General features: G+C 40.9%; 1 protein-coding gene across 2 annotated transcripts; it reads right to left on the bottom strand.

Annotated features, from left to right (window-relative positions):
* Nucleotides 1-29,815: 29,815 nt before the first annotated feature.
* On the bottom strand, nucleotides 29,816-39,071 carry KLF6 (KLF transcription factor 6). 2 transcript variants are annotated; one of them, XM_049798565.1, is made up of 4 exons: nucleotides 37,403-38,438; nucleotides 34,949-35,522; nucleotides 33,086-33,209; nucleotides 29,816-32,659 (listed from the first exon to the last, which is right to left on the bottom strand). In XM_049798565.1, the coding sequence occupies exons 1-4, from the start codon at nucleotides 37,436-37,438 to the stop codon at nucleotides 32,608-32,610; spliced, it is 786 nt and encodes a 261-aa protein (XP_049654522.1). In that variant the 5' UTR covers nucleotides 37,439-38,438; the 3' UTR covers nucleotides 29,816-32,607. The 2 variants fall into 2 exon arrangements, with proteins under 2 accessions (XP_049654522.1, XP_049654521.1); XM_049798564.1 differs by lacking the exon at nucleotides 37,403-38,438 and adding an exon at nucleotides 38,556-39,071 and having other exon boundaries at nucleotides 29,817-32,659.
* Nucleotides 39,072-72,089: the final 33,018 nt, after the last annotated feature.

Genomic DNA, 72,089 nt, shown 5'->3' with positions numbered 1-72,089 from the left:
GGCCATGGGATGCTACCCTCTCTCCTACAAGTCCAAGACATTTCCCCTGTATTTTGCAGAGAATTAACCTTATAATAAACACCTAAGATATTCTTTTTCTCTCTTTTTCTGCAAGTGTTATTATTCTAAAACAGAAAGCAGAAAAATCTTTTATAGCTCCTTATGTCAATTAACAAAGAAATAAAGAGGTTTGGACAATATTTAATGAATCCCATGTAGGAAACAAAAACAGCAATCCCTGGCCCGATTCAGCAAAAGGGAAAGCCCTGGAACCCACTGCCATTTATGGGTTAGTTAAAAGTGAATTTTATATACTTGTTAGAGATCTGTTTAGAGATGAGTGGTAGGAAATCTAAAAATAATCCACTCCACTCTAATACAGATTAATCAAAGTCTAGGCTTGCTTACATTCATCACTCAAGTCTTTTTTTTTGCCCTCACATAGCATCTAAGGACCGAAAAAACACACTCAATACCCTGTGAGGTAGATCGGCACTTCATTCCTTTTATGAAAGAAAACTGTGGTTAGGAGGAAGCCAAGATACTTGAGGTTAAAAGTCTTCAAAGCACATGTTTCCAGTCCAGTTTCTAATTTCAAACCTTTCTTAGATGTGGCCTGGGACTTTCAACTACTCATTTCACTGCTTGGTTTTACAGTTTTCCTTTCTGGAAGATGAGACATCCACCTTAATAACAGCCTTGTGGTCTTATGAGGCAACTTTAACATATGAAGCACTGTAGGTAGTACCAGGACAGTGAGTGCTCAGTGTGGGTATGGAGCAGGTTGGTGATGGAAATGGGAATGGACCTCCTAGTATTGCTATTGCTGGACCGTTTTCACAGGCCAGGTTTAGACTCCAACATCACTGGAAGCCATAGGGATGTTTCCGACAGAGAGGCGGTCTCTCTTTAATCAAACATTTCTACATTGGCAGGACACTCTGCCTGAAATTAATACCTGCTCCTTATTTCCCAGTTACACCTTTTTCCTACTCTGAATGCAGCCTGGAGTTCATGCTCTGGTTCAGCTCACTCCAGGACACGCAGGATGAAACCCCTGCAGGGTGGAAGGGCTGGAACACTGCAACGTGCTCCAGGTTTCGCCGTTGCACTGCCATGCAGCTGTCACGGGGGCTGACCAGTCACCTTCCTGGAGTGGTTCTGATGGATGTTATGGGACACAGAAACCAATAAGATGTACAGGTGGTCCAAGCTTGGACCATCTCAGAAAAGCCCTACTGAGCAAAAGGTGAGGAAGGTTTTCTTCACTAAGTACTGTTGATTTTTCAGGGTATTGGGCCACCTGCATGAATATGTAATGATTCTGCAACAGCACTGAACACAGTAACTTCAGCTGCCCTAGCAGTGCCCAGTCTTATTTACTCCAGGATGTTGTAGCAATTATGAACAGACCACGCAAGCACTGACAATGATCCTTTTTTACTCAGTACAGTCCAACATGAAAACTGATCACCCAAGCAGTTCTGATCAGATAATTAATTTTGTGTTGCAATGCCTGCATCCTGGGCCAGAATTAAAGTTAGCTTGTCTTCTATTTGGTTCTAACCACTACATTTACTCTGTAATATTTATTTATATTGATATCTTTTATACATTATTTTACTCCTATAGCCAGCTGTTTTACAGTCAAGGACCTCATCACAATGAGATATAAATCCATGCTGCTGGCCCCTGGGAAAACTGGTAAATTAAACTATGTGTGCGTAGACTTTAAAATGCTGAAATCTATTATAGCTTCCCTTCCCCCTGATAAATGACAATGGGTTTTACTTGCTGAATACATACTTATAAAAGGCCACTGTTTATTAATACCTCCCCGTATAAATATTAACATAGCAAACCTATAGGAAAAATATGTGAAGGGTCATCTTTAAATTGTGAAAAGTCAGGCTATTCAGCACAAATGTCCGTGCTTCATTCTGTCTGGAGACTTAAACAGCCTCGTCACCATAGTATCTGGAAGGTGCACACAAGTGTGACATGATTAGCATCTGTCATGTGTAGGTCTTTCTATTCCTTCTGCACTCCCTGGGGAAAACTGTGCAAGGCTTTTTTAAAATATACGATACGTACACTGTGCTGCATGTTTATATTAGCAAAGGCAAGGTCAAAGATATGTACTTTACTCCCATCTTTCACTTACCTCTTTTTAAAAGGTATGAATACAGAGAGCAGCGTTATCTGTGCCTTATATATATATATATGCTCAGATACTTTGGCATATTTCTTTAATTGTTCCTAATAAGGAGGAGAACAGGGACTGAACAGAAAGTGGTTCAAATGTCTTTTATTTCTTAACGTGCTGAATATGGCTGCTTTCTTCTCATTTCATCTCCTTTTCGTGGTACTTAAAAGAACAGTAAAGATTTCTGTGGAACGAAATAAACGTTTCCATAGTCTATGGGTCATTGGTATAATAATAAATGTAATGGTTCCCACACAGCCATTAGAGGCTGTTGTGTCAATGCATATTATTAGGCACCTTTTGTCTGTGAGTTATTGACATGATAGATTGCAACAGCTCTTTTGAACATTTTCTCACATAAAGCAAAACCAGCAAAATTACCTCAGGTCTCCTTTAGAGGAGGCACTAAACCTAGGATTCTCCTATCCCTTTCAGTTTTGTGTGAAATTAAAGACTTGATGACACTTGCTAAATGTGTTTGAAGATGACCCTGTCACCCTGGACAGCATTTTTCCCTTCTCTGGGTCTCTCCTTGCCCCACGGAAGGGACCAAACCTTTGCTGTTGGAGCAAGGCTGTCCTTGGCTGTTTCCATGACTACTCCCACGGCTGAGGGAAGGATGCGGGGACGGACGCCAGGATTGAAGGAAATAAATATGCTCCCACCTTCATTCACGCTCAGCTGAAGTGTTGCCGCCTGGCATGAAGGACACCCCCAAACACACAAAGCAAAGACAGCTACAAGATGTGTTCCCTCCCTTTTCCCAATTCACCAGCTACCGGCACACTGGGACCTTTACTAAGAGCTTTATAATCTTTCTATTCTTAATTTAATAATAATAAAAAAAGCTATCCCTATCCATGCAGGGGATATTTGGCTTGATCCTTACTATTCTTCATCAGGTAAAACAATTTTGCACTGGGAAAAAAACAACATCTGCAGAAAATCTCGGTGAGGATCCACAGCACCGGTACTGCAATGCTGAGGACTCCTTAGTCCCAGTAATTTGTAAGAGCTTTGCAACTAAAACAGTGCAGAGGACACACGTTTGCACCCCAGCAGCTGTCACTGTCCCCGTAATCCTGCCAAGGAGAGGAATCACAATGAATGAATCGACCTTGGGCTGTGCTGTCATCTACAACTCAATACAGGTCTCCTCAGTCCTCCATATTCAGCTCTGCCTCTGTCCCGCTTGTCCTCATAGTGTGGCTTTTCCATGAAACTAAGGGTAGCGGTGATGCTACAAAGGTTACCGAGCCCCTTGCTCCAAACAGCAAGGAGAGAATAAGGAGGTCTGTGCATGGACAGGGTGTGATGCAGTTAATGCCTTTTCACCACCTATTAGGGAGTGCCTGGAGAGTGCTTCAGACATCAGCTTTAATTGATTTTTTGGCCAGCCTGAGGAATGGAGGGGAAACAGCTCTATGGGGTAGTTTCTGTTGCTCGTTTCAGTTGCTCGAAGAATTCTACGTTGGGCTGTTTCTGAACACCGGATGAACACGAAGTGTCTGTCTGCTTCCCTTTCTCCTCATGCCCCTGCTAATGCATTTTGGCCTTTTGCTGTGTGTTCTCTTTGTGCCTTTTTTTTTTTTCTGAGAGAAGGAGGCCGAACCTGTATGCAGTATTCAAAACGATGGTATCACTGATTTGTGTAAGGACATATTTTTCTTATTATTCACTTTTTCTTTTCTCAGTCAGTCAACAATTGTACTTTCCTGTTTTCAATATGAAGTGAGCAGACATCTTCATTGAGCTGTCCAGGGAGACTGAATTCTTCTTCCTGAAAGGGTATGACTAATTCAGAGCCAGTCACTATGCGCAAGTCACTAAAAACACCTCTCTCACGGTGCATTACTGTTTACCTTGCATTTGCCTAGACTTTGATTTTTGTCTAGCAGAAATGGAAAGCCAGTCTTCAAAAGAGAAACTGGGGAAACAACGGTCAAGAGATGAGTGGTGAGTGGTTACATCATGCTCACTGTCTACCATGCAAGTCCTACCTGTAAACCACTCAGAAGGGGAAGGAGGTGGGGAGGGGAAAGCACTGACTATTCATAAAATAGAGAGTGAGTTCAATGGATCACACACCCTCCCACTTGTCCTGTCTTATACATTCCTTGGGTTGCTGCCAGCTTTTCTCTTCCACAGACTACATCAGTGGTAACTTATCCCTGATGACATTTCACAGTCTGCACTTTCACGCTCCTTTCTCCCCTTCACTATAAAAAGCTCCTTGTAAATTTATGCAAAGACTTTATCATTCACTGAGTCTTAAAACCAAAAGGAATCTCCCTGCAGGTCATCAAATCCAGGCTCCTTTCAGCTTTGGCATGTTACACACTGCCTTTCATAAGCTGCTCAGACTCCATATTGTTACTAATGTGTACTTTTGTTCCCATGGCTCTTAACAGAGGGCTGGTGTTGCAGTTTCACACCTGTGAATAGGCAAAAAACCTTCCCACTGCCTATGCATGTTTAGTCTCCGCCTGGCGAGATGCAGACCTGCACTCCTGGTTGCCATTCAATTTCCCGGCCGACATGACAGGAGGAAGATATTCAGACGTGTTTGAGGAGCTGATGTGCTCTGAGCAATGCCTGTGCTGCATGTGCTGTGCTGGCCAGACGCTTCCATGCCTGTGTCTAATACCAGGTCTTTCTAATACTTCGATATAGGCAGCTTTAGTGGCCATCAGTAAACCAGCAGCAGAGCTAGAAACTGGAACTGAGCCATGGTACAGTGCTTTGCCCAGTTGTACCTGTCTATAAAAGGCTTACAAAGTAAGACATAGTCTTGATCTCTAGGAATAAGTATGAAACAAATGATAGGAATTCTATGTTCTGAATTTCAAGGAGTGCAGCCCTTGGGGAGAGTAAGGGAGTGTAGTGGTCCCTATTAACACTGGGCTGTCAGGGCATTGTGGATATTTCCTGTTTAAAACCTTCCCAGGCTCCTTGTGCTCCCCGGGCAGCGCGGCAATGAAGGGACACTCTGTCCCACCATATATCCTTGGTCTCTTGCTACTGAAAGCATCTGTGATTTTTCTATGTCTTTTTCCAGCTGGAGACAGGTGGAGGTGAGGGACAGACTGAAATCAGAGTTCCCTAACATTTAAAAAGGTCAGAGGGAGAAAGAAGGAAGGATAAAATGAGGAAAGGAAATAAGAATAATTAATGCCTAATGCAGTTCCCCTTCCAAAGCCCAGGCAGCAAGGGCAGCTATGACAGCTGTAACATTTCCATTTCCTCCTGTTCTAAGTAGTGCCACTGGGGCAAGTGAAGGACAGCAGTGGTCCTGGAAACACTGCGGCATGTAAATTCAGTTAGCATGACTGCAAGAAAAAAACAGCAGTGAGCTACAAGGGCAACGAGTGAGATGTCACAGGCAGCCAGCATAGACACAAAGAGGCAGCAGATTTTTGTGCATGATATTTTTGAGCTGGCATTTCCAGTCACATTTTCCTTATGAATAAAGCGGTAGGATGTGCTGAGAAGCAAAAGACTGCAAGGAAGCAGAAAGCAACCTGTCGACTGTGCAAGGACTGAAAAGCAAAGTTGCAGACTCCTGCCACCACCTTTACCACTGCTAAACACTGTTGTAGGTCTGTCATTGAAATGGGCCTCTCCCTTTCCCCACTCACTTGCTTTCCAACTCGAGAGAAATAAAACGATGCCTTGGGCAGGGGTGTAACCTTAGTGGGAGGAATGAAAAAAGCAGAAGTGGAATGACCTACTGTGACTTAGCTAACTTTCTCACATGCTTGTGTCCAGCACAACTCTCAGTTCCCTTTATAGACAGTGGGTAAAAGTAGCCCCCCCCCCCCCCCCCCATGACAGGGCAAGTAAATACCCCCTACAGAAACTCATTTCTCTCCAATAACTATAAAGAAGGTCTGCAATGAGTATCTCATACTTCCACATTCACATTTTAAACATTTGGTACTTAAGGAAGAGGAGCCTGACCCCATAAACAAAAAATGTGGAAGCCACCCGCTCCTTGCATTGCCACAGCTGAAACACAGCTCCTTTGCCATGTTCCCAATCCCTCCCACAATGAATAGTAGCTTGGGAGAGGAATATGATAGCAAAGAAAACAAGCAGGAAAGTCACATTACAGGCCAGCTGAACCTTATCACTTACGTAACCACAAGGGTATAAGGAGTTCTGCAGGAAAAAAACAAGGCAGAATTCATATATGCATCACATGCACTGCAGGAAGAAGTAGAGAAAGAAAGAAAGGAAGGAAGGAAGGAAAGAAAGAAGGAGGGAGGGAGGAAAAAAGGAAGGAAGAAGGGAAGGAATTATGTGTTTTAATATAGGTATCCAATTCTCTCTACATTTGGGGTATTATTCTCCACAGCATAGTGCCCTGTGTGTTCATTTACACTTGAGCTAAGGGAGATCCTGAATGAGGACTTGAGAAATCTGGGTTCTCTCCCTGTCTCTAAAAGAGATTTCCTGGGTACCTTTGAACATGCTGGGTGATCTTGTCTCTGTGCCTCAGTTTCTCTCCCAGAAATAGTAATGTGTGTTGTGATATAAGCACTGTAAAAATTTTGAATATTGCTTGCATATTTCTGTAGTGATAGCATTCTGCACCCTGTATATACTCATTCTGCATAAAAATAAATGAGCAACCAGGTACATGTCTCAAAAGTTCCTGCAACACATTGCTCATTGTGAAATAATGTAATGACCTCAAATAGCATGAAAAAAGGGCTTCAATCTCCACAACAATGATCTTCACCAACGGATCTTCTCCTTGGATCTCTTTTACCAAAAATATCTTCAGATTCTTCTGTGAGCACTTTGAGAAATTCATTGTAAAAGATTGGGGAAAGGAAGATTAGTAGGTGGTTGATATGCTGTAAATCTCAAGAAAGTAGTAGAAACACCTCAAACAAAAGTGTACCTGCTTTGCTTCCTTAAAGCAAAACACTCAAGGAGGTGAACAAAGGCAAAGAAGAGCAATGACACCCTAACTCTCAAGTTCCCACTGCAACAGCTGAAATTCCATGAAACATCCCATCAATCACCATCGAGCAGACAATACATCTCTCTGAATGCCAACATCCGGCATCCACACAACGCAAGCAAAGGGCAAAAACTCAAACTGAGCACGGAAGCAGACCAAGAAATAAAACAGAACTTGGCTTCGCGATTGCACGGCAGCACTCTTAAAACTTCAACTTCAGGAGAAAATAACAATTAAAACCCCCAAATTTAAAAAATCAGGAAACGGGCAGCAACAGCCAAGCTGGAAATTCCACATCTGATGCAATATCCTTCAGTGTTACAATGCCGCTCAAGACCCTAATGTGCAGATAGATATTCACTAATGAAAAAAACCTTGTGGGTTGCTTAGATCCAAATAGGGGAAATGACTGTTTTCCTCTCCCCTTCCTCCAAACTATGCAGCACATAGGAATGTAGCAACCTGGTTCTTGATTGAAATTTCCAGAAACTGCGTACTGTATAAATAAAAAGCCTGATGATTTCCCCATGATTTGAGGACTATCCATGCAGAATTTACCTGTGTCACGGAGTTACTTCATAGGAAGGTTTGGCTTGATTCTTTTTTCTTTAGCTTTATTGCCCAGCACGGGAAACACAAACCCTGCTGGGCTCTAAACCATAATGAAATGGGAAAAAAAAAAAAAAAAAAAAAAAAAAAAAAAAGCTAAAGCCTCTTTTACCTCACACATGATCTCTCCTGAGCTTGAATATCGTTCCTGTGGGGAGCCATGGTTGGGAGCAAGGTTCCAGGAGACACACATTGAATGGGAAAAACCCATCCATAGTGCAGTTCTTCAGACAACTGTGAGCTGCCACTGCTCACAAGGATGCTGGAGCACCAAGGACTCAGAAAGGGAGAAAAAGGAATCATACGTGATCTCATTAAAGGTCACCAAGGCAAGATGCAGGGTGTTTGTAGGGGTTTGATGAGTACTCAGAGAGCAGGAGGAAAACGTAATTGTGGATTTTCCTGCATTGTAGGGTTAGCAAGGTGGACTTTCTACTGAGGTATTGCTGGTACCGAAGTTGGGCTTAGACTGCCAGGAGCCAGAGAATTTGTGTTAATTTATTCAAAAGGAGAGGATAAACAGGGCTGGGGGTTATAGATCCTTCTCCATGTAGAGGGTCCACTGAGAGGGTATGTCAAATGGGTGGGATAGCAAAGTAAAAAGCACATTATCCCCATTGTGAGAAGGGACAATCAAAATTCCTTGGAATTGGGATATGCGTTATGCAGTAAATGATTTAGGGATTTTAAGGACTAGTCTTTCTGGTCTGATATAAAGTTAGCTCAAATTAGATAGTGACTGCTTACCTTAACATAAAATAAAAATAAGCCATAGAAGTAATAGATCTTTAATTAGGTTTATTCTTCTAAACAGCTGCATTAAAGCTAGTGTAGAAAATACTTTTTTCTTTCCTGTTAAAACCAACAAGCCGTAAATTTTTAATTCGAGTTCTAAGCATATGTACAAGTATTCTAAGAAGCAAATTTTAGCAGCTTGTTATCACAAAGTTGCTCTGGCTTAGCAAAAGCAAATGACGGAGAGTTATCAGAGTTTTCTTTTCAGGGCCACAGATCCTTCTCCTCCAAATCCTCAAATATGTTGGTTTCCTTATCCACGATGTATCTCACTCACATCCACATTTGGAAGCCATAACCCTTGACTGTGTGCCCACCTTACACAACACTTAACAGATCTTATTGGGCAACTAAACAATTACATCACGCGTATTCTACAGTGTCATTACATGCAATGTTGTCAAATATTAACTTGTCAAATGCCCTATAAAACATAACTTCATGGATGTCTTTCAAGGACACTTGCTGCTACAACTTCCTTATTATCTACTTTACAAACCTTTCCAACACAACTCATTAATTCATTACAAGGTTAACTGAAACAACATGATTTTTCTTGTGCTTTAATAGAAGATTCAATTTAATAATTTAATACAATTTATTTCATTCATAATCCCAGACACAAATCTAAAATATTTTCAGTAAGGCTGATCAAAATTGTTTTCTGTTTTTACGGTCTTTATTGTAAAAAGCTTTATTACAAGCAACAAATATTTTTGTATAGTCAATGTAGGAATAATACTTGACCTACAACAGACTGTGGAGGAAAACATTATAGGAGAAAAGGGGTTAGAGAGATCTGGCTCTGCTGCACGAGGTCTTGTTGCTAAATGCATCAGGTGGTTTAGAGAGAGCCTACCCTTATTTCTCTGCAAGAAAATATTAAGGTAAGCGTTTCTCCTTTGTCTTTATAATATGAGATACTCTGCTGGTAGTGTTCACTTTATAGACAATATAAACCTGAGGATATCTGAAATCAGTGAAGTTTCATGTGCAGCAAACAGAACTAATATCATATGAAGTTCTTGGTTTTCTGCCCAGAGTTCTTCAGGTAGGTATGTGGTAACCCTGGGAATCAACATCAGCAATAAAACTTCATGAAGTAAAGCTCACGGGAATATATCCTCTATTGCTGTAAGCTGGCAAAGCTCCATTTAAATCGCTACAACAAGAGAAAATTTGACCCAGGGAGTAGCAGTAACATACAATAACCCTCTCCAAGGATTCCTAGAAAAAGATTTCTATTAAAAGAATTCACAAAATAAAAAGCAAGGTTTCATCTCAACCTCAGAAAAAAGTCTGAAAAATGAAAACCCTCTCGAAGTTAATGCTGCAGAGAACATATTTGATCTCTGTGGCCAAGGTGGACTTGACCTATGCATTTATGGCCTGTGAGGGGGAAATTTAAAACTGAAGCAAGGAGAATGGCAATCATAGTGCATTTCTGGGGGCTATTAGTACATTCCCCTGACAGCTTCCACCAGCACTGTGTCTACAGAGACCTTGGAGCCGCTTAAATGCTCTTCCCACTCCTGTTCAAAGGATTGCTTTTAAAAGTACTCTTTAAGCTGGTAATTTATACTGTAAAGAGGGATTGAAGGCCAAAAATGCATCCACAGAATAAGAACCTGAAGCAATAATGTTATCTGACCCCTTGGTTGCCACCATTAGATGCTGTTGTTTAATGCACGGTGAGTGCTTTATTTTGGGCTGATTTGGCATTCAGCAAAGAACATTTACAATGGTTATTAACCCCGTGTTCCACACTTCCACTGCAGTAAATATTTTCGCTAGATATTACATAATGGTAATGCTACATTGTGGATGTAAATTTTTCTTGGGAGCTGACCTCTTACTCAATTAAACAAGTGGTTGGAGGTTATTTGCATGTGCTGTTCCAAGATCATCTTCCTCTTCTAATTCTGTGCGAAAGATTGTTTCCTCTTCTACAGTGAAGGATATTAGGGAGCAGATAATTTAGATTCAAGGTCAGCGTCCTTCAAAGCAAGTAGCCTGAGCTATTGCAAGTAATCCTATGACATGCAAGGGAATTGCCTAATACCAGTAAGATTGCAAAATCAGGTCATGCCTGAACTGATGATGTTGGGAAACATGAGGTATTTCCTTCCCTTGAATGACCTTGTGGGATGTTACACACCCAACTTTAGCCAAGAATGCAACTGGGGAACTAGCATCAATTTTCAAAACTAGGCTCCCACTTAATGGTGCAGACTGTGGAAAATACCACTACTTGCAGGCAGGATTAATTACTCTAAATAAAGGAGCTGTCTAGTTACTGTTCATGCCAAACAACATGACATACTCACCTGCGAATTTTCCCAGCACAGGAGAACCACAGTAACTCTTTGTTGTATTGCATGAGAATGTAAAAATGAGTCATGGAGCAAACCTACCGAGAAACTCAATTAAAAAAAAAAACAAAACCAAACACAGTACATCCCATGAATGGTGATATATTAAATGTGACACAAACTGTATTAGAACCTAGTATAACCTGAGGGCTGTAATCTCAGTTTAGGTGAACTGCCCGAGCTATACTGAATATGCATCAATCCTTTGAGGTTTACAGTATTCAGCTTAATTAAAGCAAAATACTTCTGTAAGGCAGTCCATCAGGCGCTCATCATATTGCTCAAACTGCAGAACTCAGGGTCAGAGCTGTACACTTGGTACATATACAACAAATCCCAGGCCAGTTTGTACCCCTAATTTCTCAAATGGTACTCTTTAAATGTAATTTGCTAATCCAGCTGTGAAACCTGCTGGAGGATTACCTTTGTCTCTGTTCACCCCCCATCTCAGTGCTCCGTGTTTTGTCCTGGGTGGTAGGATTTGTGCCGTGCCGGTTTCCAGCAAGCAGAGCCCTGTACTGCCCAGTAGAGCCCGTGTACAGATCCCCGCGGCTAGTGCTGAATCAGTAGCAGCATAAACTTTTCTCCATGATGCTTAGCCCGAGCTACTTCGCTTTGTTTCCACGACTCACATACTTCTTGGTAGTACAGTAGCGTGCAAAAAGCTAACTCAGAAAGCTTTCGCACGGCACAACAAACAGACAGAGCCTGAATGTGGAGGCAGTGTTTGATGGCAGGCTTCCCAGCTCATGTACGCCTCTCTCCCGAGGTAGAGGGAGGCTCATCCTGTGCTACCAGAACCTTTTCCTCACAAATCTCAGGTCCGATTATTAATAAAGCTACTGTGTCTCTCAAATGGCAAAGAACGTGTAGCCTAATTGTAATGCCTCCTTGCATATGGTCTAAAATGCTGAAGTGGTGAAAGGCTTACGCTTCTTTGTGTGTATTTTGCAGTGCCAGGGAATTACGCTTTGCAACCAAATTGCAGCTATGCTGTGCACAAGCTGCCTGCGTGCGCCCTGAAGCAAGGCAGCAAGGCTTGAAAGCAGCCTTGGATCAAGATGGTGACTACTACGCACCTTCTGCATTATTGGCCCGAGGCTTGCATAGAGAACAGGCCCTCGCTTTGGTGAGATCAGGACTTCTCCCTTTGTTATTTGGAATCCAGTCCAGCAGTTCCTCCATCGTACAATTCCCATGGCTCTCCGTGACTAGTCCTTGCGCTAATTGGCCCCAATCCCTCCTCATTCAAAACTTCCACCCTATTAAGACCAAGGGTTGCTGCTGTCTTGCTGAGGTTCTGATTTTGCAACCTCTTTACATGTGGCATTCCCACTGAATTTGATGCAGATAAACCTGCACTGTCTAGTCATTTCTCAGGCCCTGCACAAAGCACAGCTAAATATAGAAAACACGTACTCACAGAGGAAATGGTCTTTTTTTTTTGAAAAAGAGTCACCACATGTCCACACTATCAGTGCTGAATCAGAAAGTTTCTCACAGGTGCAAACCCCATGTGTCATAATAATGGTTTAGTTACTTTAAAATCCATGTAGCAGGAGTGTCAGTATAATACGTTTTTTTTTTTTACTGAGACAATTGAGAATGCAAACCTGATTTTTCATTGAGGGGGCAAAGAAGGGCAAAAAAAAAGGAGAATGGCATTTCATTAAATTAATAGTGACTGAAATCAATAGTATCTCTTTGACTACAAGAGGTTTTTTGAATGAAAGTTGTGCATTGTATTTTAGTTATATTCCATTAGAGTAGAAGAGCATTTTAGATCTGATTTTTTAATATCACATCCTATTGTTTCAAGACTACAGCTCCAAATCTGATGCTTTTTGAAAGAATAGCATGAAATTATCTTAAAATGAAATATGAGTGTAATTACAAAGTGCTAAGCACTCTCCTAATGCACTTGTTGAATATACTATGCCAGTAGCATAAAATATGTCACAATTGATAAAATTTAGAACATGCTTCAGTAATTTCACTTAACTCTTAAGAGCAGGAGAGAATAAAAGAGCTTCTGTGCACCTTTCTTGCTGCAGTTATAAATGTTTCTTTGTTACTTTGGGAGACTGGATTGATCCGGAGTATTTTAATTTTCTTTGCATCAGCAATACTAGAACAGATAGAGAATTTAGTGAAGTTAAAAATAAATGGTAATATTCTCAGATAGTGTAAATCAGCACTGAGATCAATACAGTTATGTGACTTTACATCGGATTCAAATCTGAAGACGTAGGTACTAAATCACAGCACCTCCCTGCCCAATTAGCTGCTCTGCCTGTGGACAGACAAGGTCACCATTGCTTTGGCTGTGTGATAAACTATTTGTCTCGCCTTTGGTCCCCTTTTGTTTTACTCACTAAATTGAGAATACAAGCAATGCAATGATTCCCCTATAATACCCCATGAAGAAAAAAGTGAATCTAGGATTTCTTTTATTGATACATGAGGGTAGTAGAACAGCAAATGGTACAACAGCTGAGCTGGGGGGGTGAAGTGCCAGAGTTTTCTGGTCAGAAGCTGATGATCAAGAGGAGCATTGCCAGGGCTGCCCTGCAAGGCACCTGCAAGAGCACCAGCTGGAAGGGGATCTGCTGATGCTCCTCTCCAGCATATGATCTCTCCTGTGTCCGTAGCATGACAGTCATTTCAGAGTTTTCAAATTTACAACAGAGTTTGAAATTAAGTCTAAGGAACCTCCTTGCCTTAACTAAGGACATCTTTTCCACACACCTTACTGCCGGTGATGCCATGTTCTCAAATCGGTGCCCGAATACGGGCGCACTGAGGAGCATGAGTAAAACCTACATTTATGCAACGGACCTGAGCAAAGCAACATCTAGATTGGATCACCAATTATTTCATTTGGGTTCTCTCCAATGTTTTCAAGCAGAATGTGTTTACAAACAATATGTTTAACAATGCAATAAACCAAAATACATATGGGCTCTTTAACATGACTATCAAGTCTTCACGACATGTAATTTTGTGTCTGATCACATCCAAGAAAAGGTTGTACCGTCTATCCATTGTTCAGACAGATAAAAACAAGACATCACTAGAAGACAGAGTCCATCTGAAGACACCGAAATTCTTTACAGATGCAAGTGCCATGAAATGTCTTCAGCATCTTGCACATCAGGAAAACTGCAGAAGTATAGAAAAGTTCATGATGGACTGGACCTCTGGAAATCATCTAGTCCAATCTCCTACTGAAGGAGGCGCTAACTGCAAAATTAGATCTGGTTGCTCAGGGCATTTTCCATCTGAGTTTTGAAAGTCTCTACGGGTGGAGATTCCCTGATTTCTTGGCAGCCAGTTCCTGTGCTTAACTATTCACGCTGTAATTTTTTCCCCTTTATATTCATGAGAAATTGCATTCTCCTTCCAAAGTCAGACAGTGTCTCAGAAGTGGAATCTAAAGCCAAAGATCTCTGCTCCAAACTTTGAAGCACAATGTTGGCCCTTAAGTTTCACCCACTTATTCCAGTATTAGTGTCAAAATTTTGTTTGTCCAAATAATCTCTTTCAGAAAAGGATCCAGTCTTTATCTGCAGACATCAAAGTTTCCCCTGCTTTCTTTGGCAAACCATTCCAACAGCTAATCATCCTCTTTCTTAAAATTGTGTGTCTTTCTTACTTCCTATTTGAATTTGTCTGACTCCCTCTTCTAACTACTGGTCTCCTACATTTCTCCCACCTCCGAATTAAAAGGCCCTTTACTTTTTAGCATTTGCCCGTGCCCTGTGATGGTATGACTTAGAGGCATATTCTGCAATACAGGAGTGGCTACAAATGCTTTTTAACCATATGAATATAAAAGGCTTGAGGAAAACGAGCTTTGGAAAACAAGTGGTGATTTTTTACTCCTGCCTTGTTCACCTGCAAGGTGTGAGAGAAATGATGAGGGGTTTTTAGGCACTGTAATCAAGTTTCCTTTCAGTGTGCTTTTGTTCAATTAAACAGACTATCTTCTTTGTGTCTCTCAGGGTAAGGCATCTATCTCTGCATCCTCTCTAATTTTTCAGTTGCTGTTTTAACATATGGCTGCCAGAACTGTACAGGATCGGGTTTACTACACATCAAGGAAAAATTGTGTCCCTCCTCCCCCTCATTCCTGTTTATCAGCCAAGGATCATATAAGCCTCCTCTTTTTTCTTCCTTTTTCTTTTTTAAGCATGTCATTCCAGAGCTTATACCAAATTGCTTGCAAACTATACGCCTATATCTTTTACAGAGGCACTGATTTCCAGAGTATAGTCCTTTGTTGTAAATATATGGCCTGCTGTCTTTATACCAAGAAATAAGTTGTTTAATTTGGTATATTAAAATGCATATCTGTGAAAGAACTTCTCCCTTTATCAGTCTGTTCTTATTGTTTGCTATTCTTTCCAATGTTGTCCCATTCATATATTTTTTCAGCAGCATCTTTGTATTTACTCCCAGATCATCAATTGAAATGTTAAACAGCATTGGACATAATACAGACACCTGTCAAACATGACTAGAGCATTCAATTATGATTCCCCATAGATGACTATTATTTGAGACATGCCAGTTAATTAGTGGTTAACTCATTTAAAGCATGATTTATCTGAAATTAGAGTATCTTGTGGAACTAAGTCAAAGTATATATCCATGGGCCAAAATTACCATCGAATATCAGGTAGGAACAATCATACTAAAGACTAATAATGATGAGCTTATAAATATGTATAGCCACATTATTATTATTTTGGAGTATTTAATTCTGCTGCTCTGAGAGAAATCAGTTCCCTGCTTTACTTCCAGATGATTGACAGTTCAAGGGTCACACATTGGCCTGTTTCTCTTCCTAAAGGAAGAAATCTAATTTTAGTCTGAAAGAGGCTTAAAAAATCCTAGAGCAAGAAGTCATCCAGCTTTATTAACTGCTCTTTGGCCTAAAATCTTTGATGGAGAACTATGAATTTGAAGGTGTAAAAAAAGATTCTTGTAAAATGTTGATGCTTAGCCAGATAGCATGTTAGATCTTAAGAGCACCATGAGTCACACAAAAACCCCGGAGTGCACTGGTTTTATCAGAGTCCTTCAGGCAGCAGGAGGAAGGGGAGGGATCTCGAGCATTTGTTCTTGTGAACACGCAACGTGTGGCACGAGAAATACTTCTTTTGTCTCCCTCCTCTAAGTACTGAAGGCAAGGAGGGGATTCCTAAAGATCGAAACTGATTTAGAAAAATATTCAAGTCTAAAGAGTCAGCAGTTAACACCCCCCCACCCCCACCCCGAAACAAAATGAAGCCAAACGAAAGCGTAATGAATGTATAGGCAGAACCTCCTGACATTTTACTGGTATAAGTAGATTTTCTATTTTTATTGTCACAGGGAAGAAACCAGCAATATACATCATCCCAGAGTAACGGACCTGTACGTAGGCATGTACAAAGCTTACTGGAGTTATTGGAAGGATTACCATTGGCTTCAGATGGATTAGGCTGCTTCTGAGTGATCTGTAAAATTTCATTGATCGCTGCCTGTTACATAGAGGTTCACAGTCTGACATCCTGCAGAAACCAAGCCATTGAATTGCACCTGTGTTCCTGACCTAGTTAACATATTAATCTGAGTTTAGATTCTAAAACAAAACTAAAATCTTTCATGAGTCTCTTTCCTTATTTTCAGGAGCGTGGTGGTTAAAGGATTCTCTTAAGATAGGGGAGGTTTAAATTAAAATCTTACCTTTTTCTGATTTCACAAATAGAGATTTAGGGGTTAAACAAGCATTGAGAAAATACCTGCAGCCTAGTGAGATAAAATTTCAGTCTCTCTTTCAATTAGTGTTTTCTTAATTTATATAGAATGGAGCAATTCTAGTTGGATACTGAATTTCAGCACCGTTTCAGAATACTCCAAGGAGAGCGATTGCTTTTCTGAACTGTGGAACACATTGGTGCAATTTCTTGCCCCAAAGTGGGTTACAAAGATATATGAACATGGATCTCACACATACCAAGAGAGTATCACTTCTGCTGTTTGCAAGAAAAGATGAAGCTGACAGATGAAACTAATTCCAAGAGTCATTTGTAGCTGCAAATCTGAAATGAGAGGACGTGTTTTCCTCTAACCCCGGATTCGTTTAACAACCTTTTATGGCAGAGCAGAAGTCTGAACATTTCTTTGTCATTTCCTACTGTTTCATTCTTCACACGAAGCACTGGCTTCTTTGAACCCCATTTTTAGGTGTCTTGCTCTGCCCATAAATTATATAGAGAGCTCTGATTTCACTAGGGAGAAGGCCACCTGAAAAATGTTCCAAACCTCGTTAGACTTTACCATTTTTCCTCCTTCAGCCTATTTTACCTTAACAATAACTCTAAAAAGATCACAGGCTGAGATTCAAATGTAGTATAAATTGATGCATCTACTGAGCTACCCTAGTTCACATTAGCTGAAAATAGAACTCCAGTCTGGAAGTGACAGTCCAGTATCATATAATCAGACAATGTTGTAGGAAAATACTATGAACTAAAGCAGGGCCAACAGCCCTATAAATATTGTGTGAATTAAGTCTGTAAAGTAAATTAACCTATAAAATTAATAAAGTGTGGTTTGGTGTTGGGTTTTTTTAATGAGAATTAGATTCTCAGCAGGTAGTTGAACTGTCATGTTTGGAGATGTGCTGATTTAAGCAAGGTGAAGACATAACTGAGATTATTTTAAAAGTGATTGTCCTTTCTTACCCATTGCATCTTGGGGTGGAAATGGAGAATAAGCACAACTCACACTGAAAGGAAGAAAAATCAGTAGATGTTGAAAAAGATTCCTCATGTATTTTGGAGAGATTTTGGCGACCATCTTTACCTTCTGTTTTCACATTCTTCTCAAGGGAAATAAAAAGATATACTTGTACGGTAATTAAGAAAGAGTTTAGAAGCATGTTCTTTTACTCTTCTTGCCTAAATTTCAACCTTTAAAATTGACAATATGTTGCAAGTCCACATCCGGGAGGAGAAAATGTGATTTCCTAAGGGCGAGTTTGTCAATGGTAGGGCCAACTCAGCAAAAGCTGAGTCACTTTTATCAAATAAGTCTGGCATCAAGTTAAGGAAAAATAACATGTGGAGACAGAAAGGTATGCAGTATGTATTTTTACTCACCCATACAATAATTGCCCATTGTCCTAATCATGCCTATGTTCAGCTGACTCATTTGATCCACCAGTAAAAATAAAATATTGTGAAACAACTAAGGTGCCACATAGTGACTCATTTAATATCTTCAGCAACTTGAATTCTCAAATGGAATTTTTTTTTTGCTTTTTTGTTTAAGTCAATATTAATCTTCCTATTTATTTTAAATCTACTTTTCTTGTAAAAGTCAGTGACAGAGACCTACAGAACTTAAAATGTAATGTACGTATATGTACATATACGTGTACGTATACATTCAGGCAGACAGATAGTCCTTATGTCATTGACTATCCAAAAGTGAGATTTTTGAGGAAAATGTGCTAGGAGTGACTATGAGGAAGGACCTGAGCACCTACAAAGCTGTGTGTTGGAGTTTTAGGTGACTGACCTCAGAGCGGTATCCAAACCCTGGCTTATGAAAATACGTTGCCCTATCATGTATAGGCAGACTTAGGACCTTCATACTGAAACCCAAACCGGTCACCTACAGCCGGCATCCTCACGGGCGGCTGCTCGAACGCAGCCGGAGCTGCCCTGCTGCCAGTCCTGCCCCAACTCCTCGCCGGGGGGTGCCTGGCGGTGGGGGTCAGCCTCAGCCCCCGGGGCTGGTGGTCTGAGCACAGAGCTCCTGCCTGTGGGAAGTGCTCCTCCTGCTCCTCAAAGAAAGCCTGGATTTGCATTCGTAGGCAGCCTAGTCTTCCCGTGTGTCAGAGAGGTTCCGAGACTCCTGCAGTGACGGCACGTTGCAGAGGATCTGCGTGGACTACCATTTAGCTCAACGCAAAGCTCCCAGATATTTTTCAAGTATAATGCTTTGGCAGCTGTGTCTTCCCCAGAAAGCACTATAAGCCTGTTTATTATATGTGTGGCCCAAGTTCAACCTTCGAATTGATGAAGATGGCAGATGTTACACAGGCGGGTGGGAACACATCCTACTATCGTGCCAGTTTTACATGGGTCTGACTCCACTGACTTTCATGGAGATATCCCAAATTTAAACTGGCGCAAGGGGAAAGAGCCCATGATATTTCTAAGGAGCTGATGTCCTTACACACTCAGTTGTATGCTCGTCTGACATATTCACATATGTATTCTGATGGTTAGATTTAGTACTGAAGTTCTAGCTTTAGTTTAGGAAATATATGTCTGTCCCTCCTTTAGCCTATAGGTCTATCAGCTGTGACTGACAAAATGTTTTTTCTTGCCAGAAATATAGGCTTCTGTGTGCAGCTATTTCTCCTAACAATGCAAAAAAGAAATCTGGGTCACTTCAGTCATTTGCTTCCATTGATAGTTAAGTGTGAGTTATTGCTATTGAATGTATTCTAAAAACATGGATTTGAATTTTTTCTGCATCTCAGAAGCAAATAAACAAAAAAAAGGATCCTTAGTCAAAACAGTTAAGAAATTCTTTGTTGACCAAAACTTAAATTTGCCGTGATTTTTTTGTGGAAACACACTGCTTCTGATTTTATGTTAATACAGCATTTTCACACAAAGCTCTTTCCCCAAAATACCTGTTTTAAGGACAGTCATGGTTCCCTGTATGGTAAAAAGAGCAGGGGGAAGAAGAATTCTTGAATGTTTTTACAAGCTATTTCAAACCTAATAAGTTGAAGAAAAGGGTTAGTGACAAGAGTGAACTTTGAAATCTAGTTGCTCCTGCTGTTCCAGTTAGATTCCTTGCCACTTGCTTTTGCTGAACCAGCATTTCTAGAAAGCTGGACCAGATTCAGCACAGTGGGGCACAGGTAGTCTAATTTAATTCCCTCATTCCTTAGCAGGTCTGACCGTTTGACAGTCTTTGTTTTCAAGCCTTAACAACAAATATACACCTTCTGTACAATTCTTTCTTAAGCTGTGGCTTGTCATTAGGAATCCACAGCGAAGAAGTCGGGACTGACAAAATCACCAGGAAACGCTGATGCAATAGTGGTGCAGATGATGATACACTATGGTACAGTAACGTTAATCTGGAAAAGCATGTACGTATCTGTCAGAGTGGGAAACGTCCACCCGCCGTAGCTGTGAAAGCAAAGGCGGGCGAAGCGATGGGGGAGAGGGGCAGTGGGTTCCTGCAAGTCATCATCCCCCACTGCCACGGCCACAGGGAGACCCGCTGAGCCTGCCCCGCTGCAGCAGCAGCCCTCTGCGCCCAAAGCTCGTCCTCCTGCCAACTGCTCCCACGTAGGAGCGCGACCACCACCAAATGCTGCGTTCAGGGACACCACTACCCCAGTCTTCCCTGCGCTGAGGATGAGGAGGGAGCCACCTTCCACACTGCGCTTCTACCTTCGCGTCCCACAGGACCTCCATTTCCACAATATTCCTACCGCCCCGAGATTTTATCGAAAGCAAAATTATTTCGCCAGAGTAGGAACTTAAGTCTTGGCTAATACTTCACTAGTTGCACAGCCTGCAATCATAAACAGTCATAATTTCCATTTGAAGAAGTGGCAGACTGGAAAAGGTGAAAGATAGCAGGGCAAAACCCTGAGGACAGATATTTCCTTCTCTTCCTTTCTGAGGAATTAAGAAAGGAGGAGGGAGGAAGAAAGATAACTAGAGAAAAAATATACATGTAGTCTGCATTTAAATCTTGAATTTAGAAGTGAAGAATATCATGTTCAAAAGTATTATTTGACACTTTTTATGACCCCTCTTCTCTTCTCTTCCTTCCTCCAACACTCCCTCCCCCGTGTCAGCTCAATCTCTTTGTGTGTGTGTAATAATAGATATCCCAGCAAGGTACCATCTTTGTTAGCTTGCTTCTGAAGCTCCTCTAAGCTGCTGTTTTCAGTGGAAAACTCTGCAGCTTTATGATATGATAGCTTTCAATATCACTTCCCTGAATGATTCATATAATGATTGCGGCTACTTGCAGGCAAATAGAACTCATCCATTATGCCCTCAAGAATTGCACGACAAACCCTACTGACACTAAAGACACATGTCACTCTGTATCCCATACGCTGTTTGACTCACTCACATTTTGGACTGACTTCTGAGCAGTGATTCAGCTAAGTCCTGCCCAGCTTTCCATGCTGATAACATAGGAAAAAATGAGAAAGCAGCAACATTAGACTCATTGTATTCTCTCAAAGCCAAGAAAAAGCCTCACTGTTTTCCTGTTGCGGTTTTGTTGACACTTCCTTGTTGTGTCCATAGTATTGGAATATGCTCATTATTCACAGCCTCGATGACTGGTTTTAAACACACTTTCCTCAAAAGTAAATTAAGTGATAGTGAAATTTTCAGCACATGCAGCTCTCTCCCAGGGTGCCGAGTTTATTGTTCTGATTCTTGAGAGGCTTCTGTAGATTGAAGCCGGAGGCAAATGTACACTGGTGATACAGAGAACGAGACACAGGAAAAGTGTTTGCTTGGCAGGAAGAGCATCCTGGAAGATGACAGGATCACCGGAGCTGCCCTCCCCCCCCCAGGGGCAGAAGCCCCCAAATCCAACAGCTGGGAGGAAGCCAGCGTCCCTCACCGCTGCCGAAATCGCATCCCCGTAACTTCTCGGCAAAAAAAGATTTGCTCCTTTGAAACTGAACAACCTCCAGTGGCCTTCTATTGTCTCAAATTCATCCACCTTGAACATGATTACTTAATTATATCCCAAACTGGGCAGACTCAGATCTCATTTATGACATGATCCTTTTGGTGTATAATAGTCTTAACAAGCCTTAATTTTCCACTCTGTCTTCCTGTCACAGTTACTCACCACTGCTAAGAATAATGAGATAAAAATGTTAGGTGGAACAGCAGAAAGGAAAAAAAAGTCTGTTCAGAGCAATGTTCGTGTGGACTTCCCACAGAAGAATACTTGATGACGTTCCTTAGGCACTTCTAAGGACTCAGGTCCTCCTCTGGACTTTAGGCAAAGAAGGACCACGTTATCAGATTTTGGGGGTGTTGTCACTTTAATATCATTTTTCCAGACATTGCCAGCCTGAAAGATATGACTTATACCTTCTGGACCATGAAATCAAGGAAACTCTACCGATTTACTCTAGTAAAGGATTTTATTTGCATACACTTGCCTCAGTGTGACCAATTCACACCACTTTGTAGTATGACCTAGAGTATCTATTGCCTCTTTTATTTTTTAGTTTCTTAACTTTCATTTTTAAAACACAAGTTTCTGACTTTCATTGTAAAGAATGTAATGAAAACATGTTCTGGATGCACCCTGCTGGATCCAAAATACAGAATTTAAATAATAATAAAAAAGTGTCACATTACCATTATTTTAATTTTAAGGCAATCTTGCACTTAGTGATTTATTTTTTTTTAACACCTGGTTCCTAACTTGTGGAAGCTTGGATCTATGATTCATTAAATACAACCATCAACAATTTCAATGTTGACGTGCTTAGGTTACTCACATTCCCACAAAGTGTTAAATTCAAAAGGAGTCGGAAAGTTGGCTTTATTTTTTGCCTTTAATGTTTTTTTTATTTATTTTTTGCATCTGTTTCACTAGCAGACTGTTTGATTTTGTTCAGTGTTTTCAGCTGGTTTCATCTTACACCCTAGTTTAAGGCCGATATATTATTATCAGTCCCACAGATGACTCTGGAAGGACACTGTTTTATTGGAATGTAACAGCATATAGAAAATAAAAATCCTAGACAAGAAAATCTGTTTCCATTTATGTGTCTGTGTGTGCATATGTATATAAATTGCAACAAAAAACCCGAAGCTTCTTGGGCTCCTTATAGTCTGTTATTATTTTTTCTTTGCTAATGCCTTTTTATTAAGAACTTAATTTTAACCTTAAAAAGTAAGCTCATCCTCACATGTCATGGATTGAAAGGACGCAGTAAAGCATATGGGGGATCAGGGGGCTACTGCCTCTTCTTTTTCTGGTGAGGGATACCTCGGCAGGCACAAAGCTAAGGGTCTCTCACCAAACGCTGAAAAAAGCCAAGTGTTACAGCATGAAGGGTGAAGATTCTGTCTCTTAGCACATTTGCTCTGATTTGTGTTTTCAAACACCGATATTACAGAGCTACACCCTTCCTGAAACTTGACCCGCTCTCCCCACTCACGTTTATTACCTTCAGGGTCCTGCTGCACCCTGGACCTTGGCTGCAGAGCCCCAGGAGGCATGAGGACATGTCCTTTTGGGGCTCCACATCCCTTATCAGGGAGGGTCCCTGTCCCCCGTGGTGCTCAGAAGAAGTCCTGTACGGTTTTTGGTGTCTCGGGGGATGGGAGGCGAGGGCCAGGAGGCTGTTTGCATGGCCCTTATTTCAGACTCGAGGCTTAAATCTGCTTTGCATTAAACTATCTGCACACAGAAATATTTGCCTGAGCAGACTTTGGGTGCTACCCTTTGTGCCAAAAGCAGCCGTATCCCACAGCTCTTTATTCTTTTATGAATCCTCCTCTCTCTCCTGGCCAAACACATTAGTCTTTTATGACCTCATCATTATCCCAAGATACTTAATGTCTAATGAAAAAGATATTTTTTAATATTGAATTACACAGTTACATTTGTTTGGTGACTAGCAGTTTTAGCCTCTCAGACAGATGGTCAAACTGTAGTGCATAATCTGCTTGGACAAATGAAAGAATACACACTCTATTTATTTTTTTTATATTTCGGGTTTTTTTAGGTTGCCCATTATAGTTAAGATAAATAATGTCCTGTCACAGAACGCAGAGACCAGAGTCTGGGTAGATCCCATCTGTGTAAGTGCTGGAAACCTTATTGCAGCAATCTCCTTTAGTCAGCTGCTTTGTTGAGTGTTACCACGTAATTTTTACCTACAGGCATCCGGGCTGGTTTTGCCCTGTGAAGCATCTGTGGTCTGGACTTTGGGGATGGAAATGAGAAGAAGCTACAGAGGACTTCACAGGCGCTGGGTAAACACGGCATCCCTTTGTCTCTTTGCTGCCCTTTCCCTTCGCTAGTGGAGCGGGACCAGCCGGCAGCACACGTATAGCGGGAAGCACAGCGCTATAGATTTCACCTGCAGTGCCTTGTTATACAGATCCACTGTGGCGTTCAATGCCTCTCTCTTCTGCTTGATTAAAGATAATAAGGGACAAGTCACTGACAACCCTTTGAGGCAGGGTGGTTTCTGGAGATAACTAGGCGATGGATTTGTATCGTCATATTTATATTTAGGATTTGATTAGTTTTTGCTTTATAATTCTAGCGACATTTTTAGTTTAGCTTATTGAGCATTAGAGCAACCCTCTCTCCAGTGACCAGTCTAATACCTCCAAAGCCCCACAAGGGGCTGTTGGGACACTAAAGACCATCAATCCTTATGAATAATGCATCTATTTCCTACTGAGGCTCAAATCCCATTAATACTATAACATTATTACATCTCTTATTTACTCTTATTCTATCTGTGGGATTAAAGATTAATTCCTAACAATTTTTTCAAATTAAGAAGAAATCTCAGTAGGTCCAAAGCATTTCACATAGAATATACCAAAGTTATTGCCAGAAGAAGGTTGTTAGAAATAGAAAACAAAATCACGAAATGATAAGAAGTATCCCAATCATGTGAGACGGGGATGGGCTTTACAAGGGCCCACCTAAAAATGCTCACTGAAATGCAATTAAACCCAGTGTTCTGCATGGTGATTTCTTATCCTGGTGTCCAGAATGAGTCCATCTGTGACAGGCAGCAGGACTGAATGGAATTACAGTAAAATATCAACAGCATTATCTGTCTGACCAGGAGAAGGAAAACCGCTGAGATCATCAGAACGGTTTGCAAAACGACTTTCTCTCTCTTTGCATGTGTGTAATTCCAAATGTGCCGTGGTCTAATTAGGCAGAACCTGGATGGAGGAGCCTCTCTCCCTGTAGGTTCACCATGTAAGATCTCAGCCTCCTCTGCACGTCTGACTACTACTGCTAACTTCTACTGCTGATGAATAATTAATTACAGTGAGGATCTATTAAAATCCAGTTGCCCTCAATGTCCTCTTCATAGTTAGCAAAAACAAATAAAGGAAAACCCAGAAGACTGAGTAACTTGCCTAGCGAAGCTTGGAAATGAACAATAGTCTTTGACTATCACTGCATGTTCAAAGATAAATCTTATAAATGAAATAACATACAGTCAGGTGAAGTACATAAAATTCAGAAAAATACAGCTTTGTGTGCATAACTAGATTTTTGATATAGTCAGTATCAAATCCAAAAGGTAGCATGTTACAGGAAAAAAGATATTACTGTATCCAGCGCAGATCTGCTACCTTCCTGAATTATTACTGAGGTGTTTGTTATGTTACAGAATTCAGCAAATACATTGCCTTCCCCAGCCCTGTTAGATCATAATTTGCCTTTGTCCAGAACTGACCACACACTCTGCTTCTGAAATGCACAGAGGCAATAAAAAGAATATGGAGGTTTAGCAAGTGAGGCACTGAGGGACTAATATTCAGCAATGCTAATTCCAGCTAAATTTATATTGTATTGAAAGAAAGTGCTGTTAAAGAACAGCTTGGCTTACATCAAGACATGTGGTTACCAGATTACTTTCTATCTCCGCTCAAAAACATTTAGAGAATTTCTCATTAAAATTATTTAAAGTGAAACAAGTCAAATAAATCTACATAAGCGTGTTGTTGCATTGCCTCATTTGTGCTGAAAAAATGTTGCTTGTTTTTTACATTCTATTTTAACTGTACATATGAGGCTTTACTCGCCCATTAACAAAATACATCACGTCCCAATTGCTTTCTATACCTCCTTAAATGTTAAACATAAACACATATACCATCTGTTTCCTATCATGACACCAATCCAAAATGGCTGCACTAGACACCTCCGCATAATAGATCATCTTAAAACACCTTAGCGGTTTTGCTTTATGGAGTTATTTTCCTGTGACAAATTATAAACCTATATTGCAAGAACATGACCAATCTGTAGCCTCAATTGCAAATTCTGAATAGTTTCTCTTTATTTTAACAAAATGTGCTGGCTTGTATCTGATGCAGCGCTTTTCTTAAAGCCATAGGCCACCTTTGTTGCTATGGTATCCTACAAATCCAGTTAATTTCTTCAGTTAATAATTTCTCAGCTAATAATTTGTGAAGCATTCAGATTGAAAACATTACAGTCCAATATAGTCACTTCTATAACTTGCAAAATTATTACATGGCTGTTGTGTAACCGAAACTGCAGAACAAATTACAAGGTTTATCATCAGTCTGCAATCAAAAATAAATCTCAGAAAAATATCACATTTCTGTTAAAAAAAAAAACCAGCTTTGCAATGCTTGCACTTGTAAACTCCAGCTATCAAATGTTCAATGGGAAATGGACAAAATATAGTCATAAATGTCATTGAATGAAAATTTGGTTCTGAATGGATTTCAAATGTACTTCCTCCTCAGGTTCAGCTCTATGAAAAAATGAATGTGTCTGGAGCAAGTTGAATTCAGTGAGGAATTTCTCCTTGACTTAAATGAGCTTTTGACCAAGGCTTCACAATATTAATGCACGAACCTGCAAACCCTTATTTCCCAGGGTAGCTCCAATGAATCCTAGACTGATTAAACCTCTGTAGACCTATGTGCAAAAGCAATACTCCGCCTGCTCATTCTCCCTTATATGTAAGAGCTCAAATGGTTATGAGACAGTATTGCTACAGGTTTGATCAAAAATAAATGCCATATATCTAGGGACCATGAATAAGGGATGAAACAGCCAGTGTAGAGGTAAAAGAGCTAAAGGGAAAAAACATAAAGATACTATTGCCTTGGACTGTATAATCTCAGCAAAGTTTCTTGCCATGTCAGAGGCATTATTTCAGAAGTACTTGTTAATGCCTCTTGGCTTCACAATCCCATGGGATGAAGCGAAAGCAAGCAGACTTCTGTGGGGGTACGAGCTGCTTGATAACCTCTTGTCACCAGAAATAAAGAACTGGAGTATTGGTGGTGTTGCCTGCTCTACAAACCAGCGCTACCTGAGGAAGCAAAGCTGGAAAAGCTTGAGAAAGTAGTATTGCAGATTTCCTACCCGAGCCATTTTGTCTCCAAGGAACTTTTGGAAAATGGAGGAACAAGGAGGAAACACAGAACCTTTTATGCTTTAAAAGGCAGAAGGGAAGCCTTCTTTACCTGTGTGTGACCCCCCACCCCGCTCTTGTGCAGTTAGAACTCCCCTTACTGTTTCAGTCTACCTTAACTCTTCTCTCCAGACAAGGCTAAGGAGACCTCCAATGGATGGACCATGGAGCTTTCCTCCTATTAGAGGTTGTCTCTCCCTGTTGTGTGAATATGTAAGATCGCGTACTCTTTTGGTGCTGCATAAATAACACTCAGCTACTTTTTGAAACAATCACCACAGTGGTTTTCGTTCTCCTTGTTTGCAATTTTGCTGTGGCTATTTGTGCGATTTACAGAGGTTGGTTTTATTCCTCAGAGCTTTCAGTGCAATTAAAGAAAATAAAGAGTGAATGCTCAAACAGTTGAGAAGAATGGAAGAGGTAAAAGATGGACACAAAGGCAGAGGTACCACGAACGATGCCTAAAGAGGAAGGAATAAAATACAGCTTGTATTCAGCATGTTCTAACAGGCACAACAATTCTAGATTCAGTTTGCGACAAATCATAATATGGTTTATTCTAAACAATACAAACGTCCAGTTTAAGAAAATAGCAATCACTTGTCTATTGCGAACTTCAAAGTCATGCTGTATTTACAATACACGGTTGTTCAAGTAAGTTGGTAAACTGTGATACGCCCTACTTGCACTGACCACTTCTATGCCGGGATTTTTCACACCCAAGAGGAAAAAAAAACCTCCAAACACCCAAACAGGTTCTGTTTGGGGATTTTAACTGTTTCATCCTGACCTTTGCATGCACATACGTGTGACGAAGTGCACAAACATGCCGTATCTAACCTCTGCAGCAAGAAGCTAACATGTTGGCTCACAGGTTCTGTCCTCATTTTCACCTTGTTAACCCCAGTTAAAGTTGTTGGAACTTGCTGAGGCTACTAATCCAGGTCCGTACCTTAACCACCTGACTTCTTCACCCTCAAATTCACATCCCTTCCCATCTGCTCTGCATTTCAAAATCTGGAATTAAGCAAGCCTGCAGTAGATGTGCATGTTGAAATGCACTAACCCTGAACCGGCTATTGCTTTCTGCTTTGTAGTTTCCCTGTTGCCCCACAGCTTGTCACTAGCCTTTTTTTTTCCTGAGTAGCGCTGTTTTTTCAGTGCAATCTCTCTGAGAAAAAAAAAGGGGGTGGGAGCTCAATAACATCCTTAATAATAGAGTTATCAGGCCTTTTTTTTTTTAAAAAAAAAAGAAGGTACAGTAAGACACAGCCCTACATGACACACGCCCAATAAACAGGCAAAAATTTGCCAATCCTTTTTCTGTATTACACACCCATTGAACATTTTGGGTGGAGAACCTCCGAGGTCAAGCTCAGTTCTTTAAAAATATTTCCATTTCTACATTGTATACAGATGAGGAGGCAAAATGTCACAATCCCTAAACCTCAGTAGCCTTTTCTATTCTATTGCAACTGTAACTAAGTTTCCCAGAAGACATCTGTGTTTCATTGTGCGAGATATTGTACCAGCACTAAAATTTAATATATCCCTCTCATTGCAGATCACAAGTTTGCTTAAGTTGCCATTTCTTCCTTGCCTATATGGAGGCATATTGACTACTTACCAGCCCGCTGCAGGGCTAACTGAGGTAGGTGGCAAGGGTCTCTCCTTCACTTCTACTTCTGCCTCAATCTGTATTTATTGATTCAGTTCTTCTCTGCATCATTTTTAGACCATTTCTCATCTAAAACCATGAAACATTCAATTACTGTGAACTGAATTCACGTGTTCAAAGTCAGTTTCTCTGCATATAACTTCGCAATTTCTGCCAACTCTTTTACTCGATGCTTAAAGGGTTTTTAACACCAGCGTGAGTGAAGCAGAAGCCACAAGGCAACATTAAACAAGTTCTGCATGTGTCCCAAGCCAGCATACATGCCAGGCATGCTTTGAAGAGCCATTGCTTTGAAAAAATGCAGTTCAGAGGCTTGCGTTTGGCTGGCTGAAGGTCACCACCAGCATGTGGGTCAGGTCAGCCCTACAGCAGACTCCGATCTGTGCATCTGGGCCAGGCAGATCTCACGCGGTTCCTTCCCTGCATTCCTTCCCACAACTGCGCCTTCAAGGTTTCGGGCTTGCTTCCCCGCCGACCAGGCAGTTGAAAGGCCCGCAGTCTGCAGTAAGGGTTAAGGACAGGTGCCTCCAGCCCAGCCATCACCTTTCTCGTTTTCTCCCTTCACTTTAAATGCCCACTGAATCTCCTTTCCCACATGCAGAACTTCTCGTATGTGCACTCACCTCTCCAGAACAAACGATTTGGAATAAAGATGCAGCCTTGCAGTAACAATCACGTTAACTATTTATTCCGCTGAGATAAAAGATGAGTGAACAACAACTTTTCAGATACGGAAGAACTTTTAGTTTCTACTGCCAAAATGACTTTCTCATCAGGGCTCATCTTCCACAAAGTGACCTGACCCGAAGTTCTTTGTACCTGCAACCAGGTGACTCAAGGCAAAGCATCGACATAGTACTTGACATCGTTTGGTGTATAGGACATCAGAGAGGAGAAAGACGAAACCAGACACATGATGCTGATAAGAATTTCTTTTTATGTTATTCCAATAAAAAATACATTCATACAGAAATATAACAATCTTGCAAAAAACAATTTCAAATAAAATCTTGTAAAACAAAATTTTTACAAAAATCTTACAAAGAGATTCTTTAGATAACAGGGTGCTTCAAAAACAAAAAAAGAAATTTCACTAATAGAAACTTTTTCTTCTTAAATTTCAAGCAAAAATGTTTTATTTTTTTTTATTTTTCAGCTTGATTGAGGCTCAGTTATCACCTGAACAAAATGTACTTGCTTATTAAGAAAATTACAGGCATTTGACATATGGCACACAGCCCCACCCCATCCACACAAGTCTGATGGTATTTCACAATTGAGACAAGCCAGTGCAAGTTTAATTATTTTTTTTTTTGTCTGGGGTTGGTTTTTTTGTTTGTTTGTTTTTGCTTTTGTTTACTTTCTTGTTTATAAGAATTATGGCTAAGCCAAGGACAATGCAAACAAGGAGTTAAAAACACAACAAAACCCAACCCTAAATAGAAATCCATTTTCTGGGAAATTTTGTTTGTTTGGGGGAAGAAAAAAAAAAGTGCATTTTCAGGCAATTTAAACCAAAAATGAAATGAGAATGATTTAAGCCTGTGTATTCTTTAGAACCAGATCACTTGCATATACTTTTTTTTAAACCACTTATCTACATACATTTCCAGGAAGATATACCAAAATATTAGCATAGTAAGCAAGACCGATAATAAATAGAAAAAGAAACAGGTTACGTGTTTCATTGCATCGACTGTAGTGAGCTGGTTTAAAAAAAAAAAAAAAAAAAAAAAAAAAAATACTGCTTTTGGACAGACTATTTCTACTCTAGGAAAAAACAGTCTTTACTTTAGCTGAACTATGTAAAATCAGAGCTCAACCACCACAACGACTAGCTCACTCACAGGTCCTCCAGTAAGCTGGAGGGCCAAAACCCGAGTGCACTTCATCTGCACACAGCTAATATTCTTTTAGCATGCCAATATTCGGTTCATATCATTCTTAAATGGCCACAGATACGCTATTCCAGACAACCTAATAACTACAAAACACAGTCAGCAGTCTGAGAAGGACTGAATGCCAACAAAGCCTTTAGCATACCATTAAGCTAAAGGTAAAGCCTCTAAAAATGCTAGATTTTAATTAACTGTATCTTTCATTTCTTTGTCTCCTTAATAACCGTATTGCGGGGGGGAGAGGGAATATTTTGATGGGCTGTGGCATTTTCTAGCTATGTGTTCTAATTTTTTTTCCTTTTAAAAAAAATATTTATATATTATCTATATATATACACACATACACAGACTGTACACACAAATATACATACACAATTATTTTTCTGCCCACTTTTAAAAAAAAAGTAATATAGTTTCTTTCTGTATGACCAACAGATAGCTAGATATATAGATGTGAAACTTGTGCCTTTTAAGCAAATACATCTTTTAATACTTCTGTATCTTTAATATGTATGAAAACTCGACATATTAAGTACAGTTGGGGTGTGTATATACACAGTTGTTGTGCAAGGTCAATATAAAAAAAGTCTCAAGGTGGCAGAACTGGTCAGGTATTCAATTGGCATATGCATTATACTGTAACACAGTCAAATTGTCTAAGTTAAACAAATACTGTACTGACATGAATGACTTTTCTCTATATTTGTCTTTGTGAAGGAGGACCCTGGAAGTAACCTTTTTTTCCCCTCATATTATACATTTGATACAGTACAATGCCAGGTGAAAAGAGAGCCTTAATAAAGCATGCATCACCCATACCCCTGTATAAGACCCCCTACAAGAGAAGGTCACTTGCATAAGGCACCATTATTAAGGTCAACAGTGCATTAACAGCTAGAAAACCAGAAGTTAGTCCTCAAGGCATAAATAAGAGAAAAATTAGCTGCATGAGAAAAATCAGTTTCTAACCAATAGTGGTTTTATCCACCCAACAGAAAAAATTATTCATGTTCCATACATTATGTAACATTAGACCAATTGTATTTTAGCTGCTCTTAACTGGAATCAAAACTGCAGTCCTGATTAAAGAATGGAAAAGCATATAGTTCCCCAGAACCATGCAATAACCTTTGTATTATAATGAAAAGTTATAGTTGTGTTACATTTGTAAATACACAGCTTATACAATGGATTACAAATGAGCTCTGTAGCAAGTAAAACAAGCTACTTGACACATTGCACGTTTAATAGCTGCACCAGACACCTAAAGCTCCTCTCACACAGGAACGGGGAGGTCCCCCATCTCCATTCTGGCATCCTGACTCTTTTTATTCCCCCCTTTCCCCTCTCCGTTTTCCCTCTAAAAAGGTGCAGACACCCCTCCCCCCACCCCTTGGAAATGATTGGTGGTCGTCCCATCTCACGAGATACTCCTCACATACAAGACATTCAGACTATTTTTTTTCTCTTACAGTTATAAAACAACCACAAGAAAAAAAATGTGCCTCAGCATACAGTCATCAAGAGATCCTCATCGCATACAGTCGCCCAATCATTAACATTCTCAGTGCACATGCTCACGGCAAAGGCTTAGGAGCCACTCAGAAGGTTAGATACCAGTGTATGAGTCCAGGAAACCCCAAACTTCATGCACCGCGGTTGCTATGCCGTTTCTTACATGACTTATTAGCCCTCAAAAGACCTTCAAGGAAGTGAGGTCCTGGAGGCAACTGGGTAGGGTGCAAAATGGCATGCTTTGGCTGGAACACGCATCCCTCCGCTCAAGGCTCTTCAACCTTGACGCCTCTTAGCCCGCAGGATTCACCTCTTGACCCATTCAGAGGTGTCTCTTCATGTGAAGGGCCAGGTGGTCAGACCTGGAAAAACACCTGCAAGACAAGAGCCAGGCTGCGCGTTAGCCCACGGGCGCTGGCACGCACGACGCGGCCCGCGTGGCTGAGGCAGCCCCCTTGCTCTGCTACTCCGAAATTTGGCTGGTTGAGGAGGGATTTGGCATTCCCTGGACAGAAGGGAGCACTCGAGGTGTCTGCGGGCACCCAGGAGCTCTGCAGATGGGTGGTAACGCCAGGGACTTACTTCTCAACGCTCATCTGCAACAGCGGGTGGCAAACCACGTCCCAGTGATTAGTAAAAGGGAAGGGCCTTTTTCCAGTCTAAATATACAATAATCCCTTAAAAACACCAGACACAGTTGCGTTCCCAAATGATTCCCTCGCAAGTGAAAAGCAGCCTAGACTCACTTTCCAACAAGCATTAAAAACGACTACTTAAAGAGGTGCATTTCAGTCACATACCTGTCACAGTGACTACATTTAAAAGGCTTGGCACCAGTGTGCTTTCTGAAGTGTCTGGTTAATTCATCACTTCTTGCAAAACGCCACTCACACCCTTCCCATGAACATCTGTAAGGCTTTTCCCCTACAAAGAAAGCAGATCACACGTTAGTCATGACTTCATTCAAAGAAAGATAGGTGCTATCCCATTCATTTTCTATGTAAACCTCCTCCACCCCCCAAATGCAGCCAATTTTACTTAACCTATCTGAATGCTTCAGAACATGTAGGCAAAGAAGGCTTGCAAAATTTATCCACATGATTCCTACTTAACTATTTTTGCTGCAACAGCACATCAAATAAGCTCATTAAAAAAAAAAAAAAAAAAAAAGCGCTTAAACACGCTCACAGGAAACAAAGAAATCCAACCTTCTACCATTCCTGTTCATCCATAATGGCAGGCTTACTCCCAAACAGGTATCATTCACCTCATAAAGGTGATTAAAGACAGCACAGCTAGGCTCCAAAATGCAATTAGGCTACTGTATTGCATCAAAGTCCTCTGTCACTCACTCATTTGCATAACATGCAACCTCCTTTCTGCTGAGCCACATATTCTTGGAAAAGCCTGCACACCACTTTGAACACTGCTATTTCAGCATTCAAGAAATACCACTTCCATTCACAGGAATGTTCTTAGCCAGACAGCACCAGGACAACAGTTCTGCAATACTTTTGAAGGCCAGCAGCTATTTACATCTGCTCAACCACCACGGCTTCAGTGGAAGTTGTTCTTTCCTCTCGAAATAGTCTTGTTTTATCTGACTTCTGCATGACAATGGGAGCATCCGAGCTTGCTCAGACTTCCCATAAAAGCCACAAAATGCTATGAGTCAAAAAAGGATCTTTTCCTTGAATTCTCTTTCCACATCTTGGGGAAAAAAAACCCAAAACCAACCCAGTATAGGTCTTTGGACTGGTACACCAAGAACGCCAGGCCAACTCCTCACTTTAAGCGATGACTATTGAGCCAAGGTGCAGCTCTACATATCTAACTGCCGTCGTAAAGCGATGTCAAATAATAATGCTCAAAAAAGCAAATCAGCACGCTTCTTCAACCATAAAATATTTATAAAAGCCCTGAAGTGTCTATCTTCCTCACTTTCTTTCCCAATAACACACAGGATTGCTATTTTTAGTTCAGGTTCCATAACAATAAAATGCTGTTGCTCGGTATTTTGGGATGAAATCATACAGTAAATTATACATGTGTAAGTCCAATTAGGCAGATATGTTAGAAGGACTACAACACACTGTGGCTTTCCAAGATTTTTGCTGATAACAATGCCACACAAAACTGTTAAATGACTTACAACTATAGCTATACTTTATATAATCAAGGCCTTGGGACGTCTGACTGAATAGACCCCATGTAGACCGAACCACGAAAACAAGGTCTTACAGTATTTAGTGATCTGACCGATTTTTGGATACGATGTTCCTTTTTTGGCAAGCAAGTCTCAGCTTGCTTTTGCTTTAGAAATAAACGTTGACAAAAGGCCTAGCGTCCACTTTGGCTAGACCTTTGCTCCTGAAGACCGCGTGCCGCTGCAGCTTCCCGACTTGCCTACTTAGACGAGCGGCTCCTATTTGTCCTATTCGCCATGACAGCGGACTAATCTACCACCAACCGTCTTGGCTTCAGCTCGCTTACGAAGAGAATGAGGAAGTGATGTCGTCCACGCTGGTAAGCCTCTACTACTATTACATCATCTCTCCAAACCTGGGCTCCCACCCAGCGATTGTGTAACCCTGTGACACCACCACCGTCAGGAGTATTCCCTACAGTACTTGCCAACTCTTAATAAGCAGATGGTTACTAACCTGTATGAGTGCGCTGATGTGCTTTCAGATGTGAACTTTTGGTGTAAACTTTCCTGCAACCGTTAAAATGACACCTGTGAACACGCCTTCTGCCATCTGGCGAGGTGTCACCATTGGCGGGTGTACCTTTTTCTGCAGTCTTTCCAGCGGTACCGGAACGAATTTTCCCCGGTGAATGCAACTCACCCGGCGTACAATTCCATAGCTGGGAAGAAGGCTCCTTGCTCAGCTCAGGAGACGAAGGGGGAGTGGAAGTGACAGACGAACTCAAGTTTCCTGAACTGGCTAAAACATCGCTTATAGGGTCAGAGGTAAACTTTGTCGTGGGCGAGAGCTCCTCAGAGCTGTCCGAAGACTCGCTGCTCACGTCAGAATTCAAACTGTTGGTCTCTAAGTTCTGACTAGTAAGATTGTCCTCTTTTGGGACACACGTGTTCTTCAGTTCAGATTCCTCCTTTTTCTCGCGTGCCAGAATAATTTTGGTCCAGAGATCCTCTTGGTTATCAAATTTGATTTCAGATGCAGAAACGTAACAGGGTTCACTTTGAAGATACCGTTCCAGCTCCAAACAGGTCTAGGTGGAAGGAAAGGCAGAAAAAAGGGAGAAGTTACAAGCTTGTTTAAAAATAAACCCAATTGTATTTTACACTTCAAAAAGCATTCAGGAATGCAGTACGTTCGATTTGAGGTTTCTAGGTTCAAAACAAATTAAAGGCTCCTCCAGCCGTAACTAGGTGACTGTTACGATGAAAAGAAATCAGTTTTCGAGACCTGGGCAGGAGTTCAAACGCACAGCTGAAGGTGCAAGTCAGCTTTGGTTTCTCAAATAGCATTCTAATGAGTCAGTCAAATTATCATCACTCTCATCATAAAATCTGTGTTTTCAGTAGGCTGACGTTGAAAAGGACCATAGAGAACCACAACAAATAATTACACTTTGCTCTTGTGCCTCATGTAATTTCAAGTTGTTTTGTAGCTCTCACACAAACACGAGACTGAAAGGACCCAACTGAACACAATGTGCTCTGACACGCAGTTAAAACCCAAACGCTGTGTCAGAAAACAAAGCCACATTTCAGCATGGCTGCGGAGCTGCCGGCCCGTCTTCTGGGGACATCAATGGAGCAGCAGACATCCTCCCATTTCCTGTGCATGAGAACGCAGCGCACTCGACTTTCAAAGAATGTCATTTCCAAGCGCACTGGCATGCACGCCACATAACTCAAACTGCTCCCATGCGTGTTCGGAGGAACACGGGGAACTTCAACAACACGGGAGAGGGGAGAAAAAAGTTCCAGAGTAGAAACGTCCTATTCCATAGGATGCAAAATGGGAAATTACTCTGAGGTCCTGCTGGGAGTCCCACAATGAACAAGAACTTTATCTACTGGCCAAGAGTGCAACTGTATGAGTCATCTCTCTCTTTCTTTCACGCAATGCCAAAGGAGACTTCCTTTTAAAACCCTGACCATCTGCCAAGAAAGTACTCTGTTCAAATATACATGCAACAGTACATGGACAACTTCCCCCCCCCCCCCCAACGCATTCCCCTCTACTCCATGAAATGAAACAAAACAAAAAAACAAAACCACCCTAAATGGGTGAAGCTGCGGTTTTCAATTTCAATTCACCCTGCTGACTTTCTAGCCATTTTCAAAGAGGAAAAAAAAAAAAAAAAAAAAAAAGGGGAGTATGAACTGTTATGGCAACAAGCTGATGTTTTGGGATTATTCTTTCCACTATAGGAAACAATCCATATGGAAGCCTTACACAGAAAACGGACACACCAAGTTTCCATACCAAACTCTACTTATTTTAGCAAGATCATCTCTTCCAAGCCCGGTAGCAAAACCTGATCCCAAATGCCACACATTCCCCTCGCAGCCCCTTCCCATCTGTCCACGAGCGGAGCCGCCATGGGAGCAGCCTCCTTTCTCCCCCAGCTCAAGTAAACTGGGTCACATGTTCTGGCCAGGCTAGGAGTGTGGGCAAAAATAGGAAGGGGAAAAAAAAAAAAAAAAGCCCAAACAACCCCAAAACCAACCCCCCTTCTGCACACAATATTTGCGCGTTTGTCTATTATTAGGTAACCGAGTTGCAACGCACGTTAAAAACAAAAAAGGTTTCGACAGGGACAGCACAACGGTGTATTGCTTTGCCATGAAAATAGGTAAAAAAGCATTTATTAAGATCTTGTTAAACTTTCATATTCCCGGCTAATTTAAATTTCTCATTAGGTAGATCAGCAATGGGGACCGGAGCGAAGCTCTCTCCGAGTTTAAATGCCTCTGAAGGCTACTGGGAACGAGGGCTGGCCCTTCGCCAAAAGCCCAAATGCCTGAAGGAAACTACTTAGCTCCATTTCAATCACGTACTATGAAGCTGCCTCTTTGAAAGGGGAAAGGGGGGGGGGGAGGGAGGGGGGGGGAAAAAAAAAAAAAAGGCATTGCATACAATTAGTAGGCATGTGAAGGTTGTAACACTTTGCATTTCAACCTTCTCGGAAAGGCTCCTTCGCCCTTCTGGAAGGCAGCAGGTATTTGATCCGGTCCCCGGGCTGAGCAGCTCCCGGCTGGGGAGCGGAGCCGGCGGCCCCGGCCCCCCCGGAGCCCAGCCGGGGTAACCCCCAAATGTCAGCGGCGACCGCGGCTCCTGCCATCCCGCTGCTGGGATCAAATGAAGGAGGGGGGAAACAAAAAAAAAAAAAAAAAAAAAAAAAAGAAAAGGCAACAAAATATGTCCATTAAAGGGAAGGAGCCTCCGTCCTTCCTCCTTCCCGACCAAGGCAGTTAGCACAAGGGGATCGCTGTCATATGACTGACAACTCACGGGCTCTGCAAAGCTCCCTGCGCTGGAAAACAGCTACAATATACACAGCTATCCATGCACACCCATACATATGTGTACGTACGCTCCTGGAGTTGGTTTTTTTGTTTTTTTTTTTTTTCCCCCCCGTCACCGCCAGGAAGAAAAAAAAAAAAATTTAAAAAAAAAAAAAAAAAAGACAACCCCAAAACACAGCAAGGGGCGAAAAGCAGCCCTCGGCCAAGGCAGGGAGCTCGGATGACAAGACCCAGCTGTGGAGCTTGGAGCCGGTACAAGCGCAAAACTTTTGCCAGGACTCGGTGTGGAGCAGGCGGGAGCGGAGCGCCGGGCTCCGAGCCGCTGCGGGAGCGGGGGAGCGCGGAGCGGAGCGGGGAGCGGGGAGCGGAGCGGGGCGGCCGGACCCCCGCCGAGCCGCCGGGCTGACAGCCCCTCGGCGTCCGGCAGGGCCGGGCGGTGAGTGCGGAGAGACGGGAGATGCGCAGCTCCTGACGGGCACCTCGGGACTCTTCTCCCCCCCTCCCCCGAAAAGGCGTCTTGCTCAAACCCGAAACACCTGCTTCAAAACATCGCTACATATTTGTGCTGAATTCTCCCCAAACTCGTTGCTGACACTTGGGTGGTTTGTTGGGGGGGGGGGGGGGGGGTCCGCCTTTTTTTGTTTGGGATTTTTTTTTTTTTTTTTAAATCCGCTCATCCTTTAATACGGCTTAAAAAAAAAAAAAAAAGAAGAAAAACCAAAACCGACAACAACAACAACAACAACATCGACATCCTCGTTTACCTGTTGCCAATATTCCTCCAGGGACGGCAAGGCCGAGAAGTAACCCGTGTCGTGCACAATCTGGAGTTCCTGGAAGATGCTGCACATTGGGAGAACATCCATGTCTCAAGTTGCAACAACAAAGTCAGTGCTGGTTACCAAAAATACAGATGCCTCCTTTATGTGCAGGGGTTGAGGGGTGTGTGCGGGGGGGTGTCAGACCTCTGCTCTCAGTTTCCAAGCCCCCCCCCCTTCCTCCAGAGAAGAAAAAAAAAAAAAATTTTAGAAAAAAAAAAAAAATCTGTATACAGAGAGCGATCTATATTAATTCCTTGAGGAGCTTAGGGAGGAAAAAAGACCCAAAGTTTCATGCAAAGTTTAATTGCACAGCAAGGCAGGACGTCTCCCGAGGCGGCCGCGGCGGCTCTCCCCTCCCGCGGCCGGCGGAGGACACTTGCGCAGGAGCGGACTCAATATTTGCAAACACGGCGCTGACTGCGAATGGAACCCCCTGCAAAACTTCCCTATTCAAAGCTCTGCCCGGCCGCGCCGCCGCCCCCGCCCCCCGCGCCCTCCCCCGCCCCGCGTGATCCCATTACGCCGCCTGCCGCCGCGGCCCAATCTCCGCCACGCACTCCGCGCCCCGCGTGCCAATGATGTCAGAGCCGCCCAATCGCCGCTCGGCAGGCATCGCGGCTCCTCCTGGCGTGACCGAGCCTGGCCGTGACGGCTCCCGCCATTGGCCCGATTCGAAATTCGCCCCCTCCTGATTGGCGAGCTCGGCGGCAGGCTATTTTTAGCAGGGTATATAAAGCAGGCAAGCGGCTGCTTTTTCGGAAGGGGAGGTGTGCGCTCGCGAGGCGGCCGCGCGCGAGGGAGCGAGCTGAGCCGGCCGGCCGCGCGGGGGAGGGGAGGGGAGCCGAGCCGAGCCGGCGGCCGCGCGCTGCGCTGCGCTGTGGTGCGTTGCGCTGCGCTGCGCTGCCGGCGGAGGGCGCGGAGGGCGCTGCGGCGCCGCCCGCGCCGTGAGGCGGCCGCGGCCGCTGTGAGGAGGAGGAGGAGGGGGGGGTGGGGGAGGCTCTGTCCGGCCGGAGAAAACACCTCCTCCTCCTCTTCCTCCTCCTCCTTCTCCTCCTCCCCCACGGCGCTGGGCCGCTCCGCTAGGACGCTGCTGGCGCCGGGAGCCGCGGCTGCCTGGCAGTCCTCGGGCCCTCGGCGGCGTCGGGGTGTCCTGTCTCGCCGAGGGGGTATCCGTGGTGAACCCCCACCCCGCCCCGCGGCACCCTCCCCGCGAGGTTCTGAGGCAGAATCCGCGTATCCATCCACAGGTCTCCCGGGTCGTGCTTTCCCAGTGAGCAGAAGGGCTGGAAAGTTACTTCCTTCACCCCCCCATGGGACAGCCGAGGCCCTCACTGACGCTTCGGTGGGGGAGCTGGGTCTCCGAGCGGAACGGGACGGTCATCATCATCATCATCATGGGGCTCTTCACGGAGGTCTTTCCTCCCCGGGCGGGGGCTGCGCAGCTCCCCTGGGGATGGGTGCCATGGCGGGGGTGCTCCTGGCCTGTGCCATCGGACAGCGCTTCTCCGGGGAAAGTTCATTCTTTGGTGCCCGCTTCCACCTAAGCACAGACGTTTATTTGTGTGTCACTATCGCAGCGCCAGCTTTTTTTAAGACCAGGCCCGTTGATGATATGGATGTCTTAATAGAATTTAAGAAAATGTGGTGGTTAGCTTTCCAAAGGAGTGTCCAGCACATGGAACAAATGCTTCTAATGCCCTTCTTTTATTAAAGGACTTCTGATTTTCCGCTGATGTTTCCATTGTAACCTCTGCTCCGTTATTTCCATTTCCCCACTGTTCTCTGTATCCGTTGCTAGCTACCTACGGATGGTAACTACAGTATTTAATGTTTCTTCTGCCTACTGTCTTCTGTGACCTAGGGATTGCAAGTGTGAAAATGTCAGTTTAACTTTCCATCCCCTAGCCCCTCATAAACTATTAATATGGCGATTCCATAAACAAACAACTGGTGTTCATGGTTGGGTTTTCCTGTGTCTATGAAAAACAAGCCTAAGGTCAATTAGAGCATTATTTCATGTTTAGAAAAACAAGCCAATGCTGAATACTCAAAACGTCTAAATCCAGAGACTTAAGCTCACTTGGTTTAGTCAGCAGTTCTTTACTTGGCTTCACGTGGCCAAACACATAAATATATATCCAAAATTGCATTGCGGACAACAGATAGTGCAGATAGGTTTGTGTCTACTTGTGGCCAAAACTAGATCTTCTGAAGGAAAAAAAGAAAAGAAAGCCCTCTTAAGTAGGTGAATTATACACCTTACTTGAGCTTACTTTTAGTTCTATAGAGTTAAATATTTTGTGGCCTGAAATGCGGTGTAGGCTCCAGTCAAATATAACCTGGTAACATAACTCTGGAAATTCTCTGTGTTTGTTTAACTGACCTGCTCCCTCTTTGGAGAAGATTTTATTTTCAAACATAGTGACAGTGAATGCAACTGTCTGCTCTTTTTATTTTACACTTGCCCCTTTTTAGCTGTGTGTCATGTAAGAGAGGTCTGGGCTTGTGAAGAGACTGGGTGGGATTTACTGTGCGCTTAAGAATCTTATTTGGTACGGTTATCTTCAGATGGACGTTATCTCCCAGTGAAGGTCAACTGGGGATAGCAGATGTAAATTGATGGAGAGGCAATATTTAAAAGAAAGGTCCTTTAATAAAACACGTTTTTAGTTGACAAGTAAGGTTTTCTGTGCTTCTGCCACTCTGTGATTGGTTGAACAGGGTAAAGATTATTGCCGTAGGAAAAAATAAAGCAAATCAAAGAAAACCAGGGCACAGATGTGACTATGGTACAGTAAAAGCTATTTAAGTTATGTCCTGATTAAATGCTTGCTTTGATTAGGCCATTAGCAATGGGCATTTAAAAGAAAATTGACATAAGTGTCACTGGATGTGTTAGTTCTAGGTTACAACTGTATTAACAAATTTTAAATAACAAAAAGCGTCATTAGAACTAAAGGTCAATCACAGAGAAGAAAGAATGGGTAAGACTGTGTAGAGTGTAGTAAACAGATGTAGTGTTTTTACCCAGTATATATTTAATCAGGAATTAAAATGAAACAGTGAGTCAATAACATGCTGTGGTTTAGGAGACCGTTCCGTGGAACGCAAGCTGAAGGGAAACTACTGGCACTAATAGCAGCCAGGTGGAATGAAGGAACGGTGTGTGAGTTGAAGGGAGTTTGTTGTAGTCTGTGGAGGATAATAGACATTAGGAGAAATTTTAATAGGCCCCAAAATGAAAGAAAATGAAAGCATGAACTATTGTAGATACTTTACTATACATAGCAGTAAAGTTTCAAATATCCATTTTATACCACTGGGATTTTTTGACTCGTGTGCTATGGCGGAATTTACCTCAAAAACCTTAAATGAAAACATTCTAACTTAAAAAAAAACCCAAACCAGAATCAGTCAGTCCCTTGGGATTGTACCACTTTATTTAGATGTGCCAACCGGAGACAGAGACCCCCTGATTTAGGGCAGAGGGCTGTTCATTTACGGTAGTGGTGAAGGAAGCCAAAGCCTGTGTACTGAATGAGCAGTGCTAATGGGTAAGGAAGGAATACGGCTGTTGAGTTCCTTGGATAAATTTCTTGTGACTGCCATACAGCTAATTCAGTATGTATGCCCATGATTATGTAGAGGTAGTCACAGATTTACTTCCCATCCTGTATATGATCAGTGTGTTTTTAACTTTCTGTGATTTAGGTCATTTATAAAAGTAGCAAAAATTAGTACAAATTATATAGGATTACTGCAAATGTCAGTGCTCTGCCAGCAGAGTTGCACAACAGCTTTTAAGTAGGACTGTCCACAATTTAGGATTATCAGCCAATTTACCCCATTAAGGCCACTGATTTACAAATATGTGCAGAGAAAAAAGCCCTGCGTGCTTTAATTTTTTTTTTTTTGGTTCATTAATTTTAATAAAGTTATGACTGAAAAGCTATATTGCCGCATTAAATGCCCCACCACTTCTCCGTAGTAACCGCTTTTGTCGGGGATGGTGGACTGTTCCTGGAAAATCTGCTCTCCAGCGTAGCGGGTGACAGACGGTGTTTTCCAGGTGGGCTGAGCTCCACATGAGGCAGGGGGAGCACCTGTTCTGTTCTTAGAATATTCAGGCATTTTTAGAGGACACATTAAGTTGCTCTGCACTGTATTCAGTGCTGAGAGTAAGAAGAGGAGAAAACCTCCTGAAAATGGTTCACATACGGCCAGATGCAGGGAGGTTAGATGAAAAGGGCAGGAATCAATAGCTTGTGGTTTGATTAGGATAAATGGACTTTATTTGGGGAAAAAGAGAGAGAGTGTCAAGTGCATGAAAGAATTGTTGGATAGCAGAGTACACTACTTGAAATGATCTGCTTCCGAGGTGGTAAGTTGCTAAATCGAAAACTAGCATGCAATGTGATTCTACCACAGATAAAGTGAATGCTCTTCAAGGAGATATAAATAGAACTGTTATGAATAGGCAAGCAAGTGGGGTGATTCCTGATCTGTCACTCTGGCAGAATTAGAGAATTACACTTCAGACCATAAACTAGCCTAAGATGGAGGGAAAGGTAAAAGAATTAAAAAAGAATGGCAAAAATACAGTAAGGAAGAGTTTAGTTAAGTGTGACCTGAACTTGTTCAGCAGACAGAGAAAACAGTTAGGAGAGGTGATGTGTTGCCCTACAGATACTGGCAAACAATTAACCAGAATGGAGGGAAAAAAATGTTGTCATTAGCTAATGTGAACAGAACATGAACCAATGACCCACAACTGAGTCAAAGAGAGGTGTTGTGGGTTGGGTTTGTTTTGTTTTGTTTTGTTTTTCACTCTTCAGACCAAACCTGAAGCTATGTAATTTCCAGAAACAGAATTAGAAGAAAAGGTATCGACAGACAATCCTTCTTCAGGCAGACATACTGTAGAGTGTCTTCCTTGTGTCTCCATACCCTCACCTTGAAGACAATTACATTTTCCGTTTCCATAACTGGCACTGGAAAGGTGATTGTGTCTCTTGGTGCTGTAATTATGAGTGACGGTCCTCTAATTCCCAGCCTATTTGCAACCAGTTTATTATACCTGTTTCCTCATGTGCCGGTCTTGTCTTTCTGCTTTAAATAGGTCTTTTCCTCCCTGATGCTTAGCTGCTGGACATATTTATGAACAAAACATATATTCACTTTCAGCTTTTTCTTGGGTGACTGTACTAGCAAAAAATTATACCTTATTTCCACAAGAGCCTCAGTTGAACAGTCCGCTTAATAGGACACAAGAGTATTATTCGTAGTTGTAACTCCTAAATGAATAGGTATTTCACGGTTTCTAACATAGCAAATATCACTTATGGGTTTTTAAAGTATTTAAAAGCACTTGGCCTATACAGGGTAAATAAAAAATGCACTTCAAAAAGTTAACAGTTTTCATTTTTGTGGTATTTGAACTTTAGGATGACTACTTTTCTAGCAGTGCATAAAATCTTCCATGATTCAGAAGACCTGAATTTCTATTCTAAAAAAAAAAAAAAAAAAAAAAAAAAAAAAGGTAGCCTTCCAAATCTTTCTTTCTAAATAGGATTAATAAATAATAAGAAAAACACACTTTCTTTGCAAAGTGTCTTTAGGAAAGATGGGGTTTAGGGTAAGCATCCTCATAAGGAGTAGCAAATATGAGCAACTGGGACTTGTCTGATGCCAAGTTACTTGCCTGCTTTTAGGAAGTTTACTGACTGCTTCCCCTGGTGGAGGAGCAGAAATTGCTGTGATTAATGATGAAAAAAGCAGCGTGAGCCAAACAAAAAACCCAAACAAACCTGTGTCACTGAGCATTTTACCATTTTCATATGACCATTTCTTCCTTTTTGCCATTGCTAATTAGTGGCCATTGTTTGACAGTGCATTAAGCTGGGAAACTTAATTCAGAACAATTTTGGAAGCAGTGAGAAAAGGAACCCAACATGAACCAATCATTTTGTGGAGTGAGAGACTGGAGGACTAATGATTGTTAGAAATAGCTGGACCGTCTCAGTAACTGCTTGTGAGGCTTAGTCAAAGTATATAAAATTAGACTGTAACTGTGAACTTTCATGGAAGAATGCAACAAAGTATTTCAAAGCAGTGATGGCAATTAGACATAGGGCTGGCTTGCTTGGAGTTGTTGTGAAACTGCCTTTTCTGGGAATTAGTCATGGCAAGACTAGACAAGGAGTTTGCTTGGAAGCCTCAGCCAAGAACGGCAGACCTTTGCTTGGAATGAACTACATGGCCCAGGATATCTTTTCCAGCTCGTCACATCGCTGCTCTGACTTCATGTGACGTGCATTATGGGGGTTGTAAGTTTTGTAAAGTGTTTCTTTCTTATGTCACAGTACCCCTTTCTGTGGTGCATGGGAGGAAAACAAAATGCCTAACTTGCTGCAACAATAGGGAGCTTTCCTATTAACATGGCATGGGATGAACCTTTCAGCCCTTGCAACTTGTTTATTTGGTGCCAGGGCACAGGACAGCGACCTAATTGTGTCTCTCGTTATGAGAAGTGGGAGTCGGTGCTGATTTTCCCCCCACTCCATTAGCATAAACTGCAAAATTAGACACAGCGTCTGATAGACATATGGCCATACGTACATATTCGAGAACAAAATGAACTGTGGCCTTTTTTGGGACACAAGCAAATAAACATAGTCATTAAAGAGTCAGCACCGTTACTACATAGTGAACCTTTACTCGCTGTTCCCACCTATTGTTATTTGAAATATCCCATTTCCTGTTTTCAGTTACTGTTGCCAATGGGCAGGATTCAGATCTCATTCACATCAGTGTAACTCTGGTAGCTTCGGAAGATCAGCAGGGAAAAGGAAATGAAAAGCAAGTGACTATGATGAAGTAATCCTGAGTTTCCACTGAAGTGGTCTGGGTTTAGTCCCAGTCAGTGTCAGAACTCAGCCTGGTGCATGGGAAATCAGGGAAATTACTATTTGCTGTGTAAGCCCCAAGACAGACCCCATCAATATACTCACATTATTGTCATTATTGCTATTGTGCACTAGGATGATAGCAATAATAAAATAAGGATATTTACTCTGTAAGTATCTGAGATGAATGTGTAAATATACATATATACACATGTAATAACTAGTTACTTGTTGATTCATGGAAGCTTCTTGGATCCTCACTATGAGTCTGCGAAGTTGTAAGAAATATATAAATGACTACATAAATGACTGTGTAAAAAGAGTATTTTTCCTGAGAGTTTATATTCCAGCCTGGTGAGGACAAAAAAACAACAAAAAAACAGCCTTTGTTCGAAGTGCAGGAGAAGGGATTTATTACCCAAATGCTATAATGAGGAAACAGAAACACAGAGGTAATTGGAGGATCAGACCCACAAAGATACCTCTCTACTCTCAGTCATCTTTCTCTGCAGGGAAATTTATTGGAAATGTAAATGCCTATAAAGCATTGTGAATCCTTGGCTAGTATTATCTCTGGGTCTCAGTTCCCTAACCGTACAAAAAGGATACTACTTCCTTTCTTCATTCTATGCCAAATGTAAGCTTTGGCCCAAAACCACAAAGAGAGATTATGGCAGAGCCAAGAAATGAACTGAGATCTTCTGAGTTCTAATCCAAGCTTGTTATCATAAGCTCATCTTTCATTTGCTTTTGAATAACAACCAAAGTGTTAACCCTATTCCTATACATTTACAACCTGATGGAGTTCTTATCTGTGGTTGCCATTTCATTTCCTGCTGGCAATTTCACAAGCCTTTTAAAGCTCTTCCCTCCTGTATTTCTCTCCCTGTCCCCCCCTTTCCCCCTCCCCATCGCCCCCCCCCCCCCCCCCCCCAAGAGACAGGCAGCTTCCTTCAAGATTTCTTCAGCAAAGCTTGCCTGTCTTCTTTGGAGGTGTCTACTATGTGATTTTTATGGTGCAGGAATCATCTATTATCATTTTTTAATTACATGGTGTTCTTCTCTGTCTTCTTTACCTGTCATTTGTATCTAATCCTTCTCCCTCAAAAATATGTAGACATTTTTTAGAAGATGTCCTAGAAGATTTTTGCCAAATAAAAATGTTTTGCTTTCAATGAGCACTTTTTGAGTTTATATGCTCCAGGCAACTTGCTATTTTCAAGGGGCAAACAATTAAGTTAATATGCATACACAAAAGCCAGAATCTTTTTCTCTAAATCTTTTCCATTCTCTTGCAGTTTATGAAATTTATTCATGGTTTGGTTTTTTGGTGTTTTTTTTTTTAAATCTCATTTGGCATTCATTTGGAAATCATGGATTTCAGAGGCATGATAGGAATCAAAAGTTGTGTTCTTTGAAACAAATACATTGCCTTGTTGTTTTAACTTGAGGGAGAAAGTCTTTAACCAGCTGATCTTTTTGGTATCATCTGATTTAATATGAAATCACACTTTTGTTTTATAGAATGCTGATGGCCCTTTGAGGTAATTGTGCCTACATGTTGTAAATCTAATTTTAATAGAAGAAAGAAGTGTTTTCTCATTTTTTCTAAATGTCATTGTTAAGAATGTCTTCAGTACAGCAGGATCTTTAAAAGTTTATCTGATATTTTGGGTCTTGTCTACCTGATCCATCAAAATAAATGTGGAAATAATTTGATCCAAAACATTAAACACGATAAAAGAATTAGCCACCCATCCTGCACATGTGAGTTGCTAAACATTTATGCAGTGATAACCAAAACTATGCAATAGTCAAGCAAATTGAAATACGATGCCTACAGAAGCAGTCAAACTAGGAAAAAAGCCCCGAGATTTATACTTCTTAATTTATTATTATTCATTTTTTATGTTGTGATAACACCTAAATGCAACAGCAATGCTGAATCCCATTGGGCTACATGTGGCAAGAACACACACTTAAGTGACAGTCCCCATCCCAAAAAGATTAGCTAAACATGACTTTAATTAGGGCTGATTGGTCCCTTTACAGCGTGTCTTTCTGCCGCTAACTATTTCAAAATGCAACATATTAATTATGACTGCACTTTTCCCAGTTTCATCAATAGCTGATGTCAGGGATGTCTTTAGGGGGAAGGATGTAACATGGCAGTTTCCTAGGACTAAGAGGAGTCCCAGCTCGGCTAAATCATGTAGCAGTGGGAATGGAAAGGAGGATTGGGAAGGGGCTGCTGCCGAAGGGCCTCACGAGCACGGCACTGCCGCTGGCTGAGAGTCGAGGATGCTCAGTGTCACTGCGTTTGAATACTTAGTTTTTGATGAGAACTGCTAGGCTCATGTGTCGACTTGGAGACCTCATGGTACTAGCCAAGCTGTAAAGATAGGTACATCCACACAGGCAATCTCTTGCCTGACCAGCCTGTTTTTGAAAAAATAGAAGACAGACAAAGCAGGGTGAAAGGAAACTGCAGTGTTCCCAATTTAGAGACTAGAAGATCTGAACCACTGAAAGTTGGTCTATGCAGGGAGATTAACATTGCAGTGAGATTCTTCAGTGGAACGGTTTCCTGCTAAGTGACAAGCAGTTTCTGTGTCCAGATGAACAGATGGCTTTTGCTTCACTGTGACTCATTATTGCTACATGGTGGGAATGTCCTCTGAAGTACGAGCTTTGGGGGTTTCTATCCTTTGCTCCTTTGTGCTGTTGCTGGGCCCAAAGCGTTGCAGAATTGCTCTCTAGCTTTTGGCTGATGTTCATAGTATTATTTTTTAGCAATATAGGCAGCAACTGTTGAGAAGACCATGTTTCTTTTAGGGAGGTTGTCTCATAATTTGAAAGGGGATATGCCTGCACATGATCACGGGGGACAAGAAGTCATAGAAGGAAAAAGAATAACTGGTCAGAGTGTCATGGAAAACAGTGTGGGAAGTGAAGCACAAAAATTTTGAGTATTGTAAGGTGCCTCCTTGTTTGAAGGAGAGTAAAAACTTTTATCTATCTGAGTGTTTAAAGACACAAGCACACAACGGTGCATGTGTACAGATAATTAAAATACCACTAATTCCCTGCCTCCGTGAACTATAACTTAGAACATGTGGTGTCTCTGTACATTTGTAAAGTATCAGACAGCGCTATAGATGCTGCTTCACAAATTTAAATGACACAAAAATTGAAAATTCAAAAAAATGCAATTAAATGTAAATAAGCTCTCCTGGAGATTTTTCAGAAATAGAAACACTGCTTAGTCAAGTAAAATTCCTTTTAATCTAGTAGCTTTCAATCTTCCCAAATCCCTGTGGGATGAAAAGATGAGCCTTGTGGCATGCTTGGAAGGTTAATGAATGTGGACTCTGGATATAGTTTCAGGGTGAAAGACTTCTTACTGAAAATGTGTTATGAAAAGTGTTTAAAAAAGAGCACTACTCTGAGCACTTCTGTGAGTTACAACAATAGTTCTACACAGAGAATAAACATGATTTTTTTATTAGCTACTGCCTACACCATTGAAACACGGTACTATGAATATCAGCCACAAGTAAATAGCTCCTACAAACACTGAACTCAGGTGTAACAAGCTGGCTTCATGAAATCATGCTTTGTCAGCTGCATTCAGCAATAGCTCTTATATCTGAATAATCATTGGTGTAGGTTCATATAGAGAGCCCAGCACCAGTAGCTTAATCTGCACGTTGCCAAAGGTCAGGATACCTGCAACAGCCTCTTCAACCGGAATAAGCGGTTGTGCTTGTCTCACCAAGGAAAGAAGTCTTTGCCAGGACTGTTATTTAACCCTCAAGTTGCATCCTGGGGTCTAATAATGCCTCCAAACACAAACCTCCCATCTCAAACTGTCACCCGAAACAGAGTCCGATCCATTCAGTTCCTTCCTACAGCATTTCAGTGTTGCTTTAGGGTTTTTTCAGTCTTGAGACACATCCATGTATCGATCATGCTTCAGTCTTGAAATGACATATGGAACATTCATTTTCGTACCAGGACGCTGAAGTAGGACAGTCAGATGAATACGCAATTTGTATAATTTTTTAATCCACTGTAATTTCAGTGGATGTACCTTTATTTCAGTACAAGTGCAATAGTGCAGACCACTTACACAAAATCTCTAGAGCAACAATCACTTTGTGAAATTACTTTTGTGAAAATTCAGTATGATGGCAACTCTTAGCATGATATTTAATTATTTGTAAAATGTCCTTTTTCCCTAGCCCCTCAAAAGTTCTGCATGTGCCTAAATGCATCTGACACTCACACACCTCTAAAAAATTTTAAAATAGGCAAGTGAATAGGTGAAAATCTGAGTTCCCCCAGAAAAATAAATAGGCTGTCACTGCCTTTTTACATTTGAGAAAATCCTACAGTGGGAACCAAGGTGCCTTTCAAGGACTGAAAAACTGGAAGCCCAAACCTGACAACACTAACACACTTGTGATATAAAAAAATACTGACTTTCGGAACAGTATCATGAACTTTAAGAAACCTGACAAATAATATTTAGGATTTATTTAATTTATCTGTCGGATGTTTTTTAATATTACAGGTGTCATCAATCATCATGCTAAATATTTCACTGCATTCCTTCTGAGATCATTGGGAATCTTTTCAGATTTTAACAGGATCTCAATCAGATGAAAAATACAGAATTATGATCCTTCTGCTGGCTTCCATTGAGACTCTTCTGGTGTCTAATTTAGATTTCATTACACTAACATGATATCATTAATTAGACATTTCAGTGACAAGAATAGATTTTCTCTTATCAAGAGAAAACCAATAGATTTTCTCAAGGGAATTCTGACAAATCTAATTTTCCTTGACTTCATGAAAATATTTGAATTGATATTGCATGGAGAATTATTATTAATATTTCCATTCCTGACCTTGGCACAAGAAGTAGGAATGTAGTAATGAAATATACTGATGGCAAAAAGCTGGGAGATGTTGTCAATACAGAGATGGATCGTACTGTAATACCACAGAAAAAAGAAATGGCCTTGAGGGCTGGGGTAATATCAATGGAAAGAAAAAAACAGTATGAAATTCAGGGTCATGCACTTATGTACCAACCCCAAGGATTTATTTTGCACTGCAGGAGATCATCAGTTAGACTTGACAGAAGAACGAATAGGCCATTTAATCACTGATCATGAGATCACCTGATCATGAGATCACCTGGTTCAGCAGAGGAATTTCAGCCAGTAGCAGGAAGGTAAATGAAATCGTGGGGTGCAAAAGGCATTTCCAAAGATAGATGCTAACGTGCAAAGTCCTAAGTTAGATCATGTCTGGAATACTGTATCTAACTGTGGTCTTTCATGTTTAGGAAAGATGCTGCATGTGAAAAGTAGCAGAGAAGGGTGACACATAGCCTAGAGAACTTCTGTTGTAAGAGAGAGAAAATAAAAAATTATGCTCATGTAGCCAAAGAGAGAACAGCTGAGAGGCTGTGTATTTGTCCTCTGAATGAAGAGGAAAAAAAAAAAGAGAGGAAGAATTAGTTAATAAACGTGACAGGCAAAAGAAGTGTTGTATTGATAGTGGTTATGGAAGGGTCGAGACTGGAAACTGGGATGTTTTATATTTTCGATTTAGACTGGGAACAAGGATGTATATTAAATCTTGCAGTAGGGGTAGTGGAACAAAAATCCCATTAATGAGCAATAACAAAAGAAGGCAGCCCTACTGGATCAAGCGGATGGTATATCAAGCTCAGTATTCTCTCTTCAACCATGATAAAATTATGCGGAAATGCCAGAAATTCAACTTCAGAACTTGTGGTAATGAAGGACTAGATTTGCATTCTCTCTTTAAAATAACAAGGGCAAAAGCCCAGTGGCAATAATTCTCATTAGGGAGAGGTGTAAGCCTATCCACTTTCTGCAGTCAGTTCCCTTTGTATTCCCTTAGCATTCAGAATTGTTGGGCTAGTGGTGTTAGATGCTGTATCTGTGCCTTAAAGAAATCTGTTTATAGACCTGTTGTCCATGAATTTGTCTAATCCCTTATTTATTTCTTTAGTGTTATTTTATTGATGGTTGTCTGTTTTCTGTCATAATGGCGGTTTAGGCTCTATATCTAGGTAGGTCCCTTCCAGTCATCTCACATGTTGCAGCTCTCAGCCTAGGAACAAATATCTACCCTTGCTGGACTGCCGTGATTGCTTGTGTCACCTTTTACATAATGAAAATCCTCAGCTATGTGACTTAAGATATGTTTAGCTTCTTAAGAGCAAAATATTATACTTCTGTAGCATATAAACTAGTATTCTGATGGTATCACATGTTCTTTAGTCATCAAGGAATATTTGAAACAAATATGCATGCATTCACTTTTTGAGATACATAGCAGACATATTTCAGCCTTTAAATAGGCTTTTTGCCTTTTGAAACGACCACTCGACTTGAGTTGTTAGTTCAGTTCTCCCTTTCAAGCTCTATCAAAAAGCAAGGACCAGTGGTGATTGCCCAGCATCTGTGTTACACAACACAGAAAAGGAAGGGAAATTTGATGTCATTTACAGTGCTGTTTAAAAGACAGTCAAGATTGTCCTTGCATGAGTTTCAGACAGCGGAGCTGGAGGCAGATCTGAGCTGGCACTTACTCACCTCCAACACACCTTAGTCTTTCAGACTCTCTGATGGGAGCGGATGTTCCATTGTCTGGCATCTTCAACAAGACTGCTGGTGTGATCAGGGTGACTGTTCTGCAAAATAACTGGCATTTTGCCTGTATCTGCCACGTGTCCTTGGATGTCATATTTCCCGTACAACTTTACTTTTAGAGCCATGACTCCCATCCTTAATCTTTGTGGGATTCAGGTAGTCATAAAGAGCTCAGGAAATGTCTCTCTGGGAACCCCCAAATATTTGTTAGAGGCCTCATCTTCCCCCCCACCTCCCCCCTTTTTTTCATTCCTTCTTTTATTTGCTTAATTGTTCTAAATAAGATTTGCTTTCCTCTTTGGTCTATAATATGTCACATTCCTCAAACCAAAACTACAAATACTTTCATAAATAGGCAGAAGGGTTGTCTACTTTCACTTCTGTTAGTAGTTAAGTATCTTTTGTGGCAATAGTTTTAACAAGAAGTGTGTTGAATTTATTGAACTGATTCACAAAGTGCATTTATGACCATTATAGTGCCTGCTCCGCAGGCTCTTACTCTTCAGAGATGGAAGAACATCATTGTTGTTAAGTGCCGCATATGATGATTGCTCTTTCCCCATTTTATGGCTAACAGGAAATATGTTTAAACTGCAGAACAAGAAATAGACGACTCAGAAGGGGAACTGGAGCAGAAAAGCCTGTTGCAGAAATGATATGATGTTACAGCATTGAGTAAATGTTAATAAACTGTAGTCGTAAGTTTAGAATTCCTGAAAAACTTCTAGCATATGATTATTTTTTTTTTCCCTTGAAGACGAGAATTAATAGTTGAAATCCTTTGTACTGGCAGAAGATCCATGTTTGCAATTGACATCCAGAGTTTCTGGTAGGTGGTGGACTTGCGGCTCATTGGTGAGACAATATTGAAGGAAATTCTAACCTTTTCCAGACATGCACAACCTCAGATCACAGTCATATCAAGGACTGAGACAAGGGAGGATTTCATGTCTTTAAAAGTCAGTTCAGTATCATCGGCTTTAGTTTGTCAGTAAGTCTCATGAACTCTGCACAAAGCTGGGAAGGCCAAAGAATGTTTCTGAGCTTTCAGATTCAACAGTGCAACCTAGCTGTACACCAGCTTCCTGTTAGTACCTCTGTGCCCTATCTTAGACTGTGGTTTTGCTAGGAAAAGAACCTTGGCATGTGGAATAAAGCTGGAAAACCCATGCTACAAAAAGTTCTAGTCAGAATGATCATGACTTGGGAAATGTTGTAAGGCACAGAGGACAGTGAGCTCCTATCTAGCCATCAGGAAGCAGGTTACTTGCTTACAGAGGTTGGCTTATGACCTTGTTGGCTGTGGAAGTCGTTAGGGAAGGCAAGACTTACGGACTGGTAAATCAAGGAAAACAATCAGGTATTGTAAATGTCCTGAAACAAATACAAAAATATTCACAGAATCACAGAATGGTTGACAGGGACCTCTTGAGATCATCTTGTCCAACCCCCTACTCAAGCAGGGTCGGTCTGAGCAGGTTGCCCAGGACCATGTCCAGTTGGGTTCTGAATATCTCCACAGATGAAGACTCCACAACCTCTCTGAGCAACCTATGTCAGTCTTTGACCAGCCTTACAGTAAAAAGTGTTTTCTTGTGTTCACATTGAACTTTGTGTAGTTTACTTTGTGCCCATTGCCTTCTGTCCTGCCAGGCTTCCTCTTCTTTTTTTTTGCCTCCCATCAGGTATTTACACACATTGATAAGATCCCCTCTGAACCTTCAGGCTGAACAGTCCCAGCTCTCTCAGTATTTCCTCATATGAAAGATATTCCATTCCCTAATCATCTTCATGGCTCTGAAAGCCAAACACAAAAAGTCTGCAAGGCTTGAAATTATTTCTGTAAGACCTCTAGGAAGACACGTATTCCATACATCTTCACTTTAAAATATCAAACAATCATAACAAGAAAGACAAACCTGTAAGGGTAAGTATGGAGGAAGTACACAGCCTTGCTAAAATATCTGAGAACTGCATCTTCATTGGCGCAATATGCTTGCAATTCCTTGAAGATGTTACAGGCAACATTATTATACAATGAAATCCTCAGGAGAATATTAGGAAAAGCATAATTTTTCTACATTAGACTAGGATGTAATTTTGATACAGTACATTTTCTCTATTCATTCTTGTGAGTCATAAGAGTTTGTTTTTCTCCCCTTCTGACAACTACTTCTGTGACCCTGTTAGGATCACTTTTAGAATGAGTTAGGCAAATGAAGACCACTTTCTGAAAAACTTTTTCTAGCTATAGTTTCTGTGTCTTTCTTTAGTTTCAAGGAGAGCTTGTCTCCTATGCAACCTGTTTCCTTTTTCTGAGTTTCTGTACAGTTTCTCTATTTCCCCCATTATTTTATAGCTGCAGTTCATATTGAAGAGAAAAATTATCAGAATATCATTTAATAGGTCTCTCTATGTATGTTTGATATTCGTATTCCACCAAAAGCTTGTGTATTTTATAGGAAATTCATTTTACATGCCCCAAATGAGGTTTCAGAATCTTTTAATTTTAGAACTTGAGAACATTAAAATGCATTACAGCAGCATCACAAATGTATACAACTGGAAAAATATTTTGTCCTTATGAAACTTGTATTATCTTCCTAGCTTTACAAATCATGTATATTGTTAGTGCTAGCGTGCATCATAATAAGTTAAAATAATATCCTGTCCCACAAAGAATGTAAAAAAATAAGCCATTTATCTGAAAGACGCAAAATGTTTTCTACATCCCCAGCTCCTTGGGTCAGCCTGGCCTGAGGTGAAGCTGGGAGGTGCACACAGTAACAAGCAGGTTACGGTTTATCTGTTCCTGTCAACTGCTGCTCCTGACTGAGTGTGCTAAATCAGAGCTTTGGAGTCTCTATTTCAGTAAGAAATATAACATCGCGGTTGAAACTTGTCAGTTCCGAGATTAAGGCTTCATGTATGATGGAGGCCCATTAAAACATGAGTACTTTTGAGAAGAACACATGCGAATGGAGGATTTGTAATCATAAAACTGACATGGTGCCAATGGAAGATGGCAATATATTCATGCCTGTTGAATATAACGTAGAGAAAGCTGACTCCAAGCATTCATATATTAAACATTAGGTCCCAGAAAAGCGCAACATTGGCTTTAAAGTAGTGAAATGTGGATAAGAAATATAAGTTCCTTTTATTATCCTTCAAGTGTTAAAACACTGGGGGCTTGTGTTTTCAAGTCTGTCTGAGCAAATATGAGATATATAAAAAAATGACATATATATGTGTGTGTGAGAGTGTTCATGTATAAAATTGCAATTCTCAGGCTGTAAGTTTTTTCAGACAATTGCAGTAGCGTACTGTATCATGAGACTAGATACGGTATAGGAAGAGTTTTGCGGTAGAGCTGAAATTATGTTCATATTGTGTTCCATGGTTATACGGTTGGACGAAGAAACGTGGTTTCTCAAATTTAGTGTTAAGCTATGAATAGTGAGGCTTTGTCCAGCATTTCAAGAGATGACTATCTAGTTAAAATCATCGGATACATAATGGTGCTCAGAAGGAACGGCTAACTGAAACCTAGTCCATGTTAGCAGTTAAACCCTGGAACAGTGTGGTAGAAATACCTTTCTTAAATAATGTGCCACAGTACTTTGAAAATGTTAGGGTCTGATTGTCAGTATATTTAATAGGTATAACACTGGAGTTACTCAAGCTTCTGCAACTTAAAATCACAGAAGCACACCCCATGTTTAGTAGCTTTTGGCAGATGGTGGGACAAGATAGCTATTTTTTCCTGCTAGAAGATAAAAATGTTACTTAACAGAGCACAGAAAACCATGTTGCTTTAGCAGCAAAATTATGAATACTGCTGTTTTAGTGGGCTAGAATTATAAAATACAGCTTGTGTCACAAGGAAGATAACAGCGAAATAATGTAGGGCGCTGAGGTTTCTCAGGATATATTTCATTTAATGCTGAATTGTAAATTCATATTCACTGCAGTGGCTTTTCAAAGAAGCTTAATTTTCATGTATTTACAAAAATAATGCGTTTTGATGTCAAAGAAGAATGCTTGAGGCCTTACTGTGTTCTTGCAGTGCCTGTTGGGGGAAATTGTCCGGAGTTTTATTTTTAATAACTAAAATTAGGCTCTAAGCACAGTATGGAGGCAATAGATAAACACTGTTGCTATAGAGTTTTTAAGATACCCCCATGAACTTTTTTTTTTGCCTGCTCTCTGCCCAAGATAAAAAGCTGGCATTGTTATTTATATGTTATTTATGTGTTTGTATGGGATATTTGAGTCATTGTGATGTGGAATATTATGCTTCCTTGGTATTTTAAAAATATAAAACCGACAACAGGTCAGGAAAATATTAGGAAGATGACAAAATCCTGTTCTAGGAGTGCTGCAGCTGGTGGTATGTTTACTCTTTATCATTAGAGGGAGAATTTTAACTTGGCTTGAACAGTTAGTTTCTTTTTGTGCAACCTTTATGCAGTTGTGAACTGTGCTAAAAGGTACTTGAAGCAAAAATGAGTAGCAGCGTAGCATTTGAAGGAAGACTATTTTTTCTGTCTCCACATAGTTGTGTGAGCTTATATGTAATGCAAAAAATACACATGATAAGTAACAGTGCAGAAGCAGAGAAGGAAAGAAACTGTTCTAGGCTAGGCTGGATGCCAGATATTAAGAGAATTTTTGTTTTACACTGATTTTAGGAGAAGCAGCGTAACATCATGTGCCATTTATAAATAACTGATGAAAGATCATGTAATAGGCCGTTACAACAAGGCACATATTTGCTTCAGCTGTTATGCCTGTGTGAAGTAGTTTTACTTTAGCTGTAACACTGACATCAGTCATGTATAATTATCATGGAAAGTTACTGGTCCAGACACAAGTCTCCATGCTCATCCTCATTCTCATGATGATAATGTAGCTGGTGATACTTTACTCACCCATGTGGGAGAATTCTTGCCTGGGGGGGGTGGAATTTTGTACAGGCAGCAGATTTAAGAGAGTTAAAAGGACAAGAGGTTTCCAGATGCCTTGAATTAAACCGCGTGGTTATTCCTAACCATAAATGTTTAACTCCACTCCCTCAGCAAATCACTTTCAAAATAGATATTTATTTTCAAACAAAACCAGTTGCCTTGTGAAACTGTTGGTTGGTTGGTTAGGGGAAAAAAATGACCTAATGCTTCTGAATAAAATATCTGATCTCTTGTTGCCAAGGCTGAGTCACTTCCTGTTACAATAACAAAACTGTCATCAGCAAACTTCTCTAGCCACACAGTGTAGTTTGCCAGTGTATGCATGGCTTTATTTGTCCATGTTGTTAGAAAGTTAGCATTGAAAAACATACTGTACTAAATTTGGAGGCACCAGCTTTGTATTCAAGTGCATTAGTGTCGGATCTGGGTTGTATTTATTCCTGATAGTATAATCTCTGATTTCTTTGTGCAACATAATAATATCCACCCAGCTGTGTACAGTTATGTTGTAATTCTATCAAGGGATTCTGGACACAACATAATGCATTAATATCATCAGAGCTTTCTCAACTGGAATTTGCAGGATCATAGTCAGCTGTTTCTTATTCACAGGACTGAGATTTGAAAAATACCTGGAAGTTCATTCCACTTGTCACCTAACAGATAACCTCTAGTGTTTTCTTGACTGTGGTGGGTTTTAAAGACATGTTTAAGTTGCCTTTCAAAATTTAAAGCATACAGTGGTTTTGGTTGCATTTGAGCAGGATTGGCGCTCACTCAGCTTGCAGTCAGAGGTGGTCTGCTTATGCTGCACTGCTGATTCAGCAGAGCAGGAATTCATTAGGGCTTTTACATAAGAAGTTGGAATTAATTTCCTGGGCAAAGTAAGTTGGCAAAAGCCCTTTCTGCAGTTAAAGTGGCTAGAAAATAAAGGCCCAATCCAGTGTTTGGTTTGAGTACTATTACTGCTCCCCCCCTCCCCCAGGTTTCAAATATTACTTGGGAGCGGTGTCTGGCAGGCTGGGTGCTGGATGATCCGTCAGATCTGTATGTGAATCCCAGTTACTGACTCACTCTGCGCGACATAAATGACTGTTCTGAGCCTGTTAATAAGAGATGCGGGGGTGGGGAGTGTCTTACATGTTCGTTGGGGTTTTCATCCTGGTCTTCTGCCCTAAAAATCAAGTGTCGTATCAGGTGCTCAAAATTAAGGGGCAATTGAAAAAGTTAACCTGCACTTTTTTGTGCCTCAGTTTCCCCCCATGGGCAGGAGAAATGTTAAAACTTTCAAATTGATTTGATATTCATAGGCAAGCAGAACTAGACACACAGAGAACTCTGGTCCTGTTGAGTAAACAAAATAGTCTCCCTAGGTTCTGGTTTTGTTTTACTCTGTTTACTGTATTTAATATCCGTCCTGCAGGATCATTTATGCTAGTTCTTCCTGAGAGCCATGTGATGGATAGTCCTAGATAGCCTGCATCTCTCTCATGCCTGAGTTCTTCAGCCAAATCCAGAGGAGTCCAACTGAATGAAAGTACTTGTGAAGTGCTATTCACACGAGGAAGGGCATCACACTGATCTGAAGTGTGTCAATTTGAACATGCTTTTCATCCTCCCGCTTTCACAATCAAATTGTTATAAACATGGCACAGAACAAGGATCCTGTTAATGGCTAGCCAAGCTTAATCTGCAGTTTTCTTGCTTTTGCATTTTTACAAAAGAAAAAAAAAAATCTTTTCAACTTTTTTTTTCTTTCTTTTTAGTTTAAATAAGAAAACAGAAAATGTAAGTTGATATGTTTAAGTTGACCGTGATGAATCTGGGGTAAGTTACTATGCTCTGTTCTCTGATAAACAGAGACATTATTGTGCAGTCCTGGATAAAGTCACTGATTATACTGTTTGGGCCATGAAAGCAAAATGTGTTGCAAGGGTTTGGGTGTCTGTAATTAACCAGTTGTAAATGCTGTGGTTGGTGGCTAAGCAGCTGTTGAGATCACTGTCAGAATTTCAGCACTGTAAAGGAGTTACCATGTGGTATTCCATTGTTTCAGGATGGAAAAGAACAGTTGTTTGTATACGTTTCTTTTTTCCCTAAACCAGAACAAATGTTGGCTGTAAACTGCACTTACAATGGTCCAGGCTATATCAGTGGAAAGGATTTGTATTCGCCTGCGATATTGTCTTTGTTATAAGTGTAACGTGTCAGACACTGAGAGTATCACTGCAGCCTAAACGTTCATTTTTCACGAGGGTTTGCTGCCACGTACCTTGAACATTCATTCTGCTGTGGGCAGCTTTTCCTGTCCATGCACTGATTCACTCCCAGAATACATCTGTGAATATAATTGAGCCCTGTTTGGATATTAACAATCTCATGCATTTTTTAAGAACATATATAATTTTAATACTGGAATCAAGCCTCTTTGGGCTGTCTTAAAATAAACCTTGCAGTTTGACATGGGCAACTCTTTAGTATGGATGTGTAGACAGCAAAGAACTTTGCTACTAGCAAATTATATCAAATGCAGCAGGTCAGCCACTGATTGCCTGAAAATCCTAATACTTGTAGGTGAAACTATGGTGTAAGACCTTTGGCACTCAAACCTCCTGACTCTATCTAGTTCAGGGAACGGTGAGTTCTCAGTTACAGGGAGTGGGAAGATGATGTCATTGAAAAGCTATTGCCCTGCTTTGATATTAGTAAACGTGTTCAAAGTTCTCTAGGGACCTCTAAGGGGAAAAACTCTCCCTACTACAGTTACTGTGGGATAGAGGTAGTTTATCTCTCTCTAAATTTCTGTACTAGTTTTTTTTAACTTGAATGCAAGAGAAAGGCATTTAGGAAAATAAGCCTGTCTCTGCGCTGTTTAAGAAAACATGTTGAAAATGAGGCTGGATGCGTTCTTATATCACTAATGAAAACAACGTCAGGAACAGAAAAATGCCAGAAGTGTGTGCATGTGGAAGAGGGGGAGGGGGAGACAGGATGAAGTCGTTTGCAAAACAAAGTAGTAGGTGCCAATGTTGATGTTTTTAAGGCATGCCTTTCACTAGTCACTATGCGATAACTTATTAGCAATCAAAACCTAAGGGCCAGATTCCTCCTTTTTCTTTTCTGTATGCAGAGTGTAAAAAAAAATAGAGTGAAAGGTCCTGGCAAGTTGCCAGTCCTCCTCCTCCTTGGATAAAGGAGCGAGTGATGCAACACCACGACTCTTTTTCCTTCTCGCATCTTGCCTATCGAATGGGGAAATGAGCGATCGCTTAGCTTTTTCATGCCCATGAGCTGGGCTGGGCTTTGTCTTGCTTGTTCTGATGACAGGCAGCTTCTGACTGTGGGCTCTCCTCACAGGGCCCAACCCAGCCTTGGAGACATTTGAAATTTTAGATACGTCTGGGTTCTGCTGCTGTCCTATGCCTTTATAACAGGGCATCATGTATACTAGAGCCAGAAGCCCAGGGTATGTGCTAAAATTGCCACTAACGAACATAAACCTCTAAGTTGCCTCCACCTTCTCCCTCCCAAAGTTATGAATTTAGCTTTTTGGACGGTAGGGTCCAAAAAGGTAGGGTATTTTGAGTTCCAACCGTGAAACCTGAGTTTGGTTTGTTTAATTGTGGAATTGTGGATTCTCTAATATTTTCCATGCTGCAGTGAAGCTTTTAGCAGGACAGCAAGTATCACGAGACTCCTGATAAAATCATGCGAGTCAACAAGGCTAGCGCTTGAAGAAGCTTTGCAGATTCAGCCTTTTTCTGAAAATAACATTCCAACGAAACAGAGATAAACTAATGTTTGAAACAATCTTGCAGAATATTTTACTTTGTTTCTTTTCCTTTACATAAAGACCCTCTTCAGACCATTTGAATGGGATTTCAATAGTCACGTGATGGCTCCAATGCCACTTGATCAGTGACATGACTTGGCAGGGCGAGGGAATAGACCGGAGGAAGGGAAGATTTAGCTCTTTTTACAAAAGTTAAAAAATGTGATGACGACATTCGAAACATATTTTTAAGCTTTCGCTGGTCCTCAATAACATCGTAGTCCTATTTGTAGCCCTGAAACAAATATTGTTTAGCCATAGCCAGCAGCATGCGCAGCGTCACTGGTGATGTCATTGGTGACACGTCCGATACCTGTCCCCTGCTCAGTTGCAGCTGGGGCCGCAGCCTGAGAATGTCGGAGCTTGGCATCTGGCAGGATTCCAGGGTGCTGAGTCAAAGGTGAAATGCCAGCACCAGGGACTGATTGCTGGTTTCGCTGGCTGAAATACCAGTCGTATTACACATTTATTATACTTACACAGACAGAATGCAAAGATAGAGCAAAGGGATAAACAGCAGGAGAAGTACACTGACGGGAAAAGGCAGTATTCAAACATGATAGAGAGTACAGCTGTGATAAAAAAGCACTAACATTGACTGACACGTATTGTTGCTGATATGGCATTGGACATTTATAAGGGAATTTTTATTTCCTTAAATAGGGAGATGTTTTTTTTTTATGTGTGTGTGTGTACACCTCATCTCACATGCAATTTTGAAAACCTGCAGCTGTTCTGATTCATAGTAGCAGAACTAAAGCAATATTTATAACAGGCATATGGGCAGTACTTATTGAAATGTAGGTCCCAAGCGTGCAGCTAAGCCCATGGACATGAAGCACACGCTGGACCCCAGTTCTTAAAGTCGGGCACCTACTTTAGTGACTGCAACAGCAGTACTTTGCTTTGATTGACTTCTACCATTTCCCAAGACTAAAATGTATTACTAATATTGGCCTATATCACATTGCTCTTGGAAATGAGGGACATTTTGTCATTTGCAACTTTCCTTTTTTAAAAAGATAAACTAGCTCTGGAAATAAAAAAATACAATTTACATCCTGTTTTGCATTTTTTAGTCTTTTTCTGTCATTTTGTGTGATTGCTTCAATTTTTAGAACTAACACAGGACAACCTTCACTGGTATACTTGTCGTGGTTTAACCCCAGCCAGCAACTAAGCACCACGCAGCCGCTCACTCACTCCCCCCCCACCCAGTGGGATGGGGGAGAAAATCGGGAAAAGAAGCAAAACCCGTGGGTTGAGATAAGAACGGTTTAATAGAACAGAAAAGAAGAAACTAATAATGATAATAATAGCACTAATAAAATGACAACAGCAGTAATAAAAGGATTGGAATGTACAAATGATGCACAGTGCAATTGCTCACCACCCGCCGACCTACACCCAGCCAGTCCCCGAGCGGCGATTCCTTGCCCCCACTTCCCAGTTCCTAAACTAGATGGGACGTCCCATGGTATGGAATACACCGTTGGCCAGTTTGGGTCAGGTGCCCTGGCTGTGTCCTGTGCCAACTTCTTGTGCCCCTCCAGCTTTCTCGCTGGCTGGGCATGAGAAGCTGAAAAATCCTTGACTTTAGTCTAAACTCTACTGAGCAACAACTGAAAACATCAGTGTGTTATCAACATTCTTCGCATACTGAACTCAAAACATAGCACTGTACCAGCTACTAGGAAGACAATTAACTCTATCCCAGCTGAAACCAGGACAATACTGCATCCTTTTTTTTTTTTTTAAATGTGATCTGTCTTGAAAAGGTGCTACAGAAATAGTGAATTTTGTTGCTCTCTAGGAATACTAGTTTTGAAGTTTTCTAATTTTGAGGGAAGAAAGCTTCAACACATTTAAAATTGAAGCGAAGTACTGCACAAGGTAATAATACCACAAAACCAATAAAATTAAGTGATATTTCTGATAGAAAAGATCTTACAATTTTTGGCCACCAACCATGATGTAAGAAGAATTTCTGTGCATTAAATTAGCATATCTTAATAGTTATTGAATCCTCTTTCTTAATGTAAAGATTCTCATTTCCAAAGGGAGAAGGAGAGACATTTAGTGAAACGAAAGATCCCAAAAAGTTGAAAAAGAAAAAAGATTCAGTTATGGTTTATTATTTATACCAAGATTAATGTAATAGCTGTCTCTTAATGAAATCTAAGACATAACAGATGTGGTGATGGGGTGTCCTACAAGCAGACATACACATATGACCTCTCTTTAAGACTGTTCAAGGTCCCGATTCCATGGCAACTTAGTAATAATAGGTTTAGCTTCATGCATATGACGAGCCCCTTTGCTTCAAATTACACATATGCTTCATGTTTGCAACCTTACTTTTCCAGGACATCTTCCAGCAAATTCAACACTCCTTTCTTTTCCTCCAAATGCTAACTATGTTACATGCTTTGCTCCCTTTCAGTCTCTTAAAAATGCATGATCAGTTAAGTCAATGGCAGACCTCCCACTGACTTCTGTAATGCTGGGAGTTAAGCTCTCTGCTTATGAAACTTAAACATTTCTTTTTAGAAAACTTTCCAACATTACAAAAAGGTCATTTTAGTCCTGCAACTCTCCAGAATGGTCAGTGAGTGTCTTATACTTTTTCTTTATATTTAATATCATTTATTATCGCACTTTTTATTATTAATTTTTGTGGGTTTCGGAGGAGATGCTAAGGATTGAGGTCACGTCTACTTCATCTGAACGTTTAAAGATTGCATGATAATATTTATAAGAATTTTTGGGCTTTATTTGTCAACCCTGCTCTCCTGTGCGAGATGCTGGATGTCAGATTTTTTGCTACTATCTGCATCCCAATTGTCTGCCATCTTCTGATACGATTCTTGTAAAAGATCTTAGTGGGAGCTCTGTAATTAAGAAACAGTGTCCAGGAGATGGAAGATGCTGAAGATTTCTATCAAGGTTCATTTGCAAAGAAATATGGCATGAGTTTATATTTAGCCTCAGTCATGCCAAATCTGTCCATATCTTTGTTCTCATCCCTGAAACAGAGGCATGCTGGAAAGATTTTTGTGTTCTTCAGGCCTCCTCCTCTAGCCTTGGCACTGCTAAGAGGTAACAGAGGGGAAGAATATATTTCAGAAGAAACAAAAGGAAGCTGTAAGGAACTGTGGAGTTGCCGCGAATGGATTTCCTACATTCAGTTGTTTCACTATGTCAGTTCCTAATCCACTATCAAATACAGGGCAGAATACAGCCCTCGAAGCAGCAGAGTTGACGTCACATCTGTAGGCTCAGAGTCAGAGGTTGTTGATGGCTACTGGAATCAAGCAGTGGTTCTGCACAACACAGATCAATAGGTAAGAAGGATCCTACCTTTTAGTTCAGATGTAGATCCATTGGTATTTTCAATTTCTGTTAAGCTAATCTGAGTTGAAAGTGCTCTGAAGTAACGGGGCATTGTGCAGAATTAAACTTCAAACCCTTCCTGAGTACATTGAAGTAACCCTCTACCATAACTACACACTATTCACCACCATATACTTCATGAAACAAAAATATGCCCGCTTTGAATGTTGGTCTTTATGGAATTTTTCTGAAAGTGGAGGTTGGATCCTAATGAGACAGCTCTTCTAGCCAGTGCCTTGACATGTTTCATTTATGGCTTGATTAGACCCTGATTTAATGAGATACAGTACTACATGCAAGCACATCATCTTCAGTCATTTAACACTGAGTGGAGTCTGAATGTTTCATTTCGGCAGTGTCTCTGCACTTTTGAAACTAAAAGAAAAAACACAGAATAAAGCACAATTTAAGTAGAATGTTTCATTCCAACTGCAGTAGGCAATTACAAAGACGACCATTCTGAGACTGCCCACTTCTTTGCTTCTCTTTTCACTCCTATATACTATGCATTAGTGCTTCTGAGGTTTTATTATACTGTATAGAATGTGTTTTGAATTTAAGATTTGTAAGGGAAAAGCAGACAAAAGGACAATCTCATGTCTCCATTCATCTTCCCTGTGTTTTATTCCAGAGACTCAAAAGGGTGATACATTGTCTAGATTTTGTGACTGGTGAATTTCTTTGTTACAGGGTATCTTAGAATGACACAGACATTTTTGACATTCTCTTTCGCACGGCTTCCAGTGGAGGGGCAGCTCCAGAGTGCTGCAACGGTCCAGTGGATTTTCTCTGTTGGATGACATCTAAGCATCACTAAATTGTACTGTAGACTGAGCAGTCCTGGAGTTGTGCAAGATCTGAGATACTGCTACCGTGGTTTAGGCTCACCTCCCTTTGCAGTGGTTTTGCACTGAATGGATTTCAATTGAACCCAGTGACACAAAAAGGTGAGGTAATCTTACTGGTAGACTTGTGAATATATAGTTCTCCTATACATTCTTATATACATGCCTTGGGAACAAGTCATGATGCCATATGGAATGGCTCACATCTATTTCTTGGCTTTGGGTTAATTGTGTAAACTGAAACAAGAGTCAGAAGAAAAAAGGCTATATTAAGAATAAATTATGTCACGCTGAGATGAGGTTAATTATTTAACATCTGGCAAAAGCAGATGGATTCTCAGTTAACACGGTGGAATCCATTCAGTCAGCACCTTGATAAGCACCACGTCTCTTTCACCGTCTCAGATGCCTTCCTGGAGACCCTGTAGATGTGCTTTCCAGTTGCTCTGAAGACTGGCTAGGCAGCACATCAAGACAGTTTAAAACGATTGTCTGCCATTGCCTGCAATGCTTTGGTAATTTGCAAGTGTGAACGATGTATGCTGGCAGACAGTTTCTTACTGTGTGGCCCACTTATCCAGCAATTTGACTTTTTACTTAGTAGCTTGAGTGCGTTTGGTGCTGTACATCAATATCCTGGGATGGTTGTTCTGAAAGGTATTTTTTGTTGAGATGTGGCCACTGCATACTGACAGTGCCTATTAAAGTATTGTATTGGAGTTATTTGGGAGAATATGATTTGGCATGGTGACCACATGTGATGTTCTTGGTGGCCACACACAGGAAAGATGGCTTACGATTTGGTAGCATGGGATGTGGTCTTCCATGAAGGAATCCGCAGTAAGTTGTCTCTGTTACCACAGGGTTTAAATATATTTAATGCTTAAGGAGACATTTTTCACTTAATGTTGGGGCAACATGGCCATCTTGAACTTGCTTCAAGAGGAAATCCCTGTGGTCCCTGTTAAAGGTTGGTCTCAAAGAAGCAGTTTCAAATTATAATGATTAATTATTCATATTTGTATGCTCCCCCCAGGTCCCAGGTAGTATATCTGTGCAGGCCTTCAGTTTTTCAGCAGCCTTTTTTTTCATGTGCACTTTGACTGGGTAGGAACCTTGTAAAACTATTCTGTATTAGCAGAAAAAGCTTCAGACCTGCTCTATTTTACATTCATACATTAAAAAAACCCACAGAAATCAGAATTTCAGGTATATTAAAACTTTCTGTGAGCAAAGAACCAATATGAAATATCCTTGAAGGAGAAAAAAATCAGTGGGAACTTTATTTTTATACCACTCTTCAGATCCTGCATACCCCTGAACCTGCTGGAAGTGCAAGGCAGTACTGTCAGTGCTGTCATGTCCGGTATGTAGACCCAAATGTAGGAGAAACACTTTTCCTAGTACCTCATATTTGTAATCCACTGGATTAAAGTCTCTAGTATTGCTGTTTCAAAGTGCTGGTGTTCCACAGCACCTGGAGGTTGGTGCCACCGGGCTGTGGAGTTGCAGGAAGGTGCAAGCGTTAGGCGTGATGCTCCAAAAAAGCCACTCTTCTCTCATTTTAAAGGGGTGTAAAGCAGAGGTCACTCCACTGTGACCAGCAGATTTTCTGCAGTCCGTGTGAAATCGTCATCCAGTTCAACAACTTCATGTCTCCGAGTCTGGAGATACTCAGCCTTGACACTTCAGATCCTAGCCAAGGCACGTCTTGTGTGTTTCCTACTTAACTAACACTTGCACAATGGATGGCCAAACATTCTTTCTGGAGCATTTACCATTTCCAAATATATTTATCTTTCAAGTAAATAAATTTTGTGTTAATTAGTGACAGCTCACTGCTAAAATATTCACTTCATTCTTTTATCACCCTGTGGCAGAGTTCTGTGTCCCATGCCAGCCGTCCCTCACAGCAGGTCTTAAAGGTTTGAAGCCTTATTTGGTGTCTGCGGTGACCTTTTAAATTCCAGAGTAAAGTTGGGGCTACCCAACTTGCAAATATAACACTTGTTAATAAAATGTCAGCTTTGTAGCAGTCAGGCTTGCACGGAGCTTTCAAACTGCATTTTCCGTCAGCCTAATAGCTCAGGATTGTATACATGTGGTGGCACAGTTGCAAGAGGGGTAAGACCTTCCAAAAAAGCTCCCTTCTGTTCCCACCATGTAACCAGGTCACAATTCTACCTCCTGGGGAAAAAATCATTTCCCCCAGTTACATTCCAACAAACAGTTGTTCGTTTCTTCATTGCTTAGGTGACCTCAACTAAACCCAGAAATGTCAGGTTTTAAGGACTAAAAGATTGTCTAAACCTTCAACCCTTGAATCAATACCAATGTAAGAAATAATAGTAGTAGGGGAAAAAAAAAAAGGAGGGAGAGGGGAAGAAGCAGCAGCAGAATGGCTAGCAGATGTTTCCTAAATAAGGTACAAACAAGGAAAATGAGCAGTCAGATTTTCCTTTAACTTTATAGTGCTGTTTACAAGTTCATTAAACAGGACTTCTGAGCAGGGCAGCCCTTGCTGAAGGATTGTTTAAGTTGAAACATTCTTGATTTCCTCTTCAACTGACTCACTTGATAAGATGCTCCATAATGACATCATCAGCCAGTGAATAGTTAACAAAATCTTTGGATTGTATAAACCTGTGTAGTTTAGATGGTTCTGGACCTTTTATGTGTAGATAATGATTACTTACATATCTTCAGGCATGCTGAAAGCTCTTTGAAATGTCCTGAAGAAAAATAACACTGACATTACTCAAAACTCTTACTTTTTTATTATTTTAATACAGATATTATAGCTGGTTAGATTTTAATGATCTATCCATATAGTTGCCTAAAGCAATTTCTTTTCCATCTATTTACTGAAACTACCTAAGCAATTCATGTGATGTTTTAAAGATTTACCCAGATTTAGGTGTTTCCTGTGTTCCTCCTGGAAAGCTAGGTCTGGCATTGCTGTGATGTTTAGCTCTTGTCATACTGTAGAAAAAAGTTTTGGCTATTCTACAATGGGACTAATTTTTCTCTTGTTCTATAAAAGATTTTTAGCTGCAGAAAACCTCTCATTATCAATGAAAACTTTACAATTTACCTAAATGGATTTCTAATTGACTCAGTAATGCACTTTCATTACTGGACTAATACTAGACAGCTGGAAGTTGTCTAGTACATGTACAATTCTCATATAACCTATAATATGGAATAATCAGAATACTTTGAAATAATCATAAAGGATATGGGGTAAATTCACAAATGGCCTGTTCTGCATGGGGGGGGGGGGGGGGGGGGAAATAATCAAACCTTTGAAAATCTATGTCATTACATGAAACAATACAGGCCATTTCAAAAGACTCTCTTCCACACATTGACTTGCGGATGTCTGTACATAGCCCTAATCATCTGAGATTACTGATATAGCTGTACTTTCATCACAAAATAAAAATGTTAAAATAGAGATATTCCCATCTTTTTCCAAGCCCAGTAGAAGAACAGTCAAAATCAGCTCAAATTATTATCACCTCATATTAAATGAGACTATTGTTAAATGGTGCGTGCAAACAGTATCTGTATCACAATATAGTCATAACTGTTTTCCATTAAGTATTCTGAATTACTATAAATTAGTATTCCATAGCTGATTAGAGATGAGACTTTTGAAGAAATGCTTAAGAACTGCTTTAAGAAATATTCAACAGGATAGGATATATCTTTCTATCTTTGTATTCTTTGTGGAGCTGCTGTGCTCACTTAAATGGAAATTGGCCTGGAATCTCTGCAAATCCAATGGCAACATTTGGTGTACAGTTTGTAAACTTGTTTGTTATGTTTGTAAATCCTCTTTAATGCTCCTGATGTTCTTAAAAGACGTCATTTCTCCCTTTCAGTATAAATACTTTCATGGTGCTGGCAGTCCCAGCTTTTAAAAAAAAAAGTATTGAAATCTTGTAAGGAATTAAACTACAGCTCTATTAAAAAAAACAGGCTTTGTGAAGTTCAAAAATTAACAAGCATTGCAAACTATTTGAAGTTTACACAAATAAGTGTGATTTAACAATGTTACTGAATTCCATCATTTAGATTTTGTTACATAGTATAACAAGGATGGTTTTTTAACTGCAGTGAGGACTAGACTCTATGTGCGTTATCAATAAAAGCATCTTCCTTCCCAAAGCACGATTGATCTGGATCAGCTGAGGTCTGGTTTTTTGGGTCGTTCCCTCTTTTCCCCACTTAATATGAGATAGTAGCTTCTGGGTAATTTAGAAACTTCTTTTTGATAGAGCATTTACTTGTTTGCTTACTTATTTTTGTGAGTTGTCCTGTCCAACTGGAAATTTTTCATAGCCAGCAATATCTGAATGACTGATTTACTTGATAAAATAATTTCTAGTGGCATCAACATCAGCTGCAGGCCTAAATATAGAGAGATAAGTACCACATGCACTGATCTTTTAGACAAATGCACATGATATATCCATGTTAGGTGACATCTTCCATACGATTAAATGTTGTGGGATGTCAACTGTGAATACGGCAAAGAGTAAGATTATGTAACGTGGACTAAGAAAGACGATTCTTAGAAATTCAACACTCTCTGCACATCTCCTCATAACTGTATGGTAAATTAATGCTCACTGTCACTTCTTTCAATCACCAAAAGCTGAGCAAATAAAATAAGCTGTCATATTTTTGGTTCTTTTCAGTGTGAAATTGAAAACATTTCTCAAGCTAATAAACTCGAGTCTAGGACTGCTAGTATGTTCTTGACTTTTTCAAACAGTATACTTCAAAGCGTAGAAGCTAGATAAGCTAACAGCTCATTCAGTGAAGTTATTTTGTTGGAGGAAGCATGTCTATCAAATGCTTGTTTTACAAATTTGAATAGATGTCGTTGTTCTCAGTAATGTCACCCACTCTATGGCTGCAGGCATTGTTTGAACAGAGGGAATGTGAAGCATTTTTTTTTGTTTAATTCAGAGGTGCTTCATTGCAGGGAAATCAGCCGTTCTTTCTCTGGATCTTCTTTATCAAAACGATGATGCAAGCAGTACTAGGGAGGCTGAGTAGATAGCTGGCCAAAGTGTTGAAGATCAAGCTGATGGTTTAGCTGCATGGTCTTCAGAGTAGATGAATCCAAGTGTAAGAAAAGAAAGAAGCCATGACAATTAGATGTTGCTTCTCATTTTCAGAGAAATTGGGTCAGAAGGCAGTCTTAACATTATTGGGAACTACTAAGGAATGCATCTTTGTTCTTATTGTTTACCAAGTGTAAGTACAGATCACACAGTGGCTGACTTCTATTTCTCCATGGTACGCTCGGTCAGTGTGCTACAGACATCTGCACGCTGCTGCAATCTGATGGTAAGATGAACGCCAACGGGCCCCAAAACATTCCTTGCCTCAGTTACACCAATACAATCTGGCCCCTTGTGTTTATTTCAGCACCGAGTGAATTCTTTCGGTTATTTATAGATCCTTCTGAGCTTGTGTCAGTGGGGTGAGGGTGAAGCTGCATTAGCAGCTGGAGTACTCCAGAGAGGTCTGCTGGCTAGCACTTGCCCACTGGCCGTGTAAAAGCCATGGCAGAGAAGTGGCCTTGCGTCTTTGCTGCCACAGAGGAAATGCTCTATGGACTTTGGGCCAGCAGTGAGAGACCTCAGCCACAGACAAGAAGAAGAACTATGACTCACGGTTCTGGTTTTTCTGCCCCGACTCTCCAGGAGGGAAGTAATCTCCTTCTCTGATACGTGTGATTCAGAGGTAGTATTTTTTGCCTGGTGTTCCTGAGAAAGGCATTGTGGGGGAGATAGCAAATTATATGTAATGGGCAGGACTTTGCTTTATCCAGAGAAAGTAAAAGTACAAGACAGTAGTTGTTTGACACAGCTGCAGAGTCTGTTGTTGCTCCCTTATCTGCCTTGCCTGAAAAGCCGTATAGCTCTGTGCTTCTTCATGTATCTGCATTGACAAATACCTTTAACAGACTGTACTGGGTTCCTGTCAATGCCTTCAATCCTCCACGGCTCCATCTCAGTTGCTCAGGGACTCTCAAAGATGGCTAAGGAAATTAGATGGACAGGAACCGAGTGGAAGCTTTCTAGGGAATGAAAGGGTAGAAAAGTAATTTTGTAGGTTGGCTGAGCTCTTGATGAGATGTTTAACGCTGCTGTGACTTAATTGTATTGCTAATGGTGCATCAGGGTGTTTGAGCATTTTGGTAGGAGTCTCTTGGTTATTATTTAAATCGAAGGGAATAAAACACAATAGGTGTCATTAAAAATCTCTGTCTTTATTCTGGAGAGGTTTAGTAGCACTTTGCGTGTACCTAGTAAGAGACGTTGGTCCCGATTCTTATTTTCATGAACGCTTTTTTGTACGCTTTGGAGAGATAAAATATTTGGTCAGATAAAATTTTTTCTATTCTTCCTTTCTGCTGTTGACAGGGCTTCGCTTGGGCACAGTGCCATACTATACTGCCTTTGAGTATGCCACAGCTGTGCTTCCAGTTCAGGGACTAGCTTGGGGAATATGAGTTTGTGCGCCTTGGCCCACGGAACAAATGAAACCAGACCCATCATCTCTACCATGTGAATATTTCGGTCTATATCTTGGACTGTCTTGTCTTTGTTAGAGAGACCACTGTGCTTTTTAGCCTATCCGTTATTAATTAATGAGGGGCCAAGTAGCAAAGATGAGCTCTCAGAAAGGGGAAGCGGATAGCAACCATACTATTTGCTAAGGATTTGCCACTCTGCTGCACAGGAACATACGACAACACTCATTGAGTGAAGGTCCTTAATCCTTTAATTCCTGTGACAGGAAATGATCTCC

This window comes from Accipiter gentilis, chromosome 4 (genome assembly GCF_929443795.1).
Source record: "Accipiter gentilis chromosome 4, bAccGen1.1, whole genome shotgun sequence".
Classification (NCBI taxonomy): Eukaryota; Metazoa; Chordata; class Aves; order Accipitriformes; family Accipitridae; genus Astur; species Astur gentilis.
The sequence above is the reverse complement of the archived record's forward strand: the minus strand, read 5'-3'. Positions and strand labels throughout refer to the sequence as shown.

Coding starts and splice junctions, on each gene's coding strand:
- KLF6 (XM_049798564.1), bottom strand. CDS start 38,657: ATGGATGTTCTCCCAATGTGCAGCATCTTCCAGGAACTCCAGATTGTG. Junction 35,523..38,555: donor TGGAGGAATATTGGCAACAG/GTAAACGAGGAT, acceptor CCTTCCACCTAG/ACCTGTTTGGAGCTGGAACG. Junction 32,660..33,085: donor AAATGTAGTCACTGTGACAG/GTATGTGACTGA, acceptor CTTGTCTTGCAG/GTGTTTTTCCAGGTCTGACC.